This window comes from Vipera berus (assembly GCF_964194415.1).
Source record: "Vipera berus genome assembly, chromosome: 2".
NCBI classification, from domain to species: Eukaryota; Metazoa; Chordata; class Lepidosauria; order Squamata; family Viperidae; genus Vipera; species Vipera berus.
In genome coordinates, this window is record NC_138203.1 from 289,123,356 (window position 1) to 289,195,444 (window position 72,089).

At 42.8% G+C, this 72,089-nt stretch overlaps 1 protein-coding gene across 1 annotated transcript; it reads right to left on the bottom strand.

Moving 5' to 3' along the window:
• Positions 1-24,669: 24,669 nt before the first annotated feature.
• LOC308663075 (vomeronasal type-2 receptor 26-like) lies at positions 24,670-48,548 on the bottom strand (the record flags this gene model as incomplete). Its single annotated transcript, XM_081319220.1, has 7 exons — positions 24,670-25,574; positions 28,823-28,949; positions 30,883-31,020; positions 37,855-37,905; positions 39,011-39,172; positions 39,634-39,697; positions 48,493-48,548. 7 exons carry the CDS (start codon positions 48,546-48,548, stop codon positions 24,670-24,672), a joined length of 1,503 nt encoding a protein of 500 aa, XP_081175346.1.
• Between the last annotated feature and the right edge of the window lie 23,541 nt (positions 48,549-72,089).

Below are 72,089 nucleotides of genomic sequence, written 5' to 3' on the forward strand. Positions count from 1 at the left end.
GAAAATCTCCATTAATGGAGCACACAAAACTTCATGAGGCAAGCTGTTCCACTGATTAATTGTTGTCACTGTCAGTGCTTGTAGAAAGGGCTTGAGCTGGGTCAACAGCTCCATTTGAAGGGCAGTCAATTTCTTCCATAATATTTCTTTGCTTACTGTGTCAAATGCTATAAATGCAGCAAACATTATTTCCTCTGACTGATATTTTTATAGTTAGATGGTTCAAGACAAAAGAATTGTCAATAGTGGATCACATTTGCCTAAAGACTGCTGGTTCTTCTATAGGAAATGCACTTTTTATTCACCTACTAGTTCTTTTCAAGTGGACGTTTGCATATATTTTAGTCACAATATCTGTTAGAGAATGGGCCTGGAATTGCTAGGGGCCTTTTTAGTCCCTTTTTTATATATAGGCAGGGCTTTTTTTCTCATAACGGAGAAAAACGGAGTTTTTCAGAACGGAGTTCCGGCACCTTTTTTGGATGGAACCTTGTAGGGTAGGCAAGGCGGGTTGTATGACATGTGTGAGTTCCAGCACCTTTTTCTTTTACAAAAAAGCACTGTATATAGGAATTAGAATTGCCATCTTTGACCCAAATGGTTGTGGCAGACATTATTTATATTTGTAAATGTATCTGTCAATGGAGGGTCCCAGCAGTCAGGATATTTGTTGAATTGTTCAGCTGCTAGAAATTCCTCTCCAGAGGCCATATTGCTCTTCAAACCTTTTATGATGAATTTGTTCATCAGAATTTTGGGGCAAAATATGGTTGATATGTTGCGTAACATATTTGTAGATTTTTAATAAAATAGTTGGTTAATGTTAGTGGCCCCTAAATTTTCATAATACGTATATGTTTAATCATCAGTAGGAAAGGGAATCCCGCAGGACTTTGTTTAAAAATCTGAGATTTGATCATGACTGAGGATATCATTATTTTGGCTAAGACCATGTAAAAAAATGTGAGTTTTCCATCAGTACTGCACATTCCTATTGAACAGAAGATACTTTGAAAGAACACAGAGCCTCTGTTCGCCTTCACAAGTGTGCAACAAAAGCCTCTAAGCAATTGGGATGATGTCATGAGAAGATAGGTCTCTTTTAATCCTTGCTTCCTCACGACTGTACATCCCAATCCTTATTTATAACCTTTACAAATGCCATGTGAAAAGATTATTTGAAACAGAACCAGTACTTAAACACCCTGATCCTGAGGAACCTTTCATCATCCAAGCTGATGCTAGTGATGTGGCACAGTTCTCCTACAAAAAAATCCATAGAGAGGATCTCCAGCCCTGTGCCTACACTTCACCGAAGCTTTCAGAGACAGAGATGAGATCAACTGTTTGGGAGAAAGAGGCTTTTGGGGTAGATGGGCGTTATTAACTTGGCACCATTTCTTGGAAGCAAGTAAAGTGCCTTTCGAAGTATAGACTGATCATTGTTATTATTCAAAATAATCTTGAATTCCATAGAGAAGACACGTTTGAATCTATCGTTTACATAACAACACTTCACTCACTTTACAGAAAGGGAAGGACAAACACAAACCTGTGGGACTTTGTAGGTGCCTGCTAATGTTGACATCTGGATGGAGCTGTCTCTGATAGCTCCATCAACAAGAGCCAAAAGCTTGTCCTTCCTTCCACAGCTGTAGTTGGGAACATTGGCTTCTCCAGTAGAGAGCATGTCCAGCAAGGCATCTGAAGTGCCGAGGGTATTATCATAGTTGTCATGGATGTTGTAGCCAAGTGTGAGATTGTGCAGGAGCTGGGGATTCTCCTTCATCAGTTCAATACTGCAAATCATGGGTAGTAATAGTAGCTTTCCATAGGATAAACTAATGTAAAACCATGATCATGTAAATATTAGCATCATCAACAACAGCAACAACAACAACAATTCTTTTTCTCCATTTAATCATCTTTTTTCTCTATAAATTAGTTGAAACATAAGCCAATACTGATCCAAAACTAGAGGCAAATGATAGTCACCCATCACTCTTTTATATTGTTAGTGTTCAGAATGGGGATAGTCCTCAAAAAGGTTTAACAAATCAGAAACATACAATTATCTTTAGCCTAGAATTCAGTCATTAAAGAAGAACCACCATTAAAGGAAGATTTTTGATAAGTGACCCAGAGAAGCTGTTCTAAAACAAGTCATCTTCTATTCCTTTAAAAACCAGACATTGCATATCAATTGATTATAAAAATATGGAAATGGTTGAGCAGAGAAAATTAGAACCATTTCAATCATTTTATTGTTGTTGTGGTTAGCTGCGAAGTCGTGTCCGACCCATCGTGACCCTATGGACAACGTTCCTCCAGGCCTTCCTGTCCTCTACCATCTGCTGGAGTCCATTTAAGCTCACGCCTCCTGCTTCAGTGACTCCATCCAGCCACCTCATTCTCTGTCGTCCCCTTCTTCTCTTGCCCCCAATCTTTCCCAGCATTAGGCTTTTCTCCAGTGAGTCCTTCCTTCTCATTAGGTAGCCAAAGTATTTGAGTTTTAGCTTCAGAATCTGGCCTTCTAAAGAGCAGTCAGGGTTGATCTCCTCTAGGACTGACTGGTTTGATGGCCTTGCAGTCCAAGGGACTCGCAGGAGTCTTCTCCAGCACCATAGTTCAAAGGCTTCAATTCTTTGGCGCTCAGCCTTTCTTATGGTCCAACTTTCACTGCCATACATTGCAACTGGGAAGACCATAGCCTTAACTATATGCACTTTTGTTGACAAGGTGATGTCTCTGCTTTTTAGTGTGCTGTCTAGATTTGCCATGGCTTTCCTCCCCAGGAGCAAGCATCTTTTAATTTCTTGGCTACAGTCCCCATCTGCAGTGATCTTGGAGCCCAGGAAAACAAAATCTGTCACTACCTCCATTTCTACCCCATCTATTTGCCAGGAATTGAGAGGGCCGGATGCCATGATCTGGGTTTTCTTAATGTTAAGTTTCAACCCAAGTTTTTCACTCTCCTTCTTCACCTGCAACACGAGGGTCTTTATTTCTTCTTCACTTTCTGCCATTAGAGTGGTATCATCTGCGTATCTTAGGTTGTTGATATTTCTTCCGGCAATCTTAATTCCAACTTTTGATTCATCTAGCCCTGCCTTTCTCATGATGTGCTCTGCATATAAGTTAAATAGGCAGGGTGACAGTATACAGCCTTGCCGGACTCCTTTCCCAATTTTGAACCAATCAGTGGTTCCATGTCCAGTTCTCACTGTTGCTTCTTGGGCCACATATAGGTTTCTCAAGAGAAAAATAAGATGGTCTGGTACGTCCATCTCTTTAAGAACTTGCCACAGTTTGTTATGATCCACACAATCAAAGGCTTTAGCATAGTCAATGAAGCAGAAGTAGATGTTTTTCTGGAACTCTCTAGCTTTCTCCATGATCCAGCGTTCCTCTAGTTCCTCTGCCTCTTTGAAATCCTGCCTGTACTTCTGGTAGTTCTCGATCCACATATTGCTGGAGTCTAGCTTGTAGGATTTTAAGCATAACTTTACTAGCATGAGAAATGAGTGCAATGGTGCAATAATTTGAACATTCTTTGGTACTGCCTTTCTTTGGAATTGGAATGTAAACTGATCTTTTCCAATCCTGTGGCCGCTGTTGAGTTTTCCAAATTTGCTGGCAAATTGAGTGAAGCACTTTTACTGCATTGTCTTTTAAGATTTTGAATAGCTCAGCTGGAATACTGTCACCTCCACTAGCTTTGTTGTTGCTCAGTTTTTCTAAGGCCCACTTCACTTCACTTTCTAGGATGTCTGGCTCGAGGTCAGTGACCACCTCACTGTGATTATCAGGGACATTAAGCTCATTCTTGTATAGTTCTTCTGTATAATTTTGCCATCTCTTCTTAATCTCTTCTGCCTCTGTTAGGTCCCTGCCATTTTGGTCCTTTATCATGCCCATTTTTGCATTAAACGTTCCCTTCATCTCTCCAATTTTCTTGAAAAGATCTCTGGTCCTCCCTATTCTATTGTATTCTTCTATTTCTTTGCACTGTTCATTTAAAAAGGCATTCTTATCTCTTCTAGCTATTCTCTGGAATTCTGCATTCAATTGGGCATATCTTTCTTTTTCTCTCTTGCCTTTTGCTTCCCTCCTTTCCTCAGCTATTTGCAAAGCTTCCTCAGACAGCCATTTTGCTTTCTTGCATTTCTTTTTCTTTGGGATGGTTTTGGTTGCTACCTCTTGTACAATGTTGTGAACCTCTGTCCATAGTTCTTCAGGCACTCTGTCTATCAGATCTAATTCCTTAAATCTATTTGTCACCTCTACTGTATATTCAACAGGGATATGATTTAATTCATACCTGAGTGGCTTAGTGCTTTTCTCTACTTTCTTCAGTTTAAGCCTAAACTTTGCAATGAGAAGCTCATGGTCTGAGCCACAGTCAGCTCCTGGTCTTGTTTTTACTGACTGTATAGAGCTTCTCCATCTTTCGCTGCAAAGCATATAGTCAATCTGATTTCTGTGTTGACCATCTGGTGATGTCCATGTGTACAGCCGTCTCTTGGGTTGTTGGAAAAGAGTGTTTGCTATGACCATCGTATTCTCTTGACAAAATTCTATCAGCCTGTGCCCTGCTTCATTTTGTACTCCAAGGCCAAACTTGCCTGTTATTCCAGTTATCTTTTGGCTTCCTACTTTAATATTCCAATCCCCCATGATGATAAGGACATCATTTTTTGGTGTTAGTTCTGTAAGGTGCTGTAGAGCTTCATAGAACCGGTCAATTTCATCCTCTTCAGCAGTGGTGGTTGGGGCATAGACTTGGACTACTGTGATATTGAATGGTTTGCCTTGGATTCGAACTGAGATCATTCTGTCATTTTGAGGATTGTATCCCAGTATTGCTTTTCCTACTCTTTTATTGACTATGAAGGCTACTCCATTTCTTCTGAGGGATTCTTGCCCGCAGTAGTATACCTGATGGTCATCTGAATTAAATTCACCCATTCCTGTCCATTTTACTTCACTGATACCTAAGATGTCGATGTTCAGTCTTGTCATCTCTTTTTTGACCATGTCCAGCTTTCCTTGATTCATGGATCTTACATTCCAGGTTCCTATGGAGAAAAAATCTTTACAGCATCGGACTTTCCTTTCACCACCAGACACATCCACAGCTGAGCGTCCTTTCGGCTTTGGCCCAGTCGCTTCATTCTTTCTGGCGCTACTAGTACTAGCCCTCTGCTCTTCCCCAGTAGCATATTGGACGCCTTCCGACCTGAGGGGCTCATCTTCCAGCGTCATATCGTTTTGCCTTTTGGTACTGTCCATAGGGTTTTCATGGGAAAGATACTGGAGTAGGTTGCCATTTCCTTCTCCAGTGGATCACGTTTTGTCAGAACTCTCGGCTATGACCTATGCATCTTGGGTGGCCCTGCACGGCATAGCTTATATTGAATTACGCAAGCCCCTTCGCCACGACAAGGCAGTAATCCATGAAGGGGTTTCAATCATTACTTTCAACCAAAGTCAGTACTCCAGGCATGAATTTAGGATTGAACAGAGAGAGGAAAATAATGTGGACTTCTTTCAGGTTTTATTTGCCTCATGTTTCTACTGTCAGAAAATAAGGCAAAAGAGAGAGGCTGTGTTAATCAAAACGATTCAAAAAAATTTGTCACGTCCTGCAATATAAGAGGAAGTAAAACAAGAATTAAAGAAGAAGAATGGGTGTTTAAAGTTTTGAATCTTGCAGAAATGTCTAAGATTTCTGCTTATCTGAAGGATCATTCACAGGAAAGATATATTTCAGTTTGGAGGAGATGGATAAATTATATTCAAAACAAATATGGGACTAAAAAGTTCCATTTAGCTTATGAGTAGATTTTAGTGGGATATTGTTATTGGTACGTTGTTTGTAGTTATGTTAAAAGAGAGTTAAAGGGCATTATGAATTTGGTTAATTGTATATTATGCATAATTTTTATTTAGAATATGATTATTGTAACTATAATCCTGTATTTAGCTCTGGGAAGTGGGGGGGAAGTGGGTGGGTTTGGGGTGGGAGGGATTTGGGGATATATTGTAAAATTTTGTTTTCGTAAAACTCTTTAATAAAAAAATAAAAATAAAAAAGAAGAGTGTTAGAACTGCAAATGGAGGGAATGAAACTCCATCGCATGACTTACAGCTGAAACTGGCTAGAAGGAGCCATGTTGAAAAATAATGTTGCAGGTGCTATTTTTGATCCAGAGATGACTATACCAATGAGAAGATCTCCTGGCCTATAGTAGCTCCATGGCTTTTCTTCATCCTGGTAGTCCAAATTCAGTGGGCACTTCATCCTCAGCTTCCCAGAGAGTGGCTGAGACATCAGCAGCATCAGAAGCAGCATCAGAAGCAGGAGGTCCATAATTCATGAGGCAGAATCAATCTCCTTCCTCTTTGTTAAAAGAATTAGAATTCAAAGCACTCTGAAAGGGTGGAATATCCAAACAGAGAAACCAAGATTCACCTGAAAGAGAGAGAAAATATATTCAAGGGAACAACTCCTGACTGTCTTGTAATGTGAGCCACAAAAAGCATAACCTGTGATAATTATCCTTTTCTGATGCAAGATCCCTTCCATGTTGCTTCAGTCTGATGTTTACATGAAAGGCAGTCACTGGAGACATAGGAGAAGAGGTCTCAGAGATAGGGATGGTGATGATTGCAGTGAGAAGGAGCTTCTTGTCTTGGGACCCTGAACATCTTCCATGTAAGGAGGGGTAGCTGGAGAAAAGCATGTTAGAGAACAGTCACAGATAGACCCCTTGGGGCAGTGTTCCATAGTGGTCTTAGTCCTTCCTGTTAGGACATGTCCAGAAAGTCATGCTGGATGGAGATAGTTCAACAGCCAGGAAAGTGACTTCTACTGTCCTTCAATGGGATCTCTTTTCTCCAGAGGCTGCTAGGGAAGGTCAGCCAGAGTTATGGAGTTTGTTGCCATTTGGTGACCCTTAGCTCTAGTGCTGCCTGAGCTTTATCTCCATGGAAGCACTAAGTATCCTTGAACCCAGCCTAATGTCAAGAGTTTGGGATTTTCTTTTCAATGAGATTTCCATGTATCAATCCTTATTTGGTGCTGATTTTATAATTTCTTGTAACTGAAGTGAAATTTCATTTGCCATCTTTTCTAGAAGCATTATTTTTGGCATGAGAGCTGGCTAAGAGGCAGGCAAGTGACAGCCTGGGATAGCACCATTGGCACAGGGAGGGAAAATTATAGAGTGGGTCGAAGTTTTACTTTCTTTGACACTTTCTGTGTTCCCATAGTGATGGAATGAGAGCCATTACATTTTGATGTTTCTTGGTTTAAATAAAACAATTGTGCTCTTAGATCTGCAGTTGAGATGGTGGCAGTGCCCAGTGTAGTAGATCAGAGCTTTTCAACCTTTTCACGGACTGTACCACCTTTAGGACATGACAATATTCGAGTACCTCCAGTGGCTTAGCAAGGTAAAATAACTTTACAACAAAAAAAAAAAGAAAAAGAAAAAAGCACCCACCCAGACGTTCCATATTTGAGACACTTTTCAGATTGTTTTACTGTACCTGATCACTCGTTCTGAAAATAGCTGCACTTTGGGTTTTGACAATACACATATCCTCAATTACCATCCACATTTGGAACTGGTTACTTGGTCAGGGAGTAGCTAAGAGATTCCACTGCTGTGCTTATTTTATTTTATTTTATTTTATTTTATTTATTTTAATCCATTTATATCCCGCCCTTCTCCGAAGACTCAGGGCGGCTTACAAGCTTAGCAGTAGCCTTCATTCTATGTATATGCCTGCTTATTAGGGCTTTCACACACACCCCAAGCAGCATTATTACAAAGTCAGCTTAATTGCCCCCAACAATCTGGGTCCTCATTTTACCTAACTCGGAAGGATGGAAGGCTGAGTCAACCTTGAGCCTGGTGGGACGCGAACCTGCTTACGAACTCTGTTCAGCTTTACAGACCTGCAAAGATTCTAAATGCAAGGATAGGTTGCCCAGTTATTTTTTCCATCAGTTGTTAACTCTGAGCAGTTGCTAAATTAGGCGGTCACTAAATGACGACTATTTTGTTAGTAATTTATACTTAATCCCTTTTCTAGTAATGATGACCTTATCACAGAAATATTCATATGTCTAATAATTTAGGTGTTGTGCAACCAACCTCTCCAGCAAGGTGTTCAGTGAGCTGCCTACCAGTCAGAGCCCATTTTTCAATTAAAGCACTGCTGCTTCAGACCTTTCACTCATGTGGCTGCCAATGTCAATGCTGCTAACACCGGAGGTTCTTGCTTTGACCACATATGAAGATGCAGCCATTTTCCCCTTAACTTGTATGTTGCTTTTAGACTAAGAATTAAATGATACTGGGGGGGGAGGAGGAGGAAGAATGCTCCCACCCACAATGCCCTGAAGAGTTTTATGTGTTTTATTCAAGTTGAGAGCACCTTTCTAAGGACTTTTCAGAAAGCAATGGATATCGTTCCTCAAAACCACTTGATTTGCATAGAGGTCATTCAGATGAAGCTGATGTGAGTTCAAAGCTAGGGCAGATTTGGGATTCTGGACTGACAGGCAGGCCCAGAGTCCCTGGGGTCGGTCTTGATAGTCTCCACCCCTCCCTCACAAGAAAGAGTAGACTTCAAAGGAAAGCCAGGGAGGTTTCAACATGAGAAGCTGCTGATGGGGGCCTCCAGGCTGGCGTGCCCCACCTTGCAGGCATAGAGGTCCCCCCACTGGGGCTGGGTCTCCAGCTGGTAGGTCCAGTCTCCATTCTGGAGCTCCTTCCTGAAGGCCACGCCCTCCTCCTCCAGCCGCCCATTCTTCAGCCACCAGACCTCAATCTCCACAAGGTAGAAGTGCCTCATGGTGCAGAGGAGGATGGTGTGGGGGGAAGCGGGGTCCAGCTTGGTGGAGGAGATGGAGATGGTGGGCTTGGCTGGAAGGAGGAGAGGGAGGAGGGACACAGGGGAGACACAGGAGGGGCCAGAACAGGAGACCAAGTTGGTTAGTTCAAGCCAAGATCCCTTTTCACTCCTGAAATATTTGGTGTTTTGAGTCATTCCAAAAGCAAATTACAGCAAGAAATTACAGGGGATCCTGGAAGATGGAAAAACGTAAATCCTTCCTGGTTGGGATCAGTTTCCACCATCAAATTACACAAATCCAACAGCAATAAATACAACCAGACCACAGAAAGAGGGAGGGAGAGGGAAGGCCTGGGAGGGTGAGGGAGGTTTGGGAGCCCACCCAGCCTCAGACACAACAGACACACCCAGGCCAAATCCTGGGAAACTCTGAAGCCCTCTGATTCTTCCCAAAATGAAATGAAGGCAATTGATTGGTGGACGATGAGCAGATGGAGGTCTGAGGGGAAAAGAAGGGGATTTTATCCAGGCTGTTTTCACACAAAACCTCCACAACTGGCTCTGCTGCTTCTGTGCCTCTGTGGGTTCAATCTCAGTCCATTTCCACACCGGGAGAAACAAAGTCCCAGGAGTTTCTTTCGCTCTTGAAAGCGACAGGACGGTGGGCCTCTGCCTCACTCCCGGCTGACCCCAGGATCTCCAGACAAGGAAACTCGGGGGGGGGGGAGCAAAGCCCCTGAGTGACAAGAGGAATTATGGAATGACCAGTGCCCCTCCTCCCCTCCCCTCCCCTCCCCAGGGGTCACATCAAACTTTGCAGAACGCTGGAGGAAAGAATGCCATGCCTTCCACAATACTGTGTTGATTCACAGATATCTTTTTTAAAATAACAACAACAACAACATTGTTTTAAATACATGAGAGAAAGAAAGAAAGAAAATTAAAGAAAAAAGAAAAGCCTGATTGGTTCAAGGCCAGGCCCACCTTTCTCCTAATTTTCTCCTGTGTTCCAATCACTTTTCAAAAAGTTTTATTTGGAGAAAGAAAATTTTTCGTTTTCACTTTCCCTTTTTTGCCTTTCTGACCCACAATATGCATAAATAAGCAAAATCCAGCAGAAGATTTAAGGGGGGGAAAGTGAAAAGCGTGAGGTGGCTGCAAAACCCAACAGTTTTAGGCAGCATCAACCCAAAGAGACATTTTTAAGGAAAAAGGCAGAGGACACCAAGGAGGGGCAGCCGTTTTCTCCCAGTCACTCCCAGAATCCCCTGAAGGAACAGCTTCTCCCCCCCACACACACACTGAAGACTGACAGGCCCCAAATCCCCCTTTCGGAGCAGGGGGACAGAAGAGATTTGGGGGATCTCAAGGGGGGCCTTTGGGGGGGATTTGGTGGGAGATCTCCCCCCCACACCAGACCACCCTCTGCTGCAGTTGGCTGGCCTCCTTCCCAGCCTCAGGAACAGACCATTCCTGGGGAAGGAGGTGGGGAGGGGGTCTCACTCCTTGATGGCAGCTTCTGCCCAGGATGGGGGGGCAAGGGGACTCTAGGACAACTTGCCGCATCCAACTCAATGCCGGACAACTTGCCGCAGGATGTGTTTCGTATGACCTGATCTTCAATTTTAATGTTTGTGGGTGTTTTGGACTCCCTCCCCCAAATCAGGAACCTCCTCAGGTGTGAAGAGGGAAGTGATTTGGCTGCAGGTAAAGCTGAGTCTATTGCCAAAAAGGGGGTCGCAAAGGGGGGGGCTTTCTCACAGACCCACCAAAATTGGCTGAATGAAATTTTTCAGCATTTGAATCAGTTTCTTCTCAAGGCAGAGGAAACAGAGAGAGAGGGTGAGAGAGAGGGAGGGAGGGAGGGAGGGAGGGAGAGAGAGAGAGACCTGGCTGGCTTCTCATCCCAGCCCCCAAAGTCATATATGGGTGGATTTTCGGAGGGAGGAGGGATCAAAGGGATCCCAGATTCCAGACAGGAAGAGAGTTCAGATCCTGGGAAGAAAAAGAAGGTTATGAGAATTAAGGGAAAAAGAGGAAGATTTTATAAATCTGAGACTCTAGAATAAATAAGGAGGATCCTAATGAATGAAATGAAAGGGGGGTCCTAGTGGACCCCTCCCAGGGAATCCCCTCCCTTTTGTATTCACTTCTCCATCCTGGCCACCTTATTCATAGTCGTCCACCTGGCAGTTGAGTTGGCAGAAGCCATCCACTCGGCTCCTCTTGTACTGCCTGCCGACCTTTTTGCTGTTCCCAGCCTCGGCATCCACCTTTCCCAACTCCGGGGTGGCCGCATGTTTCCCACGTGTTGCTGTCAAAGCGGGCGAACTTCTCCTGGTCGTAGAAGATCCAGTACAGGAACCGCACCCACTGCATCCCGTTGGAGAAGAGGCACTCGGACTACGTCTGGAAGAAGAAATGGGCTGCAGGAAGGAGGAGGAGGAGAAGGGCCACCAGAAGGGACTCCAGAATCCATCATTCCCAGCCACTAGCAAAAGAGGAACCCTCTTGGGATGGGGAAGAAACGGGGGACCTTCCATGAGAGAATGGCAGAAGACGCCCCCTGGAGGAGGAGGGAGGGGGAACTCTCACAGTCCCATGGAAGGAGGCAGACTTGCTGGGGGGTCTGTAGGGGGAAGGAAAGAAAGAGGGGGAGGGGAGGAACTTCCTGCTGGACCTCCTCCATCCTCCCTGGGTGGAAAAAGGCAGGTAGAAGCTCAACTGATCGAACAAATCTAATCTCTTCAGGGAATCTGGATCAAAAGGGGGAGGAAGTGTGGGGGAAGGGGGCTGAAGAGACCTCCCGAAACTTTCTGGGATGGAGGGAAAGTAATATCCATAACCGCCCCACACTCTCTTTTCCTTTGGGAGAGAATATGGGGAGGGGGCACAATGAGGACATCTGGACTGACACTCCTGGGGGTTCCCAGCCCTTCAACCCCCACCTTCCCTGGGTCCCCCCCAACTTCCCCCCCTAATCTTCAGCCCAATTACCTGCCTTTGTATGATTTTGGGGGATCACACCTGTTTCCTATCCCCCTCCCCAAAAGGCCTCCTACAGCTTCCCAAAGAGGGTCTCCAGCACCCTTCATGATGGGGAGTTTTGCAGAGCCAGTTTTGGAGCAGCAATTCAGCCCCCCTGCCCCCAGTCCTCCTCCCTCAGTTCCTCCTCCCCTCCAGGACCCAATTGAGCAATGGGGGATTATGGAGGGTGGGGGTTTCTTGGTCTCCTCCCCAAATTTAGAGTCTCCCCCAGAACGGACGGAACCTCAACTATTGCGGGACCGTCAAAGCCTCAAATTTGAGATTCAGAAGAAAAAGTGAAGTTTCCGAAGAAGCAAAAATACTTTTGATAAAATGCATCTTTTTCTTTGTGTGGATTCAGGTTGGAAAGTTTCCCTCTTTTGCTTTTGCTTTCCGCCTCCTTCCTCTTTCGATGCAGCTGACTCTGACCCAGATATTGGGGGAAGAGGAGCGAGAGATGGGCCCAGTTGCGACTTCCCACCTTTCCCAAGAGGAGGGTCCCTCTGTGTCCTCCGGGGGGGATGTGGGGAGAAAGGGGGAGGAAACAACACAGAGATCAAGGCTGTTGCAGACTTCCACCACTCTTACCCTCCACCCGTTTCCCAAAGTCACGTCTGGGCATCCAGCAGCTTTCTTTCCCCCCCTCCCCCCACGAGCATCAGGGGTGCTTCCCCACCATATCCTCCTCCCAGCCCCTCTCCTCCCCTTCCCAGCCCCCTCCTTAATGGGGGCCTCCTTTCCCCCTTGGCTTCCAGGGATCCAGGCCAGCACCCCCCCTACCAGTAGGATCAGGAGGAGCCCAACAGAGCCCATGGATACCCCACAAGCGCCCCCAAAGAGATGGGAGAAAGAAACGGAATCTCCCAGCCCCAGAGGTGGAATAGGTGGTCTGGATGGGGGAAAGGGGGCATTTTTCTTGGATTTCCTAATTGGGAGGGCTCAGAAAAGCAGATGGACAAATGAAAATCCTCCCATCTGCAGCGTCATCAGTCTCCAGGCAAAGTGTCCCCTGACTTCGCCCGATGGAGGACATAGTTCGGACCAGAGCGAGAAGTGGAGAAAGTGACAGGGGGGATCTTTTCAATCTGGGGGGGGCTGCAGTTTTTTTGGGGGGAGTGTTTTATGCCAGCTCCACAGGGGAGTGTGCACTTCTTTGGGGGGCCCACCCCTGTATGATTCTCAACCAGTCTTTCTTTCTTGGGTCTGGCCAGTGTAAAGAAAAGAAGAAATAGGGGCGACATTGTGAGATGGTCTCACGAGGTCGATGTATCGTTAAGGTGCTTCCAAGTAAAAGGCATCATGCAGGGATGCAATCATTCAAAGCTTTATTTAACGATAAAGTAAATACAAAGAGTTTCCTGGTATGGAGGCCTCCATGCCTGGATTGTAAGCTAGCAGAAGAGAGAACAGAGAGAGAGCAAGCAAGCATAGCATAGCAAGACTAGACAAAGAGCAGCCCCTTGAGCAGAGGTATTTATGGGGGGTCTCAGCCCCTCCCTAACCATAAAACTCTCTCGCCAATGGGGCTGCAGGGGCCGGGGACCCCTGACCCACCAGTGGGAGCAAAGAAGCCTCTTTGCTCCCATCTGATGACCCTTTTGGGGAACTGCCATGCCTGGCACAAAAACATCTGACAATTCCCCTTCTTGCCAGCCAATGACAGGGACCAGTGAATGTGTGTGAGGGGGCGAGCAGGCGTCATAGACATGTATAAACACGTTCAGAAGACCAAACACAAACGCTTACACAGAAGGTTGTGCCGGTCAATGGGAACAGGTTTGATGAACAGATCAGCTATCTGGTCAGTTGTGTTACAATGCTCAACATGTATAAAACCCTCTTTGGCAAGCTGCCTGACATTTTTATAGCGTATATCTATGTGGCGAGATCTAGAGCCTACTGCATAAGCGCCCGAGATTGCAATTGTGGCTGTATTATCCTCTTGAATTTGAATGGGCAGAGGAGGAGATGCCCAGATGCTCGTTATCAGAGCATCGAACCAAATCAAATCATTGGCCATGTCCGACAGGCTGGCATATTCAGCCTCGGCCGTGGAGCAAGAAATTTTTTTTTGCTGCTTAACATGCCAATGAATAGGACAGCCATTTAGCAATATGAGGAAACCAGAGGTGCTCCGTCTACTCTTGGTGTCACCAGCCCAGTCTGCATCTGAGTAAGCAGAGAGCTGGGCCGTCTTCCCCTTCTCTGGTTCCAGCACAAGGAGAGCATCGGTCGTGCCCCTGAGGTACCTAAGTACCCTTTTAACAGCAGTCCAGTGGAATTCCTTTGGGTGTTCCACATGCCTGGACAGTAGATTCACAGCTAAAGCTATGTCAGGCCTGCTCCAATTGCTGATATATAGTAAGGAGCCGATCACAGATCTGTAAAGCGTATTATCTGTGAACTCAGGACCGTCCTTGTGAGTGTGATTGTAATAGTCACTTTGTATTGGGCTACGCGTTGGGTTAGATTCTGCCATTTTGCATTTGGCCAATAACTCCTCTATCTTTTCTTTCTGAGATAGGGTGAACCCCCCCCTTAGTGGCCAAGATGTGCACACCCAAGTACTTGTCAACCCGCCCCAAAGACTTCAGGGTAAACTTTTCCTCCAGGGCCTTGGCAAATTCATCACACCCTTCCTTGTCAGGCCCTACATATAGTAGGTCGTCCACATATACTAACACCCGTTCTGTGGTACCCTTGGAGTTGCGTGTGAAAACACATTCATCTGCATGGGATGCAGTGAAACCAACTCGTTCTAAACTTTTTCTAAGGCAGTCATACCATAGTTTCCCCGACTGCTTGAGGCCATATAACCCTTTGTGGAGCAACCATGTATTTCCCCCTTCCTGCTGGTAGCCAGGAGGGGCCCTCACGTAGATCTGCCGGTCCAAGTTGGCATGGAGGTAAGCCGTCTGGATGTCGAATTGAAAGACTTCCTCCCCCAGAGCGGCTGCAGTTACGAGGGCGGCTTTGATGCTCTCTGCCCAGACAGTTGGAGAGTAGGTCTCCCCGTAGTCCTCCATGTAGCGCTGAGCAAACCCCTGAGCTACCAAACGGGCCTTATACAGGTAGAGGCCATTGGCAAGTGGTTTGGCCTTGTAAACCCACCTTGTGCCAATGACTTTCCTCTCCTTTGGTGGTTGCTGGGGGGTGAAAACCTTGAGCTTTCTTAGGCTCTGCATCTCCTTCTCCATCGCGAGCTGCCATTTCTCCTGTTCTTCGATGGGCAGCTCCTGGATATCAGAGAAGGATTTTGGGGTGACCACAACGCTGTTGACAGACGCGATGTGCCCAATGTCAATTCTCTTTGGCGGGATCCCTTTGTTGGACCGCTTTGACCTCCTTACCTTCTGCCACTCACCGCCCTTTTCTTCCGCGGGTCTCTGAGGTGTCGCTGGGGGACTGGATGGCTTATCCTCCCCATCTGATCCAGGTAGGATGACATCTTCGTCTTGTTCCTCACTTTCGTCGGTGGCAGGGTAGGTGGTCGTCTCAGGTGATGTTGTGGTCGGTGTGTCCTTGCTGGGTCGGTTGATATATGGGCTCAGATCATTGGAGTGAATCTGGGTCCAATTGGAGTCCTCTTCGAAAGAGGCAGATTGGGAAGTCACAATCCTGCCCCCTTCTCCCAGGAAACGGTAGGCCTTGGAGCCAGGAGCGTAGCCCAAGAGCCTCAGTCTCTGGGAGACAGATCTCCCCTTCTTCCGCAGCTGCTTGGGGATGTGGACCCAAGCGTAAGAGCCAAACACACGCAAATGTCCCAGACTTGGTTTCCTACCGTGAACCAGGAAATATGGGGTCTGGTTCACAACACTGCTCCAGGTGCGGTTTAAGGTGTAATTGGCGTATTTCACCGCCTCTCCCCAGTATGATTCTGCGACCCCAGCATCTGCAATCAGACTACGCACCATAGTTTGTAGGATTCCATTTCTTTTCTCTGCTACGCCATTTTGAGCAGGGGTGAATGGCGCAGTAAGAAAATGGCGGATGCCCTTACGCCTTACCCAGTCCTGGAATTTTCAGGACATGAACTCAGCCCCGCGGTCGCTCTGCAGTTGTGTGATCTTGGTCTTATACTGGGTCTCTACAAAGTTGTACAGTGATTTTATAGCATCAAAGGCTTCGGATTTTTCTGTGAGGGTATACACGTGGCCGTACCGTGAAAAATCGTCAACGGCAGTGAGAAAATACTGACTTTTCCCTAGGGATGGTGTGAAAGGCCCAACCAAATCAACATGTACTAGTTGGTACGGGTATTGGGTCTTACGCAGTGACACCTTAGGGATGGGGGCAGCCTTCCACTTTGCCCTCTTACAGGTGGCACAGTCCAGGAACACCTCACAATCCTTGAGCTGGACTCCCTCAGCAAACTCTCCCATCTTTTTAACCACAGGGAAGCTCGCATGACCTAATCTTTGGTGTAAGAGATGGGCACACTTATCGTGGAGCGGCTTCCCCACTGATACCCTCTTGGCTCTGGTTGCCTTGAGCGGTGCTGTAGGTGCTTGCTGAGGTTCAGGTTTCTTGTCCACACTGCCCTTGGAAAGCAGTGGGGCTGGCTGAGGTGGCTTGGGTGCAACCGCTTCGGCCTTGCGCTCCTTAAACAGCCTTGGGGCTGGCTGTGGGGCCCCTTCTGAGGTGGCTGGGTTCTCAGGGGAGAAGTATGGCAAACCCTTTATGATGGCAATACTTCCAATGACCCTCTGGTTCCGGGTGACATGACCTCCCCCTTTGCGAAATAAAACTTCCACCTTGTCATCGTCACATAATTTGATAATGCTTAATAGGTTGTTGGCAATGGAGGGAGCATGCAATACCCCTTCAACTTTTCCCAGCCCGGGTACAGAAACAGTGCCCTCCCCAACAACTAAAGCCTTATCACCATTGGCCACCTTGACAGATGAGTTAATTTTCTTTAACCTTTTAAACCCTTGTTTCATATTGGTAATGTGAGATGAAGCTCCAGAGTCCAGTAACCATAAGTCAGTGGGACTATCAGCTTTTGTGGTGGGGGTGAGAGCACAAGTACACACAAAATTGCCCTTGGCACTACCTTTGCCCCCACCCCACGCCCCCTTCCTTGCCCCTTGCCCCTTCCTTGATTGGGACCACGCTTGGGGTCTTGTTGGTGATGGGGGCAGTCCTTCTTCAGATGCCCCTCAGAGCCACAGATGAAGCACTTAAGTAGAGCATTAACCTGCTCTGAGCTGTGGTGCCTCCTGCTGGCTCGCTGGGTGGTAACTCTGGCGTATTCTCCTACATCTCTTTGTCTCTTATCTTCCTCAATGAGTCTCCCTGTGAGGTAGGATAGAGTCATGGCTTCCTTCGTTGTCCTCTCCAGTGAAACAATGAAGCTGCTCTAACTTCTGTCCAGGGAAGCCAGAATGACAGCGACCATGTTCGCATCTGTTACAGGGTAGTCTCTGGACATCAGTTCTGCCCTGAGTGTCTTCAATTTTCCCAGGTGTTCAGGCATGCTAGCCCCAAACTTCAGTCTGGTGGTGTAAAACTCAGTTGTGAGTCTGGTGATCGAACCAATGGTGTTGCTGTTGAATAAATTGTATAATAACCGCCAAAGTTCACCAGCTGTGAGTCCATCTGGAATGCTGGAGTACAAGTTAGTATCCAGTGAACTCAGTAGAGTGGTATATGCTTTCCTATGATACCACTCTTCTTGGGGTCCCCAGGGAAGAGGTGGGGGGTCCAGAACCATCTCTAGAGTCCCTTGCTCTAATAGATATACCTGCACTTCTTTATTCCATCTGCTGAAATTTTCCCCCCCCCCCAAGTTGCAGTTTTTCAAAATTATTTGAGAGCGCAGAAACAGGTGAAGAGATCTGGGAATGAAAAAGAAAATTTTTTCCCAGTCCTTTGTTCATTTCTATACATGTGAGAGCTCTCTATTGAGGTGAATGGAAGAGGGATCCCTCTGCTGGTAGGTGGTTGTATTTTTCTCTGATTTTTGGATCGCTCCGACTGAGCATGCTCGGAGTGGGGGGGCAACTGGGCATGCTCAGGGTTCATTTGTGCCCATGAGGCAGAGGGAGCGCTTCCTGCTTCTGTACTAGGCCCAGCCCTGGGTCTGTAGGCCCGAATTTGGGGGGGCCGCAAAAGCTCCAAAGATTCTTCCTGAAGCCCCCCCGGCACTGGAATACTCACCAGGGGGCCAAGATCGCAGGATGGAGGCTGGATGGCACATGGATTGCCCGGATTGCCTGAATTGCCCTGAGAAGCCCATCGCTGGTCCTGAAGAACCTGGGGGCGGCTGAAGATGGCTCTGGAGGGGGGGGCTCTTCCGGAGCCCCCCCGAAGACCATCTGGCAAGCAGGGCAACTGGGCAGCGGCAAAAAGTAGGCTGGGGGGCCCTTGGGTTCACTGGGGGCCCTCTGGTGTTGCAGGACGTAGTTGGGAGGCTCCAGGCTGGACGCCTCCCAGCAGTTAGGCCACGGGGAGAGGGTTGGAGGCCTTGGAACTCTCCCGGGAGCCCCTTGGGGTTGGCGAGGAAGGCTGGCTACCCCCGATGTTGAGGCTGCAGTCGTTTTAGCCTCCAGAGCTGCAACCAGGGTCCGGATAGTTGCTCCAATCTCTGCTGCAGTAGGCTCAGCTGGGCAGGCTTCACTGCCATCATAGGCCTTGAGGCTTTCTGGTGGGGAGGACCAGGGGGTTTCCATGCCGCTTTGGCTGGATGCTAACGATTGCTGGGCCTCCAGGCTTGGTTGAGGCCTATCTTTATCAGACCATGTGGGTGTCCTGGGGGCCGCCATCTTGTTTCTGGTTGCCCCAGGGAGCTGTAGGTCACAGTTTGGCTGGAAATTTCGCGCCAAAAGCTCTAGGGTCCCGGGGTCACTCAGGGTGGCCGGCGCCATGTTAGGGGGCCTTGTGGGCGCTGGGGAAGGACTCACCCGGTGTCCAGAGGCCTCCTGCGCTGGCATCCCCCGTGGAGAGGCTTGTGGCATCCTTTGTGTTGCAAGGAACTTTAGAAGCTGCTCCTTGCCTTCCTGGTCAGTCATTTCGTCCACGCGGTGCCTGTCTTGGGCCCGGGCCATTTCCGCTGCGTCTGGGCAGTCTTGGGTGGACTGCAAGCCTTCCATGCTTCCCTCTGTGGCTTGCAGATGTAGGGAGGCATGCGAAGGGGTCCCTGGTGCTGAGCTTGCGTCAGGGGCTGTATGCAGGGCAGCTGTCTTTGATTGAAGACTCCTTGTCACAATCGGAGACCTCCTGCCATCCATTTTAAATGGGTTCTTGCTGGAACCTTTAGACATCTTGCAGTAGCCGCTGGCTTGGAAGCGTTGCCTTAAACCATCCTCTTGCTTCCAACTTGTGAGATGGTCTCACGAGGTCGATGTATCGTTAAGGTGCTTCCAAGTAAAAGGCATCACGCAGGGATGCAATCATTCAAAGCTTTATTTAACGATAAAGTAAATAGAAAGAGTTTCCTGGCATGGAGGCCTCCATGCCTGGATTGTAGGCTAGCAGAAGAGAGAACAGAGAGAGAGCAAGCAAGCATAGCATAGCAAGACTAGACAAAGAGCAGCCCCTTGAGCAGAGGTATTTATGGGGGGTCTCAGCCCCTCCCTAACCATAAAGCTCTCTCGCCAATGGGGCTGCAGGGGCCGGGGACTCCTGACCCACCAGTGGGAGCAAAGAGGCTTCTGATGACCCTTTTGGGGAACTGCCATGGCTGGCACAAAAACATCTGACAGACATGATAGCAGCATTCCAGTATTTGAGGGGCTGCCACAAGGATGAGGGGGGGTGAGGTCAAATTCTCCAAAGCACCAAAGGGCAGGGGAGAAACAACATTGGAAACTGACCAAAGAGAGAAGCAACCTGGAACTAAGGAGAAACTTCCTGACAGTGAGGACAATTAACCAGTGGATCAGCTTACCCCCAGAAGTTATGGATTCTCTATCACTGGAGGTTTTTAAGAAGAGACTAGACAGTTGCTTGTCTGAAATGGTATTGGTTCTCCTGCTTGAACAGGGGGCTGGACTAGAAGACCTCCAAGGTCCCTTCCAATTCTCTTCTGTCCTGTCCTATCCTATCCTATCCTATCCTATCCTATCCTATCCTATCCTATCCTATCCTATCCTATCCTATCCTATCCTATCTTATCCTACCCTACCCTACCCTACCCTACCCTACCCTACCCTACCCTACCCTACCCTACCCTACCCTACCCTATCCTATCCTATCCTATCCTATCCTATCCTATCCTATCCTATCCTATCCTATCCTATCCTATCCTATCCTATTCTATTCTATTCTATTCTATTCTATTCTATTCTATTCTATTCTATTCTATTCTATTCTATTCTATTCTATTCTATTCTATTCTATTCTATTCTATTCTATTCTTACAGTATTTTCTTTTGACACCTTTAGTAAAATTGGTTTTCATCTCAATCCGGGAGTTGATACATGGCCTTCTTGTACCTGCCTTAGATTGATTGAGTTACTGACTCCCCAAACCAGACCAGGATGAATTTTACCTTCAATCCTCTTCAGTCCAATTGACTTGAATACCGATATGCCAAACCTGTCAGGAAGTTACAGGCTATAAATAAATGTCTGTTACTGGAAATTCCTCACCAGAAGTCAGAAAGTCTGTTCAGCACCTCAGCCCAGAGAAACTGGAACTGGAGGCTGTGAGAGAGGAAATAGTTTAACAAATAGTTTAAAAAACATAATACTAATTTATTTGTTTGTTTATTTATTATTAATATATTTAATGATTATTTTAAATTTTCATTTCACTAACAAACTTCACATATTTGTTTCCTTCAGTTTTAATAAACATAATGTCAACGCTGAAAACATTGGATGTTTTTGCTTTGACAATATGAGGCGGCCTTTTCCTTTAAATTGTTTTGCTCTTAGAATTAGATGAAGCTGGGGGGAGGAGAATGTTACCCCAGCTGTTTTTAATAAGAAATGGTGCGTTGCCCTTCGAACTGATTGGAGAATGTGATTTATGACTGCTAATTTGGAGGAGGGAACTGTGGCAGATATTAGGTGCTGAAGGGAGGGGAATTCAGATTTTGGCATCCATCCATGCCGTGCCAATGCTTTGTTCTCATTATTATAGCCTGGGGCCCCTGTAGCAATGGGAGGTTTGAGAACCCTTGCAAGGGGGAAGGCCAACAACGTCTGAGCTTGCCACAGCTAATAGAGGCCTTGCAACAGCTTGGGGTGGTGCAGAAACCTGGAGATCAGAAGCTGCTGGGAGGACGACCACAGCAAGGAAATTGGTCACTGCCCCCAAAGATACAGCAACCACTGAGGGGCCCACAAATGAGGGAGATCTAGCAGCACAGCAGCAGGGAGCATGGCCACAGGGCATAAATGTGCAACCCCTGGACATACAGCAGTAGTCAGGATGGGAGCAGCAGCAACTGGAGGTGCAACAGCTACAGTGGGGAGCCCAGAAGCTAGTGATTGTTCCACCTTTCAGGGCAGCCTTCAATGGGGACCCAGAGAAGCTGATTTTCTTTCTCAACCAAGTGCACTCTCATCTGAACTGCTGTGCCTACCTCTACCCAGACCCACGTGCTATGGTCGATGTGATTGTGTCCAGCCTAGAGGGAGAGGCATCTGAATGGCTGAATAATTTATACAATGAGCAAGCCCTTGAATTGGAGGACCACCCCACCTTTTCCTCCTAGGACTGAAAGTTTTGAGGACCCATCCATTGCCCTCAAAGCAGAATTACAAATCCATAAGATAGAACAAGCCAACCGGCCTGTCCTGGAGTATGTGCAAGAATTTCGCAAGATAGCCATTTGGCTAGAGAGGTGGCCTGAGCAGTCCATAGTCCATCACTTCAGGGAAGGGTTGGACGGCCAACTCTTTCAGGCCTGCATCTATTGAGCAATACCTGATCAGCTGCAAGAATGGTACCAGACAGTGGTAAAACTATATGTTCAGCTCACCGGTTATAAGAAGCCTCCCCCACCTGAAGCCGAACTGAGGACAGAACAACCCGAATGGCAATCACCCCGACAAAAACCTCCAGCAACTGTGAGGGCTGAAAGACCCAGGCCACCTGCAGGCCTGTCAATTAAGTGTTTCCGGTGCAGACAGCAGGGACATCAAGCATCAAATTGCCCACTCCCCTATCCCCAGTCACAGAATAGACCAGGACTAGCAGTGAGAAAGAAACCTGCACAGAGGCTAACAAGAGAGAAATCCAACTGGATCACGCAGGAACCTGTTGCCCAGGTCACATCCCCCACATTGGAGGACGCTGGGACTCAGGCTGGACCCGCCCCCATTCTACCCTCTTTCAACAGCAATGACGAAGGAGAGAATGACCCAATGGTGAGCCGACACATCCCACCTTTCTCACTACCTGCCAAGCTCATAATCCCTAAGTTGGGTACGCAGACAGATTTAAAGGTGCTAGTTGTTGATTCTGGATGTTCCTGATGCATCATTAGCTTGCCATTTGCCATGAAACTGGGCATACGAGCAAAACTGCTCTCCAAACCTGTGAGGTTTGAGCAAGCCAATGTCTCCCTGTGATCCTAGGATTAGCCTGGTTGGACAAATGGAAGCTGTTTATCTGGTGGGAGAAAGGAATGAGAACTGTGAGACTACCTATAGGGCGTAAATCTCCCACTGATTCAACAGATGTGGCAGGACAATTTAGGCCACCAATTGAACAAGCGCACATGACTGCCTCACCACCACCAGGTGAACCAACCATCCCCAGTGAGTACTGGGACCTGGCAGGGGCATTTAGTGAGAAAGAATGTGACACCCTGCCCCCTCACAGACCCAATGATTGTTCTATAGAACTGTTTCCAGGAGCCAAACTCCCACAACCAAGAATGTACACCATGTCCCCCCCTCGAAATGGAGGAGATGCAGTGATATGTTATTACCAGTTCACAACCTGCAGAACCCCTAATCCTGATGACCATTGAGTGAAGAAGATAAAATGAGAGCTCCTCACCCATCAATGGTTCAGAGATAATCAAACCTCCTTAACATGCAGGGATGGTTTGGCACACAAGGGGGGGGGGCACTGTATCTGGCTGAAGCCCTCTGTCTCAATGCTCTCAAACACAGCCAAGATGGAAAACTATGTCAGGACTTGTTCCTTATGTGCCACCATGAAAAGAATTCCAGGGAAAACCCCTGGGTTACTGTAGCCTGAGGCAGATCCTTTTCAAGCATGGGAAGAAATAGCTATGGACTTTATTGTACACCTACCCGAAAGTAGACGAAATACTGTCATCTGGACTGTGATAGACCTGTTCTCAAAGCAGGCTCATTTTATCACCTGCAAAGGACTCCCATCTGCCCAACAACTGACTAAATTGTTCTTGAAACATATCTACCGGCTGCATGGCACCTCTAAGCGAATAATTTTGGATAGAGGACTGTAGTTCACAGCAAAATTGTGGAGGAGGTTTCTTAAATTAATTTGATCATCTCAAGGCTTATCAACTGCTTTTCATCTGGCTACCAATGGGACTGCAGAATCCGCTAACAAAATGGTGGAGAAATATCTCAGATGCTATGTTTCCTACCAACAGACAAATTGGACTGACTTCAACCCTTTCGCCAAGGTGGCTCACAATAACTCTGTTCACAGCAGCACTGGCTACACGCCTTTCAGAGTAGCCACAGGAAAAGAGTTCAGCCCAATACCTGAATACCCTTAGGTGCCCTCCACTTTCCAGACACTTGATCAGTGGGTGAGGGGGTGGGAAGAAGTTTGGGGAAACATGAAAACGGCGTTAAAAAAAACTTACAAAACCTATAAAAACCAGGCTGATAAAAAGAGGGCTCCCCAAAGAACATTCCAAGTTGGGGAAAAGGTTTATCTGTTGGCTAAATATTTATGGCTCAAATTACCCAGCAAGAAATTAGGACTGAAATTCTTGGGGCTTTTCCCCATTGTAAGGATCACCAACCCCGTCACAGTAGAATTAAAACTCCTTAGGCTTTTAGGGAGAGTGCACCCGGACTTCCATTGCAGCCAGCTAAAACCTTTTCAGGACTCCACCTTAAGACCTCCCCCTAAGAAGGCACCCAGGCCCCTCATAGTAGTGGGTCAGACAAACTTTGAGGTGAAAGGCATTCTTGACTCTAGAATCTTTAAAAAGGAAATTCCAGTACCTAGTACAATGGAAGGGGTATTTGCTGTCGAAAGCTACTTGGATGAAATCATGTGATGTGAAGGCCGACTGACTCATCAAAAGGTTTCATGGAAAAAACCCCAACAAACCAAGAGATAATCCCTGACATATGTTTTGTTTACATTACAGGAGCTATCCTTTTTGTAAGGGGGGTGGATGTCAATGCTGAAAACATTGGATGTTTTTGCTTTGACAATATAAGAGGCAGCCTGTTATTTAAATTGTTTTGCTTTCAGAATTAGATGAAGCTGGGGGAAGGAGAAATTTACCCCGGTTGTTTTTAATAAGATAAGAAATGGCACATTACAGAAAGGAAGGGAAGCTTTGTCCTTCAAACTGATTGGAGAATGTGATTTATGACAGCTAATTTGGAGGAGGGAACTGGGCCAGATATCAGGTGCTGAAGGGAGTGTAATTCAGACCTTGGCATCCATCCATGCCATGCCAAAGCTTGGTTTACATTATTATAGACTTTTCAGAATAAACAATGCCTGAAGATTCTTTGAACTGTTTCATTAGTTGGAACTATGACACATAGGTTGTCAAGCAAATCCCAAGGAAGAATACATAACTTATAATAATGAATAATTAGATGTTACTAGCCTAAGAAACAATTTCACTATCATTCCCCTGCTTTTGCCATTAGATGTTCCTTAGTGTTTAGATCTGGTCTCAGGAGGATAATGTAGCACTTGGGGAAGAAGATGCAGCCCAACAGTCCAGCACCGGAGGCCAAGATGGAGAAGACCTGCACGGCCACCATGTATTTTCCTTTAGTGCTCAGGTAAGTGGGGAGGAAGGAAATCCAGACACTGCAGAAGACCAGCATGCTGAAGGTGATCAGCTTGGCTTCATTGAAAGCTCCAGGCAAGTTCCTGGCCAGGAAAGCCACAGTGAAGCAAATGGCAGCAAGGAAGGCCATGTAGCCAAGAACAACATAAAACATGGTGACAGAGCCTTCGTTGCATTGAAGGATAATCTCTTCAGGCTGGGAGTGAAGATCAGAGTCAGGAAATGGGGGAGAAACTCCCAACCACATGACACAAATGAAAATTTGGACAGCAGAACAAGAAAGGATGATGAAGTTGGCCAAGCTCTTCCCCAACCATCTTCTCACTTTATTGCCTGGTTTTGAGGCTAGGAATGCCAGCACTACTGTGATTGTTTTGGCTAACACAGAAGACACGGCTATTGAGAAGACAATGCTGAACATTGTTTGTCGGAGAAGACAGGTGGCTTTTCTTGGTTGGCCAATGAAGAGAAAGGCAGACAAAAAACAAAATAGGAGGGATACCAGAAGGATGTAGGAGAGATCCCGGTTGTTGGCTTTGACAATGGGAGTTTCTAGGTATTTAAGGAATATGATTAAAACAAGGCCTGTTGTTAGGAAGAAGAGTAGGGCAAAAGAGACGAGGATGATGCTAAGATTTTCTTCATAGGACAAGAAAGTTATTCTTTTGGGGATACACTGGATTCGATTCTCAGTTGGATATTGATCATCTGGGCACTTGGTGCATTTGTCAGCATCTGAAAAAATAAAGTAATATTTCTTTTATAGTGTTCCAAATTTCAAGAAAACTTTGGCTAATATCATACCAGACAAATCTTATTACATTATTTGGCCCAGTGACAAAATTAGTGCACCAGAGAAATGCTGTAGATATAATTTACTTGGACTTCAGTAAGGCATTTGATGAAGTAGATCACAACCTACTATTTTTATTTTATTTATTTTTTTATTGAATTTATATACCACCCTTTCCCGAAGGACTCAGGGCAGTTTACAGGGTACTTAAAACATTGATACAAAAATTAAAAACAATTAAAAGAATTAGATTTAATCCCTGAAAAAATATAGAAAACCCCAATTAAAAACTCTCAGCCTGTGCCAGAAAGCTCGAAGAGCCAGGTCTTCAGGTCCTGGTGAAATGAACAAAGGTCGGGGGAGGTCTTAAGCTCCGCAGGCAGCTGGTTCCAGAGGGCAGGCTCACCCACAGAGAAGGCCCTCCCCCTGGGTGTTACCCGCCGGCAATCTTTAACCGGCGGCACCCTGAGAAGGCCCTCCCTGTGGGAGCGCACTGGACGAAGGGAACTTGATGCCGGCAGCAGGTGTTCCCTCAGATATCCCGGACCCAAGCCATTAAGGGCTTTATAGGTCATCACCAGCACCTTGAATCTCACCCGGAGGGCAACCAGAAGCCAATGCAGCTCACGGAGTAGAGGTGTTACATGGGAGTGTCGGGAAAACCCAATCACAACTCACACGGCCGCATTCTGCACCAGCTGAAGCCTCCGAGTGGTCCTCAAGGGCAGCCCCATGTAGAGTGCGTTGCAGTAGTCTAAACGGGAGGTCACGAGCGCATGAGTGACTGTGCGTAGAGCATCTCAGTCCAGGTAGGGTCGCAACTGGTGCACCAGGAGAACCTGGGCAAAAGCCCCCCTGGCCACGGCTCCTATGTGCTCTTCAAAATTGAGCTGTGAATCCAGGAGGACGCCCAAGTTGCGAGCCCTATCAACGGGGGGTAACACCTCACCCCCCCATCGTTAAAGATGGAATAGTCTGGTTAACCCGAGATGCCGATATGCACAGCCACTCAGTCTTGGCAGGATTGAGACGAAGCCTGTTTCTCCTCATCCAGACCTGGACCGCCTCCAGGCAACGGGACATCACGGCGAGGGCATCACTGGGTTGGTTCGGGGTGGAGAAAATAAGTTGGGTATCATCAGCATACTGATGATACCCCACCCCGAAACCCCAAATGATCTCACCCAGCGGCTTCATATAGATTTTGAACAGGAGGGGAGAGAGAACCGACCCCTGAGGGACTCCACAAACGAGAGGCCTCTGGGCGGATCTCTGCCCTCCCATCAACACCGACTGTGAGCGGCCCAGGAGATAGGAGGAGAACCACCGTAGAATGGTGCCTCCCACTCCCAATCCCCTGAGACGCCGCAGTAGGATACCATGGTCGATGGTATCAAAAGCCGGTACGAGGTCTAATAGGACTAGGACAACCCCTGTCCCGAGCCCACCAGAGATCATTCACCAGTGCGACCAATGCCGTCTCCGTGCTGTGCCCGGGCCTGAAGCCCGATTGGTACAGGTCCAGATAATCAGTTGCCTCCAGGAACAGAGGAAGCTGATGCGCCACCACACTCTCAACAACCTTTGCCAAAAAGCAAAGGTTGGAGACCGGATGATAGTTATTTAAAACAGCCGGGTCCAGGGCAGGCTTTTTGAGGAGGGGTCTCACCACCGCCTCCTTCAAGGCTGCGGGGAAGATACCCTCCTTCAAGGAAGCAGTTATTACTGCCTGGAACCAGCCTCATGTCTCCTCCCGGGCTTTATAAAGAAGAAGAAGAAGAAGAAGAAGAAGAAGAAGAAGAAGAAGAAGAAGAAGAAGAAGAAGAAGAAGAAGAAGAAGAAGAAGAAGAAGAAGAAGAAGAAGAAGAAGAAGAAGAAGAAGAAGAAGAAGAAGAAGAAGAAGAAGAGGAGGAGGAGGAGGAGGAGGAGGAGGAGGAGGAGGAAGAAGTAGTAGTTGGAAGGGACCTTGGAGGTCATCTAGTCCAACCCCCTGCTCAGGGGGTTGTTGCTCATCGTTGTTGTTCTTCTCTGAACTTTTTCCAGTCTCAACATCTTTTTATAGTGTGGAAACCAAAATTGGTTGCAGCATTCTAAGTGTGGTCTTACTAAAGCTTTACAGAGTGGTATTAGTACCTCACGTCATTACTCTTTGTGTGTGATTTCTAAGACAGTTAAAAATCCATCTGATGGTGATGCTGTCTATCCTTGGTTTTTTTTTTAGCTTTCTAAGAAGTAGGTTATGCTCTATTTTGCTGAATGCCTTGCTGAAGTTTATATATAATCTATTGCTTTCCTAGCATTTATTTCTCATTTTTAAATATTTAATTTTCAGTTAAATTGTAAGCCACCAACAGTCACTTTGTGTGAAATAGCCATATAGGTTGTTTGATAAATAAATTTCAAAAGACATTTTAAGGAAGATTAAATCATAAATGAATTCAAGAACAGGAACTGACTATTATCTGTAAAATCTTTTTACCCCATAAAAATGAGATGATAAAGTGATATGTTTCCATCCTCTCTAGATTTGGCAACAATTTTAAACAGAAAATGAATTTAACATTGGTATCAAAGGATGTTTAGTAGATTAGTCTTTTATTAATTCTCTGTTTCCCCCTCCTTTCTGTTCATTTTAATGTTAGACTTTTTTTCTTTCAGGACCACGATTATATTCCTTTTATTATTATTTTTTTGGTGTTATATCCCACTATTTAAAAAGAAAGAAAATTGGAAACATAAGAAAAGGTGGAAAGGAAATATCTACTTGATGACTTTATGCTGATCCTCTGTTTGGTTTTGTTCCTTTAACCCGACATCTCTCCCTCTATTGTTCCTCCCAATTAGATATTTCAACGTATATGATCTTAATAAAGATTAAATTATTAAATAAATGATAAAGTTGGTTTAAGTAAGCAAAACCCATTGATCTAAAATCATTCCTCAGGTTACAAAGAATACACACATTTCTAAGAAAGATAAATATGGATGAAAACATCCAAACTGGGAAATAATGAGACATTTCCTACTCAATCCACAGCATCCTTCTTCCTACCTCATTATTCAAGATTTTTTTTTTATCCTTCCCATTGGGGAAGAAATTGGACACCATGAAAATTAAGAACTAAACAATCAAACATACATGTGTCTTTAACATGCATATCGATCAAAGTTTCCCTATGGTGTCACCCACCTTCCTGAGTGGAGATGGTCCCCTCTGGACAAGGAATGCAGTTGTAGCAGCAAACTGGCTCTCCTTCTCGAGCCTTCTTGACAAATCCAGGATGGCATTTTTCCACACATTTCGACTGAGGCAAAGACTAAAGAGAAAAAGAAGAAATGCCAAAGAAAATATGTTAGGACTCACCATCCATGTAAGATGGAGGTAGACCTGAACATCAGCCAAGTCGTCTCTGGGCTTCAAATAGGCAAATATTAAATCTCTGACCACTTTCAAATGGTTGCAGGAAATACAATTGCAGGAAGATGCTTCAGTTCCTCCCTTTGTCTTCTGATTTATCAGATTACAATAAAGTAGGTTTCTACTTAACAAAGTCTGAAGGGATGAAATTGAGAAAAGATTTAAGCATTGAGTGATAACCAGAGTTTTTCTCCTCATAGTGGAATTAATATGCATTCCTCCAATCTTCATACATGCTTTATTTTAAAATATCCACAAATACTAAATTTTAAAGTGAACTTTATTGTAAAATATATATTAATTTTTCATTTCTTTGGAATTATTAAACTAAAATAAAACTGTGAGGAAGAAAGAAACTTTTGACCAGTAGGATCTAGAAAGGTTTATTATGGAGTACATAAAACATTGCAAAGCTGTTTCCCTTTGAAAGCAGTCCAAAATTATCTCCCAGTTAAGATAAAAAGGTTAATTTCCTTACAGAGAAGGGCTGTCAATCTTAAAGATATTGTTCAGATTTGTTCACTTTATACGGCTGCCATGCTGGTGAACTAAAACTAAAACCGGCTGACTAGTTTCTAAAACTATAGTGAGGTGAGATAGAGGTGAGGTCATGTGAATGTGTTCCACAAGAAGGGTGAGTTAGGGATATTTTGGTGCACCACATGGGTCATGACTGTGAGTCTTATGTGTGAAAGGGATTTGCAACACAATGTAACCAACACAAGGTCCTTTCTGTTGAGAGAACACAATTATGTGACACAATCTGACAGGGAAATACACACTCATATTTATTATTAGTTTGATTTGTAGAATCTCAGTGTGTCCTAAATTAGCTAACAATCAAGATAAACAGTTGCATTCAAGGGATTTTCAGATGAAGTGCACTCTTACAAGCCAATTCTCAAATCTAAGTAATATTCCCCCTGAAACTGCCCCTTATTATTATTGATATCAAGATTTATTTTGCACCAAAACAATGCTTCAATACTTCAGTTTCTAAGCCATTATCCTGGTGAGATGGGCAGCAAATAAATTTAATCAATTTATATTGATTATTTATATTGATTTATATTGTGAGCTCAATCCATAAATGACTCACATCAGACCAGTCATTATTATTTCATGTGAACTGAAAGTCTTGGACCTCCTTCCTAAATTCCACTATCCCAGTGGGGTTAAAGAGAGGCATGTTCTCAGCTGATTAAAAACATCCCAGACTATGAGCCTGCAATTTTGGAAGACCCCTGACTCCAATCAAGGCAAGATGAAACTTTAAGAATTGGACCAACAGGACCTCCATCCAGTCTTGATTACATTTCATTGGATTCAGTCCAAATCAGAACTCAGGGACTGGTCAACGGAATTGCCTTGAATCTTTCATATTTGAAGGCAAAAAACCAGTGAACCTGAAGCTATTAACACCAAAATCTCCAGCATATGAGGGCCTGTCTCACCAGTTTTAGGGTGATACTAAACTGCCAAAGGGACACTAAATGGCAATGTTTTGTGTCCTAAATAATAATCACCCCATTTCTCCTTTTGGATCAGCTGACAACAGGGTTCAGCATGACAGCATCAGAAGAGAAACCTTGGTCAATAGAAATAAAGCATGCTTATCTGCCTAAGAAAATTATAGAGGTTTTACTGCAGACATTCTATTCACAGTGAAGGTTACCCAGTTTTTTTTTTACTTGGTTTGACCCACTTGAAACAGCTTTGGAAAAAGGAGGGAGGAAAGACACCAATATTTTCCCTACCTTGTTGAGCCACCTTAGCTGTGAAAAAGCATATCGGCTGATTATAAGTTTTTGTCTTTCAAATCTCCCCATTACCCTGTCGATCGGATTCTTCTTGGGGAGAACCATCAAACTAAAGATCATCAGGTCTGCTCCTACGTCTCCATTCTGATCCAAGTAGACTTTCATCAGGGAAAGATTGTACAATTCCCTCTTCTTTAGAAATGGATGGAACTGGAATGGAAACATCCAGGAATTTAATAGCAGAAATCTTGTTTTCTTATCTCTTATCACTTTTTACATTTGGATCTTTCTTCTATGGTTGTTGAACTTACAAATATTGTGAGTTGGGAGAATAAGTTTTACCATTATCTTCAAAACTGAAGTACAAACATTCAGCAATATTTCTAAATCATGTAGTATACTGATAAAATGTATATTGACAAAATGTAATCGACAAAAATTGTCAATCATATATAACAATCTAGCAAACGTCACCTTTCAAGTAAACAAAATACACAAATAACTAGAGCATTCATAAACTCCTTGCAAACAATTGGGTGATTATGAGAAAGCAAGAATTTGTTAAGAAGAAAGTTGCAAGGCTTATCTTCATTCAGGTATAGGAGAGAGAAAAAAACAAGATGAAGTAATTATTCTTAATTATAAGGCTATATTAGCAAAATGTTGCAGTGTGAAAGTACAAATCTTTCACCTTCTCCTTTGACAGTCAAAAAATTTAGGAAGGACTTTTTCTGAGTTTCTTTCTCTGCCTGCTACGCAGCTGTGGGTTGCCCCCCCCAACCAAACCATCTTATCTGATCCTTCCCTGTATCTCTTTCTCTGGTCTTCCGAACTCATTCACACGTATCATTATTCTTCCTTAACAGATTGTATGAATGCTGGTGGTATAACTTGTTTTTAGCAAAGGATTAACAAAATGCTTCATGATGTGATGAATGGGGATCTAGTTAATTGAGTGCTGGATGCTATGAGATAATTAAGTGCATACAACTGTCTCAAAAATTGTACTCAATAAATATTAATATTACTGATAAATTTGGGGAGTTATGAAAAACAATTAGACTTTGGTCATTGTTTCTGCTGTATTTTCATTAATAAAGGAAGTAAATAATTCATGATTTTGTGATGCAAAAATTATAATAACATTTGGACAAAGTTATTTTGGTCTCCTTTAAAAATGCCCAGCTTCTCTCAGGTCCCTATAGATCCCTGTCAGGATGCTGCCATCCTGATGGGAGGGGGGACCTTTGGAGCTCTCCTGTGATGTGTTTAGCTTTGATTTGTTGAGTCAGTTCTGCTGCCCGAGGTCATCTGTCTCACCTCACCAAGGAAGAGATGCTTGGGAACATCTTTTTTTTTATTGAAAAGTTTTAAGGTACAATTTTCCTTTAAAAAACCCCCCTTCCCCCTCCCTCCTCCCCCCCTACCTCCCCCCCCTCCCCCCCTCCCCCCCCGACTTCCCAAAGCTAAATACAAGGTATATATATAAAAAAGCAATCATAAACAATCATATACTAACAACTATAAACTCTAAAATCCAACACTCTCTAGCTTATATAGGATAAAACAAGCCTTAATAATATTGAATATATATAAAAAGAAACTAAAATAAGAAAAGAGAAAAAAAAAACGAAAGAAGACTTATTCAAATGCTACATAAAATTTCTTAACCCTATACTTGTTCTGGATAAACTCAATCCATTTTCTCCATTCCATAATATAGCGTTCTTGCGAGTGATCTTTCAAATAGGCCGAAATCTTCGCCATCTCTGCCAGGTCGGAAACCTTTAAAGTCCACTCTTCTATAGTCGGCAGTTCCTCTTTCTTCCAATATTGGCCTATCAAAAGTCTTGCTGCCGTAATTAAGTTCAACATCAACTTGGTGTCCACAACTGTAGCGTCTGCAATTATTCCCAACAAAAAAAGTTGCGGACAAAACTTTATCCTCTGTTTAAAAATCTTCTGCATATTCCACCAGACTTTTATCCAAAAAGCCTTAACCTTCTTACATGTCCACCATATGTGAAAATATGTTGCATCTTCATCTCCGCACCTCCAACATTTAGGCTGATAATTCGGATACATACTTGCAAGCTTTTTAGGATCTAAATGCCATCTATAAAACATTTTGTAAAAGTTCTCCCTTAGATTTTGAGCTTGAGTAAATTTTACGTTCCTCACCCAAATCTTTTCCCAGGTGTCCATTGTGATAACTTCCTGGATGTTTTGGGCCCATTTTATCATACAATCCTTAACAAGCTCTGTTTCTGAGTCAATCTCTATCAATGCAAGATATATCCGTTTGATATGTGCTGGTCCCTGATTTCTAATTTGCTTTATCAAATTTTCATCAGTCATTGTAAATCCATTTTTCTGGTCTTCTTTCCACCTGGCCCGTAACTGAGTATATTGAAACCAATTTTGAACCACCTTCTCTTCTCGCAAGAGGCTATATGATTTCAAACACCAAACATTCCTTTCCAAGCTAAGGATCTCCTTGTACGTGGTCACATCATGTTTGAAGCCAGCATGTATATTTTCTATTGCGTGTTTTGGAATTGCCCACAATGGTATCTTACAACTTAACTTATGTCTATACTTCTTCCAAACTCTCAGCAATGCCTGTCTTAAAATATGCACCCTAAACACGTTGTCTACCTTCTTATCATACAACAAATATGCATGCCAGCCAAACAACAAATCATGGCCCTCAAGATTTAATAACCTCCCTTGCGTCAAATTAATCCAATCACTTATTCCTGCTAATGCAGCAGCTTCATAATATAATTTAAAATTAGGCAATTTAAGGCCACCTCTCTCACGAGTATCCTGCATAATCTTAAGTTTAACTCGTGGCTTTTTCCCTGCCCACACAAATTTATTGATACCTCGCTGCCATTCCTCCAAATTAGAATCTTTCTTAAGAATCGGTATCATTTGAAATAAAAATAAAAATTTAGGCAGGACATTCATTTTTACTGCTGCAATCCGTCCCAACAAAGACAATTGCAATTTTTCCCAACTCTCCAATTCTTTTTGAATTTTCCCCCATAGTTTTTCATAATTATTCTTATATAGCTTTGTATTAGAGGGCGACAAAATCACCCCCCAAATATTTAACCCTTTTAACAATCTCAAATCCAGTTAATCCTTCTAAGAGAGCCTTTTGCGAAACTGTCATATTTCTGGCCAAAATTTTGGTTTTCTGTGTATTAACTTTAAATCCAGAAACCTTCCCATATTGTATTATTATCTCCATCAGGTCCACAACAGAGTTCTCTGGCTGGGTCACTGTAACAACCAGATCGTCTGCGAATGCTCTCAATCTGTAGTCCTGATCTCCAATTTGTATCCCCTTAATTTTTCCCGAATTCCGAATTTTAACCAATAATATCTCTAATGTTAACACAAATAACAAGGGCGATAACGGACACCCTTGCCTTGTGCCCTTCTCAATATTACATGCTTCTGTCAAGCTATTATTAACTATAATTCGGGCAGTTTGTTTTTGATATAATGCCCTAATCGGTTGTAAAAAAATTTCCCCAAAATCCATTTTATCTAAAACTTTCAACAAAAATTTCCAATTCAATTGATCAAAAGCTTTTTCAGCATCTAAAAAAATTAGCGCCGCAGCGATCTGGTTGTTCCTTTCCAAAAACTCTAACACATCAACTATATGCCTCACATTATTTTTCATTTGCCTACCACTAATAAACCCCGTTTGATCCCCATGAATCACCTGTTGCAGAACCCTCATCAGTCTATTAGCCAAAACCTTAGCAAATATCTTGTAATCTGTATTTAAAAGCGATATCGGTCTATAGTTTTTAACTTGAGTAGCATCTTGGTCTTCCTTCGGAATCAAAGAAATAAAAGCTGTTCTCCAAGACGGTGGCACCTTTCCCCCCCTCTGGATTGTCTGGAACAGTTCCTTTAACGGTTTTATCATCTCTAATTGTAAATTTTTGTAATAGGCCGCAGTCAAGCCATCCGTACCTGGTGCTTTATCCACCTTCAATTCCTTAATTGCTGTGAAAATTTCTTCTTCTGTAATCAGTTGATTAATCCCCTCTTTTTGTACTTGCGTAAGAACCGGGATGCTAGCATTCTCCAAATATATATCAATATCTTTTTCATTAATTTCCTCTTTAGCATATAATTTCGAATAGAAATCCACAAAAGCATCCTTAATAAGATTCTGTTGGAACACAACCCTTCCTTTATACTCAATCTTATCTATATTAGAAGCCCTTTGTTTTTTCCTCAATCTATAAGCTAACCATCTGCCTGGTTTATTAGCGTTGCAAAAAGTATTATGCCTAGCAAACCGCAGATTGGTCGCCACTTGATCAGCCATTAATTTATCAAATTGTCCTCTTAACAGTCTAATAGCCTCCTTGGTCTTCACATCCTCTGAGTTCAAAATCAAAGCCTTTTCTTTTTCCTTTATTTCATTCTCCAGTTCTTTCCTTCTAGTTTCCACTGCACGTCTATGTTTATTATTCATATATATCAACACCCCTCTCATATAGGCCTTGCTAGCATCCCAAACCATATCCATAGAGGTACCCTTATTCATGTTAGTCTCAAAAAAATCCTTCATCCGCTGTTTGCATTCTTCCACATTTCTCTGATTTCTAAACAGATTCTCATTTACGCGCCACGAGCGCCTATCTCTTTTCTCCTTATCAATCTCTAACCAAACTGGACTGTGATCAGAGATAGTTCTTGCACAAATCTTCACCTTTTTGGTCCTCAAAAAGAAATCATTAGTCAGCAAAATAAAATCAATCCTCGAAAAAGATTGATGTCTATCAGAATAAAAAGTATAATCCTTCTCCTGCAAATGTCTCTCACGCCAAATATCTCGCAATTCCAGGTCATCCTTCATTTCAAAAAAAGATTTAGGCAATCTAGCATGACTTGGAATGCGCTTGAAAACTCCAGCCTTGTCCAGCTGTACATCCAAAACTCCATTCCAGTCCCCCATAAAAATAAAAGATTTATAATCCAACTGGGTAAGCTTTGTGTGTAGTAAACTAAAAAAGTCAGCTTGTTGTTGATTAGGTGCATATAATCCAACTAAAAGCGTCTTTTTACCTTCTACCAGCAGCTCAATCATAACATATCTTCCATGCTTGTCTGCTTCAATTAAGTCTGCTGTTAAGGCACTTTTAACATAAACTACCACTCCATTTTTCTTATTCTCTGCAGAAGCAACAAATTGCTTGCCCAACCTCGAGTTCGATAAATACTTTTGATCCAAAACTCTAATATGCGTTTCTTGCAAACATATAACATCTATCTTAAATTGTTTTAAATATTGAAAAACTTTCTTCCTCTTCTGTGGTGAATTTAGTCCATTAACATTCCAGGTTAAGAATTTAGTTGCCATGCATATCCTCCCAAAGCTCTTGGAGCACAGCTTTGATAGGACTATCTTCTTTAGGCCGTGCTCCTCCCACTGCTTGGCTATGAGTACGTTGTGAAAATTCTGAAGACTTTTGCTGGTCTTGTTCTTTTATTTTCTTTGCTCGTTTTAAAGCAGCACGCGTTACCCTTTGCTCTCTAGGATCGTCCAAAGAAGTTATAGCTTGATCTCCTCCAGCACCATTATCCTCTGTTTCATCCTCTTGATGTTCTCCTTCTCCAGATCCCTTTGCAGCTTCCAGAAGTGTTGATGGGGTTGCTTTTAAAACATTATTGTAGAAATCACGCGCTTGCTTCACAGTAATCAGCCGATACCTTTTACCTTCATGCATCACCATCAGCCCGTCTGGAATCTCCCATCTGAACCTTATATCTCGTTGCTTGAGCTCTTGCACAAGAAATGTAAAGTCCTTCCTTCTCCTTAAAATCTTTGGAGGGATTTCTTTTAAAACCAAAACTTCTTGATCAGCAATCACAACTTTAGCATCATAGGCAGCTTGTATAACTTCATCTCTGATTTCTCTTTTTGCAAAGTAAACCACCACGTCTCTAGGCAACTTTCTCTGTCTGGCAATCCATGAATTCACACGGAACACTTTATCCATAGCTGCTCTTATTTCAGATGCTGGCTGGTTCAATACCACTTCGAGAGCCTCAGAAACCAGCTGCTTTAAATCTTCCTTAATATTCTCCTTTAAACCTCTGATTCTAACAGCAAACTGCATCTGATAATATTGGGCAAGGCTTAACTCCCTTTCCATTTTGTCTCTTAAATTTTCATTCTCCCGTACTTTTACTTCTAATATTGCATTCTTTTGGGTCAAATCATCCACTTTTTCATCTAAATCCTCCACACATTCCGCCACTTTATGCACTGAAGACAAAATGTCTACCTTCATCACGCTGCACTTCTGTTCCATCCTCTCTTCTAATCTCTCCTCCAGTTTCTCCAATTTCTCCTCCATCTGTGCAAATTTATCACCCATTGATTGGTTAATTGATTCCAAAAGTACCTGGGCATGTTTATCCAGCGCATCTCGTAAATCCTTCGGTGTCAATACATCAGGAGGATGCAGCGCCTGTAACGATGATTGTTGCACCGGAGAAGATCCAGCACTCCGAAGAGTTTTAGGGGGAGGTTTAGTCGCCATCTTTAACTTTCAATTGTGACGCACTTTCACTTAAAGTTTAAAAAGTCCGCCAAGCTCGAGAGTAAAATAAAATAATCCTCTTCACCTTTTCCTCTTGTACCGCTCTGCCTGCTCCTTTTAATCCATAGTCCTTTCTTCAGGCAGGGGTGGTCGCAGACGGCCTGGCTCTGCTCCAAGAAATCCGGAGCAGAGACGCTGGCTAGCTGGGAGCAACCCAGGCTTCGGGGGAGTTCAATCCTTCAGCCGCCCAAGCTCCAAGCTCAGGCGGCCCCGGAGAACTCTACCCCTACCTGGGGCCTCACCCCCTCCTCTTCTCCCGAGGAGGGGGCTTCAAATTCACCCAAACAGCTGATCGGCGCTGTTTCGGGCGAAAAAACACTCAGCTGAGCCGCGGGCAGCCCGGGAAGGCTGTCTCCGTCGCCGCGGAGCCACCGGAAGTCCATGCTTGGGAACATCTTACCACAGTTTCCGTCTGAGTTCTCACAAACTCTTTGCACATCTGGATTGGCTCCTATGGAGTGGGCAGTTGGGAGGGGCTTTGAACAATGGGGTTTAGTCTAACAATTTCACCCAGGAAGTTCAGATTCTGCCTGCCTTCTCTTGCTCTCTCTGACTCTCAATAAAAGTTCTTTTTGAAACGATGCCAGTTTCAAGAGTTCTGCTGTCATCGTTCCGATTAATGAGACAGTTCAAACAACATTCAGGCATTGTTTTATCTAACAGTCTATAATAATGAGAACAAAGAACGGCACTTATGGATGGATGCCAGAATCTGAATTCTCCTCCCCTTTACACATCATATCATACAAAATTGCCTCCCTTAATTACATGTCATGAATCACATTCACCAATTAGTTTAACACACAAAGTTTCACTTCCCTTCTAAAGCCCACTATTTCTTATCTTCTCAAAATATCTCTCCCTCGCTTTTGTGATTCAAAGCCAAACAGTTAAAGCAAAAGGCTGCCTCTTATATTGTCAGTGCAAAAACATCCAATGTTTGCAGCATTGACATCCGCCCCCCCTTAGAAAAAAGGACAGCTCCTTTAATGTAAACAAAAGCATATACCAGGGATTATCTCTTGGTTTGTTGGTTTTTTTTCCATGAAACTTTTTGATGAGTCGGTCAGCCTTCACCTCGCTCGATTTCACCCAAGTAGCTTCAGACAATGGGTATCCCTTCCATTGTACTAGGTACCACAATTTTCCCTTAAAAATTCTAGAGTCAAGAATATGTTTCACTTCATAATGGGTCTGACCCACTATTATGAGGGGTCTGGGTGCCCTCTTAGGGGGAGGTCTTAAGGTGGAGCCTCGAAAAGGTTTCAGATGGCTGCAATGGAACACAGGGTGAACTTTCCCTAAACTCCTAGGGAGTTTTAATTCTACTGTGATGGGGTTGATGATCCTTATGATGGGGAAAGGCCCCAAGAATTTTGGTCCTAATTTCTTGCTGGGTAATTTGAGATGTAAATATTTAGTTGACAGATAAACTTTTCCCCCAGCTTGGAATGTTCTTTGGGGAATCCTCTTTTTATCAGCCTTTTTTTATAAGTCTCAGAAGTCTTTTTTAATGCTGTTTTCATATTTCTGCAAACCTCCTCCCACCCCCTCACCCATTGATCATGTGTCCAGGAAGTGGAGGGCAATTGAGTGTAGCCAGGCATTGGGCTGAATTCTTTTCTGTTGGCTACTCTGAAAGGCGTGTAGCCGGTGCTGCTGTGAACAAAGTTATTGTAAGCCACGTTGGCGAAAGGGAGGTGGTCAATCCAATTTGTCTATTGGTAGGAAACATAGGGAGCCAGCTGCTCTGAATGAGCGTGCCGATTTCACAGCCACTTCTCTGTTCCCAGTGAGTTTTTTAAAGCCCTAGATCTCTTGGAGGGAGATTGGAAATGGAGGTGCCCAGCTGAACGGTTCTGGACGGTGGTCCAAACTACCAAAAGCAGGAAAGCCTCGGAGAAGTCAGCCTGGTGAATGAGATAGCCCATTATGGTGGCCCTGAAGAAATGATAGCTGTCAGCTGGATAGAAACAGCGGTGAATCAGCAGGACAATGATTCAACTAACCTGGCAGAGTGAGTACTCAGTGAACCTTCGTAACTGTTCTGGATCGTGAAATCATTCCAGAGAATTTCAAAGAAGAGAAGAAAAGAAGGGAAGCCCCAGAGCAAAAGGGGAAAATCATCTCCCCTGTCAGATAGCGGCAACAAGGAGACAGGGGGAAAAAGAGACTTTGCCTTAAAGCAATAGACCCACAAGCTATAAGGATTAATGAACAAGGGTGGTTTCTGTTTCTGGCTCCTGCAACAAAGCCAAGAAGAAGAAGCTAAAAAAATTGAAGAGTGACAGTGCTGACTGAGCAGAGAGAGCAGACATTTTGAACAAGAACTGACAATCAATTAGCATTATATGAGGGAAAGTGACACTCATAAGTTAAGAAGTGAAGTAATTGCCTTAAGGTTTTTCTAAAACAAAAGGGATAATCTGTAACTGAATTGAGAGCTCAGACCAATAAGAATTAATTGAACATAACCCATTGTATGATTGAATTGGAGGAGGCTAACTAGGAAGAAAAGGTTAAATGTCCAAGGAGGTTGAGAAAATTTATTTACTTGTCTTCTTGTTGAATACAATAATATCTATAACTGCCAAGAGACTGACTGTAAAACCTGGTCTATATTGCTAATGAACTGAATACTTGTTACAATATTTAGGTAACTTAATGGTTATATCATTGTTACATGTTACTATATAGTTAAATTAGGACTGTAGTGGAATATAAACACTTGAAATTGATTAATATTAATTATTGTATATAATAAATGTTAACGTAAGAGATTTTATATTGTGTTAGCAACAAAATATATTATTGTTAAGATATAAGGTACTAGTGACTATAACTTTGGAAGAATAATAAATTCTCCAGGTGGAGGGAAAGACAAAGATTGTGTATAAGTGGGAGGGTTGGTTGATGTCATTTCGAAAGATGACAAGCATCCCAAACCTAACAAGAGTTGGGACTGGAAGAAGGCAGATAACCCAAGTCTACTCGGCAGAATTAAGCCCAGCAGGGCAAAGATCCATAGAAGAGATGATGCCATGGGAGAGGCCAGGTTCATGTAAAGACCTACAATCAATGCTACAATCCATGAAAGAGGTTATGCTGAGAAACCATGAGGATCTGAAATAAGGAATGATACTGGAGAACTCAAAGAGACGATGGGAGCAATGGAAAGAAAATTTGAATGTTTCCAACAACAAATACTGAAAAATGAACCAAAATTATTAGAAAGACAGAATGAATAAGGAGGAAAGAAGAGTAGAAATGAATGAAAAACTCTCACAAGCAAACAAAGAATTAGAAAAAAAACCATTATCTTGGTTGAACTGAGAAAGCAGACCATTATCTATGTTTTCAAAATGTGAAAGAAGAGAAGGGGGAGGACCTCCCAAAAATGATGACGGACTTGTTAGCGAGGGCCTTAGGGACTGGGAAAGAAGAAATGGCAAATGAGATTGATGAAATATACAGAATCCACAAAAGCTACATGAGAAGAAACAACCTACCCAAGGAAGTACATATTAGATTTGTAAAGAAGTCAATCAGAGATGAGATCTTGCACAGAACCAGAGATGACCCAATAGAACACAGAGGCAAACAACTAACAGTCCTGAAAGGCATGTAGCCCGTGCTGCTGTGAACAGAATTATTGTAAGCCACCTCAGCGAAAGGAAGGAGGTCAGTCCAGTTTGTCTGTTGGTAGGAAACATAGCATTTGAGATATTGCTCCACCATTTTGTTAGCGGATTCTGCAGCCCCATTGGTAGCTGGATGAAAAGCAGATGATAAGCCTTGAAATGATCCAATCAATTTAAGGAAATGCCTCCAAAATTTCACTGTGAACTGCACTCCCCTATCTGAAATTATTCACTTAGGGGCGCCATGCAGTCGGTAGATATGTTTCAGGAACAATTTAGTCAGTCGTTGGGCAGATGAGAGTCCTTTAAGGGTGATAATTTCATTTTGTAAGATAGTGCCCAGTGTTCGAGTCTGTCCAGATCCTCCTGTATCTTAAGACTATCTTCTGGAGTATTGGCTATTCCTGCCAGCTTGGTGTCATCTGCAAATTTGCTGAGTTCCCCATCTATACCCTCATCCAAATCGTTGATGAAGATGTTGAAGAGCAAAACAAAATGAAATTCAACGGTGAAAAAAGTAAGGTTCTACATTTAGGCAGGAAAAATCAAATGCACAGGTATAGTATAGGTGGTACCTTGCTCAATAGTAGTAACTGTGAGAGGGATCTCGCAGTCCTATAAGACAATCACTTAAATATGAGTCAGCAGTGTGCTGCAGCTGCCAAAAAAGCCAACACAGTGCTAGGCTGCATTAACAGAGGGATAGAATCAAGATCAAGTGAAGTACTAATACCACTTTACAATGCTTTGGTAAGGCCACACCTGGAATACTGCATCCAGTTTTGGTCACCACGATATAAAAAAGATGTCAAGACTCTAGAAAGGGTACAGAGAAGAGCAACAAAGATGATTGGGGGACTGGAGGCTAAAGCATATAGGGAACGGTTGCTGGAATTGGGTATGTGTAGTTTAACGAAGAGAAGAGTGAGGGGGGACATGATAGCAGTGTTCCAATATCTCAGGGGTTACCACAAAGAAGAGGGAGTCAAGCTATTCTCCGAAACACCTGAAAGCAGGACAGGAAGCAACAGATGGAAACTAGTCAAGGAGAGAAGCAACCTAGAACTAAGGAGAAACTTCCTGACAGTTAGAACAATTAACCAGTGGAACAACCTGCCTCCAGAAGTGGTGAATGCTCCAACACTGGAGGTTTTTAAGAAGAGACTGGACAGCCATTTGCCTGAAATGGTATAAGGTTTCCTGCCTGAGCAGGGGGTTGGACTAGATGACCTCCAAGGTCCCTTCCAACCTATTATTATTATTATTATTATTATTATTATTATTATTATTATTATTATTATTATTATTATTATTATTATTATTATTATTATTATTATTATTCCCAGAACAGAGCCCTGGGGCACCCCACTACACACTTCCTTCCATGTAGATGCAGTTCCATTGAGGACCACACGCTGAGTACGGCCTGTCAGCCAGCTACGAATCCATCTGGTGGTGATGCTATCTAACCCACATTTTTCTATCTTATCAAGTAGTAGGTTGTGATCTACTTTATCAAATGCCTTACTGAAGTCCAAGTAAATTATATGTACAGCATTCCTCTGGTCCACTAGTTTTGTCACTTGGTCAAAGAATGCAATAAGGTTTGTCTGGCATGATCTGTTTTTGACAAACCCATGTTGGCTTTTAGTGATAACTTTGTTCACATCAAGGTGTTCGCTGATTTGTTGTTTGATTATCTTTTCCAGAATCTTCCCAGGTATTGAGGTCAGGCTGATAGGCCTGTAGTTTCCTGGATCTATTTTTTTCCCTTTGTTGAAGATGGGAACTACATCAGCTCTCTTCCAGTCCTCTGGTAGTTCCCCAGTGCTCCAGGATCTTTGAAAAACATAGTTCAGTGGCTCTGAGATCACGTCTGCCAGTTCCTTGAGAACCTTGGGGTGTAATCCATCTGGTCCTGGTGATTTGAACTCGTCTAGGCTGGACAGTGCTCACTTACCATTTTCTTGCTTTAGTTATGTGCCCCTCTTTCCACTTCTTATACTTCTCCTTTTTATGTTTCAGTTTATCAGAGATTTCTTTATGCAGCCATGCTGGTTTCTTTTGAAAGCTGTTATTTTTCTTCTTTGTTGGTATTGTGCTGGACTGGGCCTTTATTATCTCACTTTTCAAAATTTCCCAAGCTTCTTGAATTGTTTTCCCCTTTAGGATTCTCATCCATGGAATTCTTCCCAAGGTCTCTCTAAGTTTATTGAAATTAGCTCTTTTAAAGTCCAAGACTCTAGTTTGGCTGTGTTCTATTGCTTGTGCTTCCATAATGTTAAATTCCAATATTGCATGATCACTTCCCCCCAAGATTCCTGTGGCTTTGACACTTTCTATCATTTCATCTCTGTTAGTGAGAATTAAATCCAATATGGCTAATCTCCTAGTTCCCTTCTCTACTTTTTGGGAGAGAAAGTTGTCTGCTAGGTTTGTCAGGAATCTGTTAGATCTTCCACTTGGTGCAGAATTTGTCTCCCAGTTGATATCAGGGTAATTAAAGTCCCCCATTACTATTGTGATGTGCTTCCTACATACCTTAGTTAACTGACTAGCAAAAAGTTCATCTATTTCCTCTGCTTGGTTGGGCGGCCTATAGTATACACCTATGGCAATGTCATTTTCCCCCTTAAATACATTAAGGTTTACAGTTTTCGTCATTGTTGTGCTCTATTTCTGTAGAGATAAAGTTATTTCATATATAGAGAGCAACTCCAAATCCTCTTTTGTTTAGTCTATTTCTTTTAAATAATTTAAGTCCCTCTAGCTGTGTGTTCCATTTGTGGGTTTCGTCCCACCATGTTTCTGTAATGGCAACAATATCATATCCACCCTCATTTACCTGAATTTCTAGTTCACCCTGCTTACTGTTCATACTCTGCGTATTGGTGCACAGACATTTGAGTCCTTTATGACTGACCCTGTGTTTACTTGCTACATAACTTGTGTGGTGCCTGGCTTCCCCTATTTTCCTAGATTGCCAGGGACAGTGATGTTCTGTATCAATTAACTCACTGTCCCCGTTGTTTAGTTTAAATACTCCTTCAGAAAAGCTGTGAATTTATTGCCAAGTAACTCAGTCCCTTTCTTGGATGGATGCAGACCATCTCTTTTGTACATTTTTTCATTGGACCAGCTACAGACATCGTGACTAATATAACCAAAGCCTTCTCCTTTACACCACTCCTTTAGCCACATATTAAATTCTGCTATACGCTGGCCTTTTCCATTTTGCTCCTTATACACTGGTAAAACCTCTGAAAAACTGAGCTTATAGCCTATTCTGCTGAGTTCCTGCCCCAAGCTCTGGAAATCATTCTGCACAGAGAGTACAACGTTTTGGGACAGATCGTTAGTGCCAAGATGTACAATGGCATCCACATCACAGTCTTTGCTGGCATTGTTGACTATTTTGAAAATATGCTTCTTATCCCTACTGGCAGTAACACCTGGAAGACACCTGACCTCTTTTGAAACCTCTGTATCCTTTCCTAAATTAACATCCCTTATAACTGAGTCACCAACCAGAAGGTGGCTTCTTTTTTTTGGTAGCTTTCTTTTCTTGCATGACTGATGTGTAATACCTGATTCGCACTTCTCCCTGTCAGAAACAAGTTCATCTCGGACCATGGTCCCCTGCTTATTTGAGTTATCACAATTACCTTGACCTGTTTCCTTAATGTCCCTGTTAAGGTCAGCAAGGGCACTGTATCTGTTATGCAGGGACACAGCTAAAGCTTTAGGTTTATGGTTCACAGCTCTCACCCTGCCAGATCCCACAGTTGTCCACACTGCCCTTCTCCTGCAGGATCTTTGTGGTAGAGGGGGCTGATAGTGTGGAGGCTCAGTAGAGTAGGAGGGCTGAACTGAACACCTAATTTCTGCCTGAAGAGCGCAGATTACAGACCCTAGATGAATAATCTGTCCTTGTAGACTAGTAATTTGTGTACATATGGGACAGTTTCCCAGTTTGAAAAGAGTGCTGCAAAAGACAGCTGCAAAACAAGTGTTGCACTGAACTAAGCCGGAAATGCTGAAATGAAAGGAATCTCAGATGCACTTGCCCTGAATATACCACCACTATTTTTGATTTTCTTATATGATTCACGCGCCGTTAGCCGTGCGGGCTGCTATTGTGCCCCTCCACCCACTTCTCCTTAACTCACAGTTTTGTAGCTTTTCCCAGCAGCCTCTGGCAGTTTAAAAGCAAAGAGGATCCAATCAGCAAGGACTTAGCTACTGTGCCCCTCCACCCACTTCTCCTTAACTCACAGTTTTGTAGCTTTTCCCAGCAGCCTCTGGCAGTTTAAAAGCAAAGAGGGTCCAATCAGCAAGGACTTAGCTACTGTGCCCCTCCACCCACTTCTCCTTAACTCACAGTTTTGTAGCTTTTCCCAGCAGCCTCTGGCAGTTTAAAATCAAAGAGGGTCCAATCAGCAAGGACTTAGCTACTGATACCAAATCCACTTGCAGGCACCACACACTTGGAGAAGACACTTTTCATCAGCTTTAGTCAAGGACAAAGAAGGGGAGGAAGAGATCAAATGAGCTGCTTTAAAATGTGAGGAAAGACATCAAGCAGAGGAGCCATGTTGGAATAGAATAGAATAGAATAGAATAGAATAGAATAGAATAGAATAGAATAGAATAGAATAGAATAGAATAGAATAGAATAGAATAGAATAGAATAGAATAGAATAGAATAGAGCTGGAAGGGACATTGGGGGTCTTCTAGTCCAGCCCCCTGCTCAAGCAGGAGAACCTATCCCATCTCAGACAAGTGACTGTCTAGTCTCTTCTTCAAAAACTCCAGTAATGCAGTGCCCACAATTTCTCAAGGCAAGCTTTTCCACTGGTTAATTGTCCTCACTGTTAGGAAGTTTCTCCTTAATTCCAGGTTGCTTCTCTCTTTGGTCAGTTTCCAGCCATTGTTTCTTGTCCTAGTTTACAGGAGCTTAAAATCAGAAAAGTCTGGGAACTTTTTTGCAAATATATAAAAGGTCTTGGTTGTTGATGGGGGGATGCAGCACTCTTCTGATAAGTAGGAGATGTTGTACAGAAGCTTAAGATCTTAAACCACCAAGCCCAGAGAGCACAAAAGACCCTGAAAAGGAATTTTGTTTGATGGATCCTTATTGGGACCCCATACCTTCCACGGCTGCAGCCCTGGAGCCCCCAACCTTTCTTCTCCCTTCTTCCTTCTCCTCTGAGCTTTGAATGCAGCGCTTAAGGCGTGGGCCAGAATCTTAATGACACTGTAGAAATAAATATCATTTTCGATCGTCAACCTATTGTCTTTCTCTTCAGTCTCCACTGGTGCTTTCTGGCTGCATTGTCTCCGGCCCTTGACAGAAAAGGTGTGTTTTGAAACAGAACAGTGAAAATACTCAGCTTGAAATTCAGGTTCCACGGACAAGGGTGATTTATAGATATTATCATTTTTCCAACTATTTTTCAACTGAAAGGGAAAGCTCCAAATACTATGGACGTGCTTGAGATGCCTATCCATTAAAATGGACAATGCTGCAACCACTGTCAAGATCCAGACTTTCCCTTCAATGGGTCCTGGCAAACCTTCAAGCACTGAATGGAAGATTTGAATTCTGTCCATATAGGAATCAAATTCTATGAAGTGAACAAAGACGTTGACTTGTCTCCACTTAGAGAGGGCATCCCTGAGAAATGGGGTATGTCCAGTCATTGACAATTGTTGTGAGATAACAACACAAATTCTATTCTTGACAAGCACAGGAGTAAAAGTCCTCATGAAATTCTCTCCGTTCTCTGTGTCTGGAGCAAAGAGACCAATCAGGGTCCATCCAAAATGGAGGAGAATTTGGACAATTGCTGAGTACTGGAATCCTTCTTTGGGGAGCATCAGATGGAAAAACGGGAACTGACTTTTATCACTCAGAGCCTCTGAAGCAATTACAACACTGGTCTGATTAGTCATTAGGCCATATAAAGATACAGAATATAAAACACAGAACATTAGCAAGATTCCATGTAAAAGCAGAATTTAGAAAAATAACTACAATAAAATAAGCATAAAGAATGAAAATAGTATTTCTTTATAACCCTAGAATTTATCACAATCAGACCACAATTTCCTTCCAAAAAGGGCTTTTTTATATCTAAGTTTTGAATTCTGAGCACAGTGAAAATACATTTTTTAAAATATTAGGATCCCAACAGACTTAAGTGCAATTCAAGATATTTATCTCCCTATTTTTTAAAATAATTGACATTTAAAATAATAGATGTATTATATCTTCTATTTCTGGAGCTCCACAAATACAAGTATATTCATTGTAAGGAGTTTGGAAGATTTAACTTAATACTTGGAAAGTACATTTGTAGCAGCTGACGCCTTTCAGTATGTCAACCATACTGAGATTCAAGGTGCTGGTGATTACCTATAAGGCCCTAAATGGCATGGGTCTGGATTACTTACGGGAGCACCTGCTGCCGGTGTCAACTTCCCTTCGTCCTGTGCGCTCCCACAGAGAGGGCCTCCTCAGGGTGCCGTTGGTCAGAGAGTGTCAGCTGGTGGCCCCCAGGGGGAGAGCATTCTCTGTGGGTGCACCAGCCCTTTGGAATCAATTACCGGTTGAGCTCCGGATGGCTCCCGACCTTCGCTCTTACTGCCGTGATCTGAAAACTTACTTATTTGAACAAGCCGGCCTGGTCTGATGGGTTGGGGTATTTTTAATTTTTAATTTTAAATTATTATTGTTAGGGCTAGATTAATTTAATCTCATTTTTTATTTTTGTATGTTGTATTTTTATTGCCCTGTACACCGCCCTGAGTCCTTCAGGAGAAGGGCGGTATAGAAATTAAATAAAATAAATAAATAAATAAAATAAACCATACTGAAGATGGCCCTACTTTTCTCTATTTTGACTATCTTGGATTCGTTGTGCAGCATTTTTTTAGGTTTTTCTTGAGTGGCAAAAAAGTCAGGGAGATGACATTTCCTAATATAAAATCAGGAATGTTTTAAATGAAATTTGTTTGTTCTAATAGCATTTGGGGACGTTCATTAGTTTAATGAAGAGAAGGACGAGGAGTTACATGAGAGCAGTGTTCCAATATCTCATGGGCTGCCACAAAGAAGAGGGAGTCAAGCTATTCTCTAAAGCCCCTGAAGGCAGGACAAGAAGCAACAGATGGAAACTAGCCAAAGATAGAAGCAAACTAGATCTAAGGAGAAATTTCCTGACAGTTAGAACAATTAACCAGTGGAACAACCTGCCTCCAGAAGTGGTGTATGCTCCAACACTGGATGTTTTTAAGAAGAGATTGGACAGCCATTTGCCTGAAATGGTATACGGCAGTGATTGCGAAACTTTTAGACACAAAATGCCCCCAAAATTCCCTCCTCCCACCCCACCTGCCCGCAGTGCCACCTAACACCTCCATGGGCTGCAGGTGGCCCTGCAGCGCCATGGCGGCCATGCCCTCTGCCTATGCCCTGCAGTATCAATTGTGTGCGACTGGGTGCAAGGGCAGAGTCTTGTCCCTGCTGCCTGGCTGCCATGTCCATGGCTGCACGGCTCCATACAGGCCATGCCCAGAAGCGACTCTCCTCATGGGGGGAGGCTGCTGGTGAGGAGGGAGCCGCAGGGGGAAGCAGGGCTGGGGTGATGACACGTGTGACGTCCCATCTCTGGCATGTGTGCCATAGGTTCGCTACCACTGATATACAGTTTCCTGCCTGAGCAGGGGGTTGGACTAGATGTTATTAGCTGAACTCCTTTTGTCCACTACCCTCAAGATACTTCTCAGATGATGTGATCGGACTTGTTCTAGTAGCAATATAAATTAAATCCCAAAGTTCAGCTTAATATAAGTGAATAATGGTAATGTTGATATTTTGTATTTAATCATTCAATCTAAGAAAGCTGCATAGTTATGATTTTTTTAAAAAAAATTAACAGTGCATTCACTTGTGCCTTCCTTTGATGTTGAGGGATCCCAGATCCAGTCACAGAGAAAAGTTCCCTGAGGTAAGGAAAGGTGTGAACTTGCTCTTTTGCCTCCTCATCAATTAGCCCTATATGGCAATGCTGTCATTTTCCAAAGACCATCACTTTTGACTTTGACTCATCCATAATCAGATAATTATTGTGAGAATAGGAGCCGTCCTCTTCACAGCACATGCAACCCTAATGTCATATTGGCAACAGCTTTGTCTTATCTTTTGGTACATATGAATCCTATTTGTCAGACATGGTATAGGGTTTCCTGCCTAAGCAGGGGGTTGGACTAGATGACCTTCTTCTCATGGCTTCATTGAGCCCCAAACACACTCTTAAACAAATGAACAAAAATGGGATGGAAGGGACCATGGAGGTTTTCTAGTCCACTCCCCCTGCCCATAGCAAGAGATCCTATACCAATCCAGACAAAATGAATGTCCAGCCTCTTTTTGAAAATCTCCATTAATGGAGCTCCCACAACTTCATGAGGCAAGCTATTCCACTGATTAATTGTTCTCACTATCAGTGCTTGTAGAAAGGGCTTTGAGCAGGGTCAACATCCTGTGCTCCATTTGAAGGGCAGTCAATTTCTTCCATAATATTTCTTTGTTTACTGTGTCAAATGCTATAAAGGCAGGAAACCACTATTTCCTCTGACTGATACTTTTATAGTTAGATGGTTCAAGACAAAAGAATTATCAATAGTGGATGGATCACAGCTGCCTAAAGACTGCTGGCTTTTCTGCAAGGAATGCACTTTTCATCCACCTACTATAAATTCTTTTCAGATTGACGTTTGCATATATTTTAGTCACAATATATGTTAGAGAAATGGGCCTGGAATTGCTAGGGTCCTTTTTAGTCCCTTGTTTGTATATGGGACATACAATTGCCATCTTTGACCCAAATGGTTGTGGCAGATATTATTTATATGTGTAAATGTATCTGTCAATGGAGGGTCCCCCCAGTCGGGATATTTCTTGAATTGTTCAGCTGGTAGAAAATCCTCTCCAGAGGTCATATTGCTCTTCAGATGTTTTATCATGAATTTGATCATGAGAATTTTAGGGCAAAAAATAGTTGATACGTTGCCTAACATATTTGTAGATTTTTAATAAAATGGTTGGTTAATGTTAGTGGTCTTTAAAGGCTCATAATACATATATGTTTTATCATCAGTAGGAAAGGTAATCCTGTAGGACTCTTTTTAAAAATCTGGGATTTGTTCATGATTGAGGATATCATTACTTTGGCTGCGACCATGTAAAAAAATGTGAGTTTTCCATCAGTACTGCACATTCCTATTGTACAGAAGTTCCTTTGATTAAACACAGAGCTTTTCCTTGCCTTCACAAGTGTGCAACAGAAGCCTCTAAGCAATTGGGATGATGTCATGAAAATATAGGGCTCTTTTGATCCTTGCTTCGTTCCTGACTATCCCTATTTATAACAGTTACAAATGCCATGGTGAAAAGATTATTTGCAGCAGAACCAGTACTTAAACACCCTAATCCTGAGGAACTTTTCATCATCCAAGTTGATGCTAGTGATGCTGCGGTGGACACAGTCCTACAAAAAAACCTTAGGGTGGATCTGCAGCCTTGCGCCTACACTTCACCAAAGCTTTCAGAAACAGAGAGGAGATGGAATGTTTGGGAGAAAGAAGCTTTTGTGGTAAGATGGGTTTTATTAACTTGGCACCATTTCTTGAAAGCGAGTAAAGTGCCTTTCGAACTATAGACTCATTATTATTATTATTATTATTATTCAGAATAATCTTGAATTACTTAGAGAAGACACGGTTGGAATTATTGCTTACACCCCAACACCCCACTCACTTTACAGAAAAGGAAAGACAAACACAAACCTGTGGGACTTTGTAGATGCTTGTTAATGTTGACATCTGGATGGAATTTTCTCTGTCAGCTCCATCAATTAGAGCCAAAAGCTTGTCCTTCCTTCCACAGCTGTAATTGGGAACATTGGCTTCTCCAGTAGAGAGCATGTCCAGCAAGGCATCTGTAGTGCCGAGGGTGTTATCATAGTTGTCATAGATGTTGTAGCCAAGTGTGAAATTGTGCAAGAGCTGGGGATTCTCCATTGACAGGTCAATATTGAAAATCATGCATAGTATTAATGCATTTCCATGGGCTATACTAGTGTAAAACCATGATCATGTTAATATTAGCATCATCAACAGCAACAACAATACTTTTTCTCCATTTAATCATCTTTTTTCTCTACAAACTAACTGAAACATAAGCTAACACTGAACCAAAACTAGATGCAAAAGAGAGTCACCCATCACCCTTTAATATTGTTCGTGTTGCAGATGGGGATCTCAAAAGGGTTTAACGAATCAGAAACATAGAATTATTTTTACCAGTACTAATATTCATAGCCCAGTATATTTCATGCATTACAGAAGAACCACCATTAAAGGAAGGAGATTTTTGATAAGTGACCCAGAGAAGCTGTTCTAAAAACAAGTCAGCATCTATTCTTTTAAAAACCAGACATTGCGTACCAATCAGTTATAAAAATATGGAAATGGTTGGGCAGAGGATATTAGAACCATTTCAATCATTCCTTTCAACCAAAGAGAGTACCGCAGTCATGAATTTAGGATTGAACAGAGAGAGGAAAATAATGTGAACTTCTTTCAGGTTTCATTTGCCTTATGTTTCTATTCTCACAAATAGGGCAAAAAGAGAGAGGCTATGTTAATCAAACAGATTCAAAATATTTGTAAGATCCTGCAATATAAGAGTAAAACAAGAAGAAAAAGATAAGAGTGTTAGAACTGCCAATGGAGGGAATGAAATTCCATTGCATGACTTACAGCTGAATCTCACTAGAAGGAGCCATGTTGAAAGGTAATGTTGCAGGTGCGATTCTTGATACAGACATGACTATACCAATGAGAAGATCTCCTGGCCTATAGTAGCTCCATGGCTTTTCTCCATCCTGGTTGTCCAAATTCAGTGGGCACTTCATCCTCAGCTTCCCAGAGAGTGGCTGGGACAGCAGCAGCATCAGAAGCAGAAGCAGAAGATCCATAATTCATGGGGCAGAATCAATCTCCTTCCTCTTTCTAAAAAAAGAATTAGAATTCAAAGCACTCTGACAGGGTGGAATATGCAGTGGCTTTCCTGATTCACCTGAAAGAGAGAAAAAATATATTCAAGGGAACAACTCCTGACTGTCTTGTAATGTGAGCCACAAAAAGCAAAACCTGTGATATTTATCCTTGTCTAATGCAAGATCCTTTCCATGTTGTTTCAGTCTGATGTTTACATCAAAGGCAGACACTGGAGACATAGGAGAATAGGTCTCAGAGACAGGGATGGTCATAATTGCAGTGAGAAGGAGCTTCTGCTCTTGGGACCCTGAACTTCTTCCATGTAAGGAGGGGTGGCTGGAGAAAAGCACGTTGGAGAAAAGTCACAGATAGACCCCTTGGGGCAGTGTTCCATAGTGGTCTTAGTCCTTCCTGTTAGGACATGTCCAGAAAGTCATGCTGGATGGAGATAGTTCAACAGCCAGAAAACTGACTTCTGCTGTTCTTCAATGGGATCTCTTTTCTCCAGAGACTGCTAGGGAAGGTCACAAAGAGTTATGGAGTTTGGTGCCATTCTAGCTTGGAGACACTTAACTCTAGTGCTGCCTGTGCTTTATCTCCAGGGAAGCTCTCAGTATCCTTGAACCCAGCCTAATGTTAAGAGTTTGGGATTTTTTTTTCAATGAGATCTCCATGTATCAATCCTAATTTAGAGTTTATTTTATAATTCCTTGCTGTCATGGTTCTGACAGATGAAGCCCGTAAAAGAACTTCAAGGCAAGAATTCTTCCATAAAGAACATTTTATTTAGGAAACAAAGTATCGGCACTTACATAGTTGAACCTAAGAATGAGATTCCCTCCTCCCAGATACAAAGTAACAAATTGAAATTCCCACCCCACAAAAGCTGTCATAAATCACATTCCCCAATTAGCACAAAACAAGGGCTCTTCTCTCCAGCCCCTCAGCCCACCAAAACCTTATCAGAACAAGTCCTTGAGTTCCCACACTTCTACATTGTTGTGGCCAGCTAAGGCATTTACCCCATCCCCCCCTTCTACATCTGAACTCCAAAAGAATAGAAGAGCAAAAGTAAAAATGGCTGCTGGTTCTCAGTTGCCAGAGCAATAACATCCATTGTCACAGCATTGACACCTGAAACTGAAGTGAAATTTCATTTGCCATCTGTTCTAGAAAGGTCATTTTTTTGCATGAGAGCTGGCTAAGAAGCCGGCAAGTGACAGCCTGGGATGGCACCATTGGCACAGAGAGAAAAAATTGTAGAGTGGGTAGACGTTTTCATTTCCTTGACACTTTCTGTGTTGTCACTCCATACTGATACAATGAGAGCCATTAAATTTTGACTTTTCTTCGTTTAAATGAGTTGAGATGGTGGCAGCACCTGCAGTGTGGTGGATGGTGTGACCTGATTTCTTGCCGCAGCCAACCAGAAATTGGTTTAGGAGGTCCTGGTGGCAGTTCCTCTGGTTGTGCAGATGCACTTGGTGTTTTGCAACTCCTGTGATATTTCCATCTCTGAGGCTTTCTTTGTCCTCCCTGGAAGACTTCCATGTGCTTATAGTTCAGAGTCCCTGTGTTCTGGTTTATCTCAGTCGATTGTTGAATGTTTTTCTTACCTGGAGGGGGGATGTTAATATATACAGCTTGGCCTAGAAGGGAGAACTGGGGGGTTGAGTGACAGGGGGAGCTGATGGGATGGGCAGGTCCATCCTTACAATCAGGAGCACAGGATGACCAATATCCCAGGTCCATCATTTGAAAGTTGTCCCACTGTATTGTCCTCAGCTTCCACTCTCAGTGCCTGGCTACCAGATCTTTGGTGGCTCCAGGTACCGGCTGTTCTTTTGGAATGCCAAGTGGATGTGTAACATGCCTTATCTTGTCCATGATGTTACCTGCCATGTCTCCCTGAAGCCTAGTTGTGCCCAGAGGAGAGGAAACCTCAGTTGCAAATGTGCCCTCCTACGTTGTGGCTTTGCCTCAGGTGTGAGCCAAGGGAAGTGGAGGAGGGTTGGCTGTGGTCATCCATGTTTTTTTATGGGCTCTAACCAGGTTGCACCCAGAGCTTTCTTTTGTCTCAGGGGGGGGTGTTGCAAGAAAATTTCCCCAGCCTGCTGAAGTATTTTGTGTGGATGTGGCCCTTACAAGAAGATAAGGACCACACCCAGGTTCAACCTCCAGAAATAAACCATGGTTAAAAGTTGCAAGTGTGAATGCAGCCATTGGTGAAGTGAGCAGGTTTAGTGGGTTGTAAGGCTATGACCAGAGACAGTCTGGCATAGTCTCTTGCGGCTGGTCTTCCGTTATTCCACCCCCCGCTGCTGGGCGGCGGAACCAACTAGATGGTTCCACCCCAGGTGCCTAATGGACCCTGAACGGTTCCAGATGGCGCTTGGGTCTATACCCATCGCCCTCACTCACAGCCCAGTTGATGCCTTGGTGGATGCCTGGGAAAAGGCGGCCGCTGAGGCACTCAACTGTGTTGTACCCTTGCGACCTCTGACCCGGCACAGATCCTGTTGGGCTCCATGGTTTTCTGTGGAGCTCCAGGAGATGAAGCGTCGGAGACGGGGTCTAGAGAGCGGTTGGAGGTCCAGCCGTTCCGAATCTGACCGATTGCAGTTAAGAACCTTTATAAGGTCTTATCTTGCTGCGATGAGGACGGCGAGGGCTAATTACTTCGCTGCCCTCATTGTGTCCGCAGATAATCGCCCGGCTGCCCTGTTTGGGGTGACTCGCTCCCTTCTTAACCAGGAGGTGAGGGAGGATCCCTTACAGGGACGGGCCGAGGAGTTTAGTCATCATCTGACGGACAAAATCGCTCAGATCCAGGCTGGCTTGGACTCTGACTGGGCGGGGTCTGACGCGGAGGAATCGGACGGTCTTGAGCATGACATCTGGACTGAGTTCGATCCTGTTTCCCCTGATGATGTGGACAGGATCATGGGGAGGCTGAGATCCACCACCTGTTTTTTGGATCCGTGCCCCTCCTGGCTAGTTTATGCGGCCCGGGAGGGGACACAAGGCTGGTTCCAGGCAGTAATAACTGCTTCTTTGAAGGAGGGTGTCTTCCCCGCAGCCTTGAAGGAGGCGGTGGTGAGACCCCTCCTCAAAAAGCCTGCCCTGGACCCAGCTGTTTTAAATAACTATCGTCCAGTCTCCAACCTTCGCTTTCTGGCAAAGGTTGTTGAGAGTGTGGTGGCGCATCAGCTTCCTCTGTTCCTGGAGGAAACTGATTATCTGGACCCATACCAATCGGGTTTCAGGCCCGATTGGTACGGGTTTCAGGCCCGGGCACAGGGAGGGCCTTCTCAGGGTGCCGCCGGTAAAAGATTGCTGGCGGATAACACCCAGGGAGAGGGCCTTCTCTGTGGGTGCGCCTGCCCTCTGGAACCAGCTGCCCGTGGAGCTTAGGACTGCCCCTGATCTTTCATTCCGCCGGGACCTGAAGACCTTGCTCTTTGAGCTTTCCGGTCCAGGCTGAGAATTTTTAACTGGGGTTTTTATTTTTAGGGATAATTCAAACTTTTAAATTTTTTTTTAACTTTTGTATTTTGTATTGGTTTGATTTTAAAATACCCTGTAAACAGCCCTGAGTCCTTTGGGTAGTGGTCAAGGTGTCAGAGTAGTAACCAGGAGACCATGAATTCTAGTCCTGCCTTGGGCACAAAGCCAGCCAACCTATTAGAGCCCTGGGAAAGAAGCAATGGCAAACCACTTCTGGAAAACCCGGTCACTTATTGTCTTCCTGATTACTTTCACACACAGCCAGTTGAGGCTGTGGGGCTTCCTGAGTCTGGCAAAACCAGCCAAGTGGACTCAAATTTGCTAAAATGGGCAGTTTTTTTTTAAATCTGGTTGCTCTCTGTAAAAGTGGCAGGAAAACTCCAATCCTGAATGTGACAGTGAGTAACAAGTCCTCATGAAGGCTGCAGACAGGCCGATAAACTAGCATCCAACAAGGGTGGGAGCGCAGCAGTGACATCACAGCAAGGGTGGCTCCACAGATTGGGGGGGTCCAAGTCAATGCACCCCCTTCTGTTAGCAGCACAGTGCAGCATGGATGGTCAGGCAGGAACCCCTTCAGGAGGTGAGTCCCGGGCACTTGCAGGCTAGGAGAGCTCACCAGATTCTGAGGCGTTTGCACCCCTGTGTGCATTTGGCCAGGCTCTGCACACCCAGCTTTGGTGAGACCCCCTCAGCCCCCTTTGCAGGACTCAGTTGCAGAGACCCTGCTAGTGTGTTGTGTGAATGTCCCACCAGGTGGCTGACAGTTGTGCGTGCTCTGCAGAATTGAACCATCTGAGTCAAACTCCACTGACCATCATGGAAGTGTGTGCTCTCCTTAACCTGGATTGGGGAGAAACCCTCTTTCCTGAGCTGGGTGGAGTCATCCACTGAATTAACGGGTGAAGTTCACATCTCATGTTTAGGCCGTCCAGGTTTTTTCAGTAATTTCTGCATCATTTGTAGCAAGCTGGGCACATCTCAGCCTGGCACTGACCACAGGGAGGGGCAAAGGTTTTGGGCTTCAGAGGGAACCCAATTAAAAGTGGCTTCTTTCTCAAACCATCTGACAGCAAGGCCGGATGGAATAGCAGCAGGAGGGATCTGGCCACAACGCCGAACAGCTGCGTGCCGCAGGATGGACGCGACCAGTACGTGGGGCAGATGGGGGAGAGAAAATGTCAAAACTGAAGCGGATATGGCTAGTATGGCGAAACCACAATCAACGCAGCCATGTATGGGAGAACATGGGGTGGGTAGACTGGTTATGCGTTCCACGACCAGATTGGTAATATCCGCAAAGTTGTTAAAAAGGTTTTTTCTGTCATATATATATATATATATATATATATCCTGTTACCCCTGTCATCATGGCAACCCAGCAGCTGCCAATCAAAAGGGATGGAAGAAACAATAGTTGCTTGGGGGCTCAGCCACCAATCAGACTCAGGGAGAAGAGGTTGCTTGAGCAAAGACAAAAGTGTGTGTGGGGGGGGGGAGACAGGAAAATATCCAATAAGGATAGAAAATGAAAAGTTTTTCGTGTGATGAGAAAGAGGCAAAACCTGCCAGAATTGCAGAGAGAGGGGAGGCCGAAGTCCTGGAAGGGCCTTTTCTCCCCCACTCAGAAATGGCTGCAATGAAGAGCTTCTCCTCCAGTGGGGCTTGGGCAAGGGGGGGACAGCGGCTGCCCAGGAGAGACTTTGGGGGAGGGACACCAGGATGCCCCATCCTCAGAGCCCCAGAGGGTCCCTCCAGGGAGACCCCCCCCCTCGCCTTTCTTTCCCCAGCAAACCCGGATCCCCCTTTGGAGACAAAGGCCCTGTGTGGCTTCTCCCCACCAGGAGCCTTTCCTGGAAACACATGAAGAGGAACCGGAGCTTCACAACCCCCCTTGGCTGCATTTCCCCCTGAAATACAACTACAAAGCCCATAATGCACGTTAGTCTCTTTCCAAAATGGGGTGTGTGAAGGGTTCCCCCAGTTCCCCTCCTCCTTCCTGAGCCTTTTCTATGGGCAACGTGACAAATCTGGGCTTTGTTTTTCCCCCTCAGTGCCCCATGTGTGGAAGGGAGTGGCAGTGGAACATGGGTCCTTTCCCTCCCTTTCTTCCTTATGTGGGGTGAAAGGCATCCTTTATTTCTCTCATTTCTCTCTCTCTCTCTCATTCTCTGTACATGGGTGTGATTTTTTTAAAAAAAATGTCAAGTCCTGATAACTAGTATTTAACTAGATTTTTTTTATTTTTTATTTATATCCTGGTCACACTATTGTATCAGTCTTTTTATATTGCTGCCCTTCAACATTAACTTTCAAAATAAATTAAACTTTGGTTTTAACTCAATAGGAAGCGATTCCAGTTCTGTGTCATGTTCAGGCATGAAGTAGTCCCCAGGGTTTTCTCTTTAACCGCTTTGCCAACAAATATCAGATTTCTTTTTCTTCAGCCAGAGGTGCCAGGTATTCCCTCTGGGGCCAATTTCAAGCATGGAGCTTTCCAACCTCTCAATTCTTGCTGACAGATTTAATTCTAGCTCTGCCCTATCATTTTGAATCCTATGGGGATTATTCCCCTTTCATTTCTCTCCAGAGAAGGGCCCAACAAACTCTGAGTCCAAGAACTAGTTGAATTAGCCGGGGATCTCTGGTGAGAGGGAGAATTATTATTATTATTACCCTCAAAGTTTCTGCTCTGCTCTTTGGCCGAATCCTCTAGGGGAGACTTTGGGCAGAGACAGATGGAGTCAGCTGCAGTTCTCTGCTTCTCTCTCTGACCCGGGAGGCCCAAAATGGAAATCTTTCCTGGAGGAGAACTTGGCTTTAGGCAAAAAGCATCACTGGAAGATTTCAGACTTGGGACTTCCCTCCCCAGTCAAGTTCAGGGCTGTCTGTCTTCCTTCACATCAAAATGTGCCACCCTGGGGAAAATAAGAGGTGAAGGCCAATGCAGCCGAGTTTCTGCCTGCTGGGGTCACCCTCCCCAAAAGACCCCCCTTTTTCATCTCCTTTCCCCAAATGTGAGCTCTTTCTTCAGCCCGTCCTTGACTCCCTTGTGCCCCCACCAAGCCCCTCTTTAAAGTATAGAGGTCTAGGGGTTCCTGTGGCTTTCCAAATGTGACTGGGTAACATCTTTCCCTCTGGTTGGAAGCCTCTTCCCCTTTGATCATCAGGCCTGCCGGAAGTGGCCACCATTTTCAATACTGCGACGACTCCTTGTAGAAATGGCAGCTGCTTTTGAAGCTTTCCACCCTGATCCTCAGGCTGTTGGGAGACTGCAAAGCTCTCCTGGCTCTTTCTAGGTTTGGGAAACCAGACCCTGCATGATGATGGGTCAGCTTCAGATGATCTTCCTGAAACCTTTCCCTGGCTTTGACCTCCCCCCCATCCCCCCAAAAACCCATATTTCTACAATAAAGAACACAAAAATGCTAGAAGAGACAGACTTTTCCATCTTGCACTGCCCCGTCTCCAGAATTAGGTGCTAAAACTAAACTCTCCACCTTTGTCCTCAAATCTATATCCCCGTTAACACTTTGCTAAATTAACTGCATGCCTGAAACAGAAGAACAGAGTTGAAAGGGATCTTGGAGGTCTTCTAGTCTAACCCTCTGCTCAAGCAGCAGACTCTACCATTTACCATTTCAGACAAGTGGCTGTCCAGTCTCTTCTTGAAAACCTCAAGTGTTGAAGCACCCACATCGTCTGGAGGCAAGTCGTTTCACTGATTAATTGTTTTGTCAGGAAATTTGTCCTTAGTTCTAGGTTGGTTCAAAATCTGTAAGTTACTTACTTTGACTCTAGAGAGACAAAGAATAGAAAGAAGAAAGGAAACAAGCAAAGATTTTTTTTACAAATTTTATTGATTTTCTAATATTACATTCACATATTTGAAAAGCAACATGGTGGCTGAATAGTATTAATTTAATTACATACAGATATCATTAGTACAGATTTCAGATTGCTACCATAAACATGTCCTCTCTTTTTCCCTTCATAAAGGTAAAGGTAAAGGTTCCCCCGCACATGCGTGCTAGTCGTTTCCAACTCTAGGGGCCGATGCTCACCTCCGTTTCAAAGCTGAAGAGCCAGCGCTTGTCCGAGGATGTCTCCGTGGTCATGTGGCCGGCATGACTAGACACCAAAGGCACACGGAATGCTGTTACCTTCCCACCGTAGTGGTCCCTATTTTTCTACTTGCATTTTTATGTGCTTTCGAACTGCTAGGTTGGCAGAAGCTGGGATGAGTAACAGGTGCTCACTCTGTTATGCGGCACTTGGGATTCGACCCGCCAAACTGCCGACCTTCTGATCGACAAGCTCAGCATCCTAACCCACTGAGCCACCGTGTCCCTTCATATATACTGTCAATTTATAAATTAAAAGACAAGTTTCATCTTATCAATCACATAGAAAATAACTTTCTTACATATATCCATAGTTTTTAGCTTACACGTATTCTAGTTGTTTTAACATACAATCTTTTAGACAATCAATGACTTAATAGATTTTCAGTTTTAATTTCCACTAACGTTTAGATTTAATGTTTGATATTTATCATTCCCAAGATTTTTACTATACTCCCAATTCATCTACCATCATTCCTCACAAAATCTAATATTCAAAATACACATCCTGTCTACATAACTTCTCACCCTCTATGTCAACAAATTAAGGATACAATATGATATCCTTCCTTTTTGCTGGTTTTCAGTTTTTTAAATAATAATAATAATAATAATAATAATAATAATAATAATAATAATAATAATAATAATAATAATAATAATAATAATAATAATAATTTTATTTGTATATTTATTTATTTATTTATTTATTTGTTTGTTTGTTTGTTTATTTGTGGTGAACAGGGCAAACATATAAAAATACAAGACTACAAATATTTAAAAAGATTAAACAAAGTGCCCCCCAAAATTTCTTTTTATTTCAGTATTTAATACTTCCTCTCTCTTCCTCTTTATAGCTGCTATCTCTTGCTTAAACTAATAATTTTCATTTTTAACGTTCCATATAGACCTGTTTATTACTTTCAACAATAGGTTTTTAGCTTATCTACTTTATTCACCTTTACACGACCTTTATGCACAAATCAATATTCAAATTAGCTATTAGTATTTATACTGCTAAATTTTAATAACCTTTTTTTTCTTTATCTCAGTTCATAACAATGTCTTGTGTTCAACATGCACATCTTATCTATTTAAGTACATTCTGTTTTAGATTTCAATAAGATGGTTGAAACTCCATTCTTCTTGAGTCTTATTCTGGCTTTTTTGCTTTGCCAAATCATCTTCCATGTCCTTGTTTTTCGGTCATCGGACCAGTCTCCTTGTAATATCATGTATATTAATTGATATTGGCAAAACCATCCAGTCACCATTTTTTTGAGAGGACTTGTAGATCTAGCGGGTCGTGTCTTTATTCTTCCATATCGACGTGGTTGTTCTGAATTGTTTATCTTCTCATCCAACTGTTCTTTTTCTAGATCCCCTAGTTCGTTCTGAATTGTATAAGAAACCTTTTCCTTTTTCCAAGTAGTCGGTGTCTTTTCTGGATTTTCAAATGTCAATATTTGTTGAATAGTAGATTCTTCTGTCATAGTATTTGAATATTCCTTACTTTGACTCTAGAGAGAAAAAAAATAGAAAGAAGAAAGGAAGCAATGAAAGAATTCTTTTGCTCTGTGTTAACAATGCTGACTGTGATGTTAGTGATGCTCAACAGCCCCCCCCATATGTGAATAGGGCTATTCCCTCAGAAGAGAGGTTTCTGATCACACCCAAGGCTGCCCTGACTGGATTGGGTTGGGGGCTCTGCCTTCCCTTCTCTCTTCCAGGACACCCTCCCTGCCCTTGCCAGGAAGACCCACAGGCATCCTATAGCATCTCAGTCATTCCTGGCTCTCCAGGACCCATGCTTCCTTGCCCCATCCCCCCAGTTGCCTTCACGAGAACTTGAAACCCATTCTCCTTGTCAGGATGGAGAGATTCTTGTCACCTCTCTGCAGCACAACCAGCTGCAAAAAATTAACGTCAAAGTTTAACGACTCTCATTGTATCACTATGGAAAGACAACACAGAAAGTGTCAAGGAAACTAAAATGGCTACCCACTCTACAATTTTCCCTCTCTATGCCAATGGTGCTATCCCAAGTTGTTACATTCCTGCCTCTTAGCCAGCTCTCGTGACAAAAATGATGCTTCTAGAACAGTTGGCAAATGAAATTTCACTTCAGTTGCAACGTGAGGCAAATGAAACCTGAAAGAAGTCCACATTATTTTCCTTCCTCTGTTCAATCCTAAATTAATGACTGCAGTACTGACTTTGGTTGAAAGTAATGATTCTAATTTCCTTTACCCAACTGTTTCCATAATTTTATAACATTGATATGCAATGTATGATTTTTAAAGGAATAGAAGATAACTTGTTTTTAGAACAGCTTCTCTGGGTCACTTATCAAAAATCTCCTTCCTTTAATGGTGGTTCTTCTTTAATGGCTGAATTATTTTGGGCTATTAATATATTAGTACTGCTAAAAGACTTGGCTATTTGAACTTGCCGGCCTGGACTGAGGGACTGGGATTTTAGATTTTAAATTTTAAATTTTAGAACGTGTTTTATTGTTTAGGGCTACTTGGTTTAATTTATTTTAATTTTTGTATATTATGTGTTGTATATATTGTTTTCATTGCCCTGTACACCACCCCGAGTCCTTTGGGAGAGGGGCGGTATATAAATCCAAATAATAATAATAATAAAATAATTGAATATTTCTGATCTGTTAAACCTTTTTGAGGACTATCCCCATCCTCAACACTAACAATATTAAAAGGTGATGGGTGACTATCATTTGCCTCTAGTTTTGGATCAATATTGGCTTATGTTTTAGCTAGTTTGTAGAGAAAAAAGATGATAAAATGGAGAAAAAGTATTGTTGTTGTTGCTGTTGATGATGCTAATATTAACATGATCATGTTTTTACACTAGTTTATAGGTACTACCCATGATTTGCAATATTGAACTGGTGAAGGAAAATCCCCAGGTCCTGCACAATCTCACACTTGGCTACAACATCTATGACAACTATGATAACACTATTAGCACTTCAGATGCCTTGCTGGACATGCTCTCTACTGGAGAAGCCAGTGTTCCCAATTACAGCTGTGGAAGTAAGGAGAAGCTTTTAGCTCTTGTTGATGGAGCTTTCAGAGACAGATCCATCCAGATATCAACATTAGCAGACACCTATAAAGTCCCACAGGTTCGTGTTTGTCCTTCCCTTTCTGTAAAGTGAGTGGGGTGTTGCTGTGTAAGTGATAGATCCAACCGTGTCTTCTCTATGGAATTCAAGATTATTTTGAATAATAATAATGATCAGTCTATACTTCGAAAGGCACTTTACTCCCTTCTGAGAAATGGCACCAAGTTAATAATGCCCATCTCACCACAAAAGCCTCTTTCTCCCAAACAGTCCATCTCCTCTCTTTCCCCAAAAGCTTTTGTAAAGTGTAGGCACAGGGCTGCAGGTCCCCCCTAAGGTGTTTTTGTAGGAGGACTATGCCCACCGCAACATCCCTAGCATCAGCTTGGATGATGAAAGGTTCCTCAGCACCAGGGTACAGTATTTAAGAACTGGTTCTGCTGCAAATAAACTTTTCACCATGGCATTTGTAAGGTTATAAATAAGGATTGGGATATACAGTTGTGAGGAAGCAAGGATCAAAAGAGACCTGTCTTTTCATGACATCATCCCAATTGCTCAGAGGCTTCTGCTGCACACTTGTGAAGGCGAGGAGAGGCTCTGTGTCCAATCAAAGGATCTTCTGTACAATAGGAATGTGCAGTACTGATGGAAAACTCACATTTTTTTTACATGGTCTCAGCCAAAATAATGATATCCTCAATCATGAACAAATCTCAGATTTTTAAACAGAGTCCTATGGGATTACCTTTCCTACTGATGATAAAATATATATGTATTATGAACCTTTAGTGGACACTAAAATTAACAAACCATTTTATTTAAAATCTACAAATATGTTAGGCAACAAATCAACTATTTTTTGCCCTAAAATTCTCATGATCAAATTCATCATAAATTGTCTGAAGAGCAATATAGCCTCTGGAGAGGATTTTCTAGCAGGTGAACAATTCAAGAAATATCCCGACTGGTGGAACCCTCCATTGACAGATACATTTACACTTATAAATAATATATGCCATACCCATTTGGATCAAAGATGGCAATTGTAATTCCTATATATATAAATAAAAGGGACTAAAAAGGACCCTAGTGTTTGAAAGTTTCTTGGATTTTTAAAAGACAAACAAACTTACTTGGCATTCCAGCAATATTGAGATTATAACTTTTGAAAAAGTTGGTGGTCTTAAACTCACGCAGGAGATCAAGCCACACCTATAATTTTTAAAAGCACATATTTATATCCTTTCACGATGCTAGTTTCTCTCCCCACTATTGCACTCAAGCCCATCTTCTAATCCCAATCAACTAATCTGAATAATTTTTTGTTCATCCACTCCCAGTAAAAAGCCCCTTGCATTTGCTGTACCTGTTAACCATGACCTTTAGCTGGCATAAGCTCTATCTTTATTTTTGTGTTTCCTCTGCTTATGGTTATGTCTGATTACCTACTTTTCTATCTAATATCACAGCAACTATCTTGCACGTGTCAAAGCTTCTACTTTTAAAAGCATAAGTTATTCCATTTTATATTGATTAAACTCACTCCTTAAATTTTAGCTAGGATTATTAAGATTATATTTCATTGAACAATTTCTAATACATTTTTATTTCTTACACTAGCATTTCTCTAACAGATATTGTGACTAAAATATGTGCAAACTTCCAATTGAAAAGAATTGATAGTAGGTGGATGAAAAGTTTATTCCTTGTAGAAGAACCAGCAGTCTTTAGGCAGATGTGATCCACTATTGACAATTATTTTGTCTTGAACATCTAAGTATAAAAATATCAGTCAGAGGAAATATTGGTTTGCTGCCTTTATAGCATTTGACACAGTAAACAAAGAAATATTATGGAAAAAATTGACTGCCCTTCAAATGGAGTTTAAGATGTTGACCCTGCTTAAAGCCCTTTCTAGAAGCACTGACAGTGAGAACAATTAATCAGTGGAACGGCTTTCCTCATGAAGTTATGCATGCTCCAATAATGAAGATTTTCAAAAAGAGGCTGGACATTCCTATAGGATACCTTATTATGGGCAGTGGGTCGGGCTAGAAAACCTCCATGGTCCCTTCCATCCCATTTTTGTTCATTTGTTTGAGACTGTGTTTGAGGCTCAATGGAGCCATGAGCAATAGGATTGATATGTACCAAAAGGTAAGACAAAGATAATCATCATCATCATCATCATCATCATCCCTCAGTGAGGCACTACCTTGACGTGGTTGTGGGGCTTGTGTACTCTGAGGAAGATGAGAGCTATGCCAGAGGTTCAACCATACTGAATAGGTCTCATCAGAGGAGTCAGACAAAGAGTGTCTCTCCCATAAAAAATATGGTGAGACGTAAATTTCAGAATGCCATACCAGCTCGGATGTTGCTAGGTTAACTAGGTCCGTGCCAGATGTTGAATTTCCTGGATATCTGGTGAAAAATGGGTTACAGGACTCAGAACTATTGGCTGAGCAACCAGGGCCAGCAGCTGTGGAACTACTGGAAGAAAAGGTATTTACCTGTCGAATACACAGTGATTGAAAACAAAGAAATAATGATCTGTTATTACAGATCAAGTTCAACAAGAAGAGGATATCTAAAATGAATGCACCAGTTCTGGAAAGAACAACATCCAGAATCAGAAATAACATAACAGAGACTAGCAGATCAACGCCGATTTATAAACGAAATAAAGTATTCACAGAAACAGAATTGGACGAACTGCAAAGGTTTACTCAGGGCAAAGAAATCAAAGCCTTGTCCGAAGTAATTCAGAATGTAGAGGCAAGAGGCTTCTGGTTCGTGTGCGCGGTGCTTCTGGATGTGCAGGAACAGTCTGCTTCCTGCCGTCCATTTCTTTCTTTTTTGGAGGACCTGAAAAGGGTAAAAAATTGCCCTGGAGGGGCAATTACCAAGAGGAGGACTTCCCTGCAATCGCGGAAGGGTGGCAGCCCTCCGCTGGAATCCGGGATCATCTCCTTTGGCCCGAAGAAGAAGAGACTGGCCATAAAGATGGCCGTTCACTAAGCCACTCCCTGCCGAAAGCCAAAAGCACTACCTAGCAAGAAGAAGCAATCTGGAGGACCTGGGTGAGCTTTTTCCTTTCCTATTCCCTTAACCATCTTCCTGTGGGACTTTCCTGAAAATCTCCTTCCCATTTTTTTGAGAAAACGGTGAATATCTACTTTGGGAAGAAATCTAAAAGCCTCCATGAGGCACCTTCAAGAATCCTGGTGAACAACATTCCTCCCACTTGGGTTTGGATAGGACCTAAATAGGAAGATGAAAAACATGAGTTCAAATGGCAAAAAAAAATGGATTGATAAATTTTGATATAAATTCGAAGCAACCCAACAACATCTATGGTGCCGGATCAGAAGCTGAAAATGTTCAATGGATACAAGGCGAATAAGAGAGCTGCTAATCCTGTTTTGCTCCTGGATCCTCACTGGTTTTCCTTGGTCCAGATTTTGAGCAAAAATCTCATCTTTTCCCCTATTCAAATTGCATGAATGCTGAAGTATAATCCTCTCTAAAGAAGAGAAATAGAATATTTAATAACAATTCCTGGGGGTGGGGTGGATTTCCAGAGAATAAAACACAAGCTTGGGTTTCTTCAGTTAAGACCCTGAATATGGAAACAGATTGATGAGAAACTGATCCCAGTGTCCCTCTAAATTAAATTTGTGTTGTTTTCCCACACAGAATTTCAGTTAATAGGATTAATTTCATCTAGGTTTCTGATCATTTCCACAAATGAGATCATCATTTAGTGTCATTAATTACTTCACAGAGGGCATGACTGAATTCAGTTCTCAGTCCATATGTTTGTGTGAAGTTATTTGATAGAGATTCTCTAACTAAGACCAAAAATGGAGAATTTAGTGCATAGACTTTTAGCCATGTTATTCTTTGGAGGATGTAGGACATGCAGAACAGATGGCAAATGAAATTTCACTTCAGTTGCAAGGAATTATAAAATCAGCACCAAATTAGAATTAATACATGGAGATCTCATTGAAAAGAAAATCACAAACTCTTAACATTAGGATCTCTGGTGAGAGGGAGAATTATTATTATTATTATTATTATTATTATTATTATTATTATTATTATTATTATTATTATTATTATTATTATTATTATTATTATTATTATCCTCAAAGTTTCAGCATTTGGAAGAGACAGTTAAGGCGTCTCTGCTTGTGACAGGAACAGGGAAGAGTTTCTGAGGGAAAAAAATTGGAAGTGTTGGACTTCCTGTTCCTGTTTCCAGCGGAGCAGTCGGAAGATTCAGAATGCCGAACCCTTCAGCTGAAATTTCTTTTTGTTGGGGACCCTAAGGGGCCAGAACCCACCCTGAAGGGGTGGAATGAAGGAAGGAAATCACAGGGACCTAGGAGAGATGGCGGTCTCCCCGAACGGTCCAGGAGAAGCCTCCCAGAAACCAACAAAAGAAAAGGCTGGCTAACTCCATTGTCCAGTCACAGCTGAAAACAGTGGAAGTCACAAGCATTTAAATTAAGCAGATTTTAAACAGCATGCTTGAATCTGGGTAAGAATACTGATTTTCTCTATCTTACCTATTTTCCTGAAGAAGAAAGTCCCAAAAATAAGAGATCTCAGGAAAAAAAAAGGAGGGGGATTCTACTCCCTCCCTTTGGTTACCAGAAGCGGTGAAACTTACCCTTTAGAGAGAGAGGAAAAAAAAGACTAGAAAGATCTGAAAAATGAGCAAACACTGACACCTACTGGTGGGTGAGGATTATTTTTTCTCTGACCCTCAAAAATGCAGCTGTGTAAACAAAGTGAGAGTAACAAATATGAAGCAATGAATACTTTACAAAAGGAAACATATGATAGGCAGCAACAATTTCAAAGGACAATGATTTTAAACCACAAAAAATACAGAACAACCTTGAGAGTATGAATCAACTTATCTCCAACTTAATTTTACTCCAAGAAATTTCTACATTAGAGATGACTGAACATAATTCTGAGAATAGAGACTTAAAGATGGAACTGTATAAAATAAAAAATCATGATTTAATTCAAATGGGAAATATTTCAACGTGTCCAAGTAACTTTGAAGATAAGGAAAAGAATGAGAAAAAGTACTTTACAGGGAAACGAATAATGCAGCAAAACATACTGAATAAGAAAGGTAATGGCCAGAGAAAAAAGATTAAAATGGAAATCAAGAAAATATATGATGGGACTTATTAGAGAGAATACTTAAAAAAGAAACATTTTTTGAATATGGCTAAAAATGGAAAAACTTTGGAATATATTACGCTTAGAGAGATGATTTTTTTTTGTTAACTAATACAATAAGAAACATTTGTTTGAATATGGCTAAAGAAATGGAAAAACTTTGGAATACATTACTCTTAGAGGAATGATTTTTTTTAAAATTAATACAATACTCCTTTTTTCCTTTCTTTAAAAAAAAAGTTGAAATGATTTAAACAAAGCAAACGTTTTAGTCATTTAATGATAAGAAAAGCATAAAAAATGTGTTTTGAATGAGAATGAAAGGATTGGATGATTAGATCTATTGAATGGAATGCTTAAAGTTTAAATAGATTAAATACATTCTCAGCTACGGTCAAAAAGAATAAGAAAATGAGGGAATAAATATATATTAAATTAGGAGGGATATATACTTTAAGTAGTATGTTATTTTTTGTATTTCAGTGCTTTTGTCTTTTTTTTCTCTTTCTTCTTTTTCTCCTCTTTTTTGTCTCTCTCCTCTTTTCTTTTCTCTTTCTACTTTTTTACCTATTGATTAAGAAATATAAAAGTATGAGAGGGCTTATATGGAAAAAATAGAATTAAATCAACCAATGTAATAATAATAATAATAATAATAATAATAATAATAATAATAATAATAATAATAATAATAATAATAATAATAATAATAATAATAATAATAATAATAATAATAATAATAATAAGTTGGAAGGGACCTTGGAGGTCATCTAGTCCAACCCCCTGCTCAGGCAGGAAACCCTATACCATTTCAGGCAAATGGCTGTCCAGTCTCTTCTTAAAAACCTCCAGTGTTGGAGCATTCACCACCTCTGGAGGCAGGTTGTTCCACTGGTTAATTGTTCTAACTGTCCGGAGGTTTCTCCTTAGTTCTAGGTTGCTTCTCTCCTTGACTAGTTTCCATCCGTTGCTTCTTGTCCTGCTCTCAGGTGCTCTGGAGAACAGCCTGGCTCCCTCTTCTTTGTGGTAGCCCCTGAGATATTAGAACACTGCTATCATGTCACCCCTCACCCTTCTCTTCATTAAACTAGACATACCCAATTCCAGCAACCGTTCCCTATATGTTTTAGCCTCCAGCCCCCTAATCATCTTGGTTGCTCTTCTCTGTACCCTTTCTAGAGTCTCAACATCTTTTTTACATCGTGGTGACCAAAACTGGATGCAGTATTCCAGGTGTGGCCTTACCAAAGCATTGTAAAGTGGTATTAGTACTTCACTTGATCTTGATTCTATCCCTCTGTTAATGCAGCCTAGCACTGTGTTGGCTTTTTTGGCAGCTGAAGCACACTGCTGGGTCATATTGAAGTGATTGTCTACTAAGACTCCGAGATCCCTCTCACAGTTACTACTATTGAGCAAGGTACCACCTATACTATACCTGTGCATTTGATGTTTCCTGCCTAAATGTAGAACCTTACTTTTTTCACCATTGAATTTCATTTTGTTAGATAGTGCCCAGTGTTCGAGTCTGTCCAGATCCTTCTGTATCTTAAGGCTATCTTCTGGAGTATTGGCTATTCCTGCCAGCTTGTTGTCGTCTGCAAATTTGATGAGTTTTTTTATTTTTATTTTTATTTTAATCCCATTTATATCCCGCCCTTCTCTGAAGACTCAGGGCGGCTTACAAGCTTAGCAGTTCCCCATCTATCCCCTCATCCAAATCATAAATGAAGATATTGAAGAGCACTGGGCCCAGAACAGAGCCCTGGGGCACCCCACTACACACTTCCTTCCATGTAGATGTGGTTCCATTGAGGACCACACTCTGAGTACGGCCTGTCAGCCAGCTACAAATCCATCTGGTGGTAATGCTATCTAACCCACATTTTTCTATCTTATCAAGTAGTAGGTTGTGATCTACTTTATCAAATGCCTTACTGAAGTCCAAGTAAATTATATCTACAGCATTCCTCTGGTCCACTAATTTTGTCACTTGGTCAAAGAATGTAATAAGATTTGTCTGGCATGATCTGTTTTTGACAAACCCATGTTGACTTTTAGTGATGACTTTGTTTGCATCAAGGTGCTCGCTGATTTGTTGTTTGATTATCTTTTCCAGAATCTTCCCAGGTATTGAGGTCAGGCTGATAGGTCTGTAGTTTCCTGGATCTATTTTTTTCCCTTTTTTGAAGATGGGAACTACATCAGCTCTCTTCCAGTCCTCTGGTAGTTCCCCAGTGCTCCAGGATCTTTGAAAAATATAGTTCAGTGGTTCTGAGATCACGTCTGCCAGTTCCTTGAGAACCTTGGGGTGTAATCCATCTGGTCCTGGTGATTTGAACTCGTCTAGGCTGGACAGGCGCTCACTTACCATTTTCTTGCCTATCTTAACTTACGTTTCAATTCTGTTTTTTATGGCACTGGTTTGGGTAGGTTGGACTGTTTTTTCCCTTTGTGTAAAGACAGATGCAAAAATCAAACTAAATAGTTCTGCTTTCTCCCTATTGCTTGTCACCTTCTTGCCACTTTCCCCCACTAATGGACCAATCATTTCCTTAACTTTTTTCTTGTTTTTTATATGTTGAAAGAAGCTTTTTTTGTTATTTTTGACTTTGGTCGCAAGCCTTAGTTCATTTTGAGCCTTAGCTTTCCTCACTTCATCTTTGCTGGCACGGGCTATTTGCTGATATTCTGACTTAGTTATGTGCCCCTCTTTCCAATTCTTATACTTGTCCTTTCTATCTTTCAATTTATCAGAGAGTTCTTTATGCAGCCATGCTGGTTTCTTTTGAGAGCTGTTATTTTTCTTCTTTGTTGGTATTGTACTAGACTGGGCCTTTATTATCTCACTATTCAAAATTTCCCAAGCTTCTTGAGTTGTTTTCCCCTTTAGGATTCTCATCCATGGAATTCTTCTCATGGTCTCTCTAAGTTTATTGAAATTAGCTCTTTTAAAGTCCAAGACTCTAGTTTGGCTGTGTTCTATTGCTTGTGCCTCCAGAATGTTGAATTCCAATATTGCATGATCACTTCCCCCCAAGGTTCCTGTGGCTTCGACACCTTCTATCATTTCATCTCTGTTAGTGAGAATTAAATCCAATATGGCTAATCCCCTAGTTCCCTTCTCTACCTTTTGGGAGAGAAAGTTGTCTGCTAGGTTTGACAGGAATCTGTTTGATCTTCCACTTGGTGCAGAGTTTGTCTCCCAGTTGATATCAGGGTAATTAAAGTCCCCCATTACTATTGTGATGTGCTTCTTACATACCTTAGTTAGCTGACTAGCAAAAAGTTCATCTATTTCCTCTGTTTGGTTGGGCGGCCTATAGTATACACCTATGGCAATGTCATTTTCCCCCCTTTTATATTGACCCAAATGCTTTCACGTTTACAGTTTTCGTCATTGTTGTTCTCTATTTCTGTAGAGATAAAGTTATTTCATATATAGAGAGCAACTCCTCCTCCTCTTTTGTTTAGTCTGTTTCTTTTGAATAGTTTAAATCCCTCTAGCTGTGTGTTCCATTGGTAGGTTTCGTCCCACCATGTTTCCATAATGGCAACAATATCATATCCGCCCTCATTTACCTGAATTTCTAGTTCACCCTGCTCACTGTTCATACTCTGTGCATTAGTGTATAGACATTTGAGTCCTTTATGACTGACGCTGTGTTTACTTGCTGCATAACTTGTGTGGTGCCTGGCTTCCCCTATTTTCTTAGATTGCCGGGGACAGTGATGTACTGTATCAATTAACTCACTATCCCCATTATTTAGTTTAAATGTTCCTCCAAAAAAGCTGTGATTTTATTGCCAAGTAACTCAGTCCCTTTCTTGCATGGATGCAGACCATCTCTTTTATACATTTTTTCGTTGGACCAGCTACAGACATCATGACTAATATAACCAAAGCCTTCTCCTTTACACCACTCCTTTAGCCACATATTAAATTCTGCTATACGCCCGCCTTTTCCATTTTGCTCCTTATACACTGGT